The sequence below is a fragment of the Triticum aestivum genome, chromosome 7B, assembly GCF_018294505.1.
Source record: "Triticum aestivum cultivar Chinese Spring chromosome 7B, IWGSC CS RefSeq v2.1, whole genome shotgun sequence".
Taxonomy (NCBI): Eukaryota; Viridiplantae; Streptophyta; class Magnoliopsida; order Poales; family Poaceae; genus Triticum; species Triticum aestivum.
In genome coordinates this window covers 541,589,598-541,661,686 of record NC_057813.1, presented here as the reverse complement: position 1 = coordinate 541,661,686, position 72,089 = coordinate 541,589,598, and the positions used below count along the sequence as shown (strand labels likewise).

The 72,089-nt window shown below is 42.5% G+C and overlaps 1 protein-coding gene across 3 annotated transcripts; it reads right to left on the bottom strand.

The window, feature by feature from the left end:
• Window positions 1-36,347: 36,347 nt before the first annotated feature.
• LOC123156444 (putative disease resistance protein RGA3) lies at window positions 36,348-42,765 on the bottom strand. Of its 3 annotated transcripts, none has more exons than XM_044574574.1 (3): window positions 42,248-42,765; window positions 37,713-41,528; window positions 36,348-37,069 (listed from the first exon to the last, which is right to left on the bottom strand). In XM_044574574.1, the coding sequence occupies exon 2, from the start codon at window positions 41,509-41,511 to the stop codon at window positions 37,723-37,725; it is 3,789 nt and encodes a 1,262-aa protein (XP_044430509.1). In that variant the 5' UTR covers window positions 41,512-41,528; window positions 42,248-42,765; the 3' UTR covers window positions 36,348-37,069; window positions 37,713-37,722. The 3 variants fall into 3 exon arrangements, with proteins under 3 accessions (XP_044430509.1, XP_044430507.1, XP_044430508.1); XM_044574572.1 differs by having other exon boundaries at window positions 37,727-41,528; XM_044574573.1 differs by having other exon boundaries at window positions 37,727-41,528; window positions 42,416-42,765.
• Between the last annotated feature and the right edge of the window lie 29,324 nt (window positions 42,766-72,089).

Sequence of the window (72,089 nt, the reverse complement as noted above, 5' to 3'; positions counted from 1 at the left end):
CTAGGTCTTCGTGAGCAAGCAAGTTGGATGCACACCCACTTAGTTTCTGTTGATGAGCTTTCATACATTTATAGCTCTAGTGCATCTGTTGCATGGCAATCCCTACTCACATTGATATCTATTGATGGGCATCTCCATAGCCCGTTGAAACGCCTAGGTGATGTGAGACTATCTTCTCCCACTTTTTGTCCTCACAACCACCATATTAGACCACCATAGTGCTATGTCCATGGCTTGCGCTCATGTATTGCGTAAGAGTTGAAAAGTTGAAGCGCGTTAAAAAGTATGAACCAATTGCTTGGCTCGTCATCGGGGTTGTGCATGATGGGAGTATTTTGTGTAATGAAAATGAAGCATGGCCTAACTATATGATTTTGTAGGGATAAGCTTTCTTTGGCTATGCTATTTTGATAGGACATGATTATTTGTTAGTATGCTTTGAAGCATTATTATTTTTATGTTTTATAAGCTTTTATCTTAAATCATTTGGATCTGAACATTCATGCCACAATAAACAAAATTACATTGAGAATTATGCTAGGTAGCATTCCACATCAAAAATTTCTTTTTTATCATTTACCTACTCGAGCACGAGCAGGAATTAAGCTTGGGGATGCTTGATACGTCTCCAATGTATCTATAATTTTCGATTGTTCCATGCTATTATATTACCTGTTTTGGATGTTTATGGGCTTTATTTTACAAATTTATATCATTTTTGGGACTAACCTACTAACCGGAGGCCCAGCCCGTATTGCTGGTTTTTTTTGCCTATTTCAGTGTTTCGAAGAAAAGGAATATCAGACGGAGTCCAAACGGAATGAAACCTTCGGGAGCGTGATTTTTGGAACGAACATGATCCAGAGGACTTGGAGTGCAAGTCAAGAAGCAGCCGAGGCCTCCACGAGATAGGAGGGCGCGCCCCCCTGTCTCGTGGGCCCCTCAGGCGTCCACCGACATACTTCTTACTCCTATATAAGCCTATGTACCCCGAAAACATCCAGGAGGCAACAGAAACACAATTTCCACCACCGTAACCTTCTGTATCCGCGAGATCGCATCTTGGAGCCATCACCGGTGTTCTGCCGGAGGGGGATTCCACCATGGAGGGCTTCTACATCAACACCATAGCCCTTCCGATGAGTTGTGAGTAGTTTACTACAGACCTACGGGTCCATAGTTATTAGCTAGATGGCTTCTTCTCTCTTTGGATCTCAATACAATGCCCCCCCCCTCTCTTGTGGAGATCTATTCGATGTAAACTCTTTTTGCGGTGTGTTTGTCGAGATCCGATGAATTGTGGGTTTATGATCAAGTTTATCTATGAATAATATTTGTATCTTCTCTGAATTCTTTTATGTATGATTGAGTTATCTTTGCAAGTCTCTTTGAATTATCAGTTTGGTTTGGCCTACTAGATTGATCTTTCTTTCCATGGGAGAAGTGCTTAGCTTTGTGTTCGATCTTGCGGTGTCCTTACCCAGTGACAGAAAGGGTTGCAAGGCACGTATTGTATTGTTGCCATCGAGGATAACAAGATGGGGTTTATATCATATTGCTTGACTTTATCCCTCTACATCATGTCATCTTGCTTAATGCGTTACTCTGTTCTTATGAACTTAATACTCTAGATGCAGGCAGGAGTCGGTCGATGTGTGGAGTAATAGTAGTAGATGCAGGCAGGAGTCGGTCTACTTGTTATGGACGTGATGCCTATATACATGATCATGCCTAGATAATCTCATAATTATTCACTTTTCTATCAATTGCTCGACAGTAATTTGTTCACCCACCGTAATACTTATGCTCTCAAGAGAAGCCTCTAGTGAAACCTATGGCCCCCGGGTCTATCTCTTACTTTTATTTGCATCTTTATTTTCTGCATCTATATTATAAAATACCAAAAATATATTTATCTTATCATACTATCTCTATCAGATCTCACTTTCGCAAGTGGCCGTGAAGGGATTGACAACCCCTTTATCGCGTTGGTTGCGAGTTCTTTGTTTGTTTGTGTAGGTTCATGGGACTTGTTGAGAAGCCTCCTACTGGATTGATACCTTGGTTCTCAAAAACTGAGGGAAATACTTACACTACTATTGCTGCATCACCCTCTCCTCTTCGAGGAAAACCAACGCAAGCTCAAGATGTAGCAGTGAACTCCGCGATCATCATGTGGTTGGAGTTGAGTCCGTGTTCCACCATCCCTTGGCACTTGAAAACTTGTTGTTCCATTGCTTCGAGTTTTGTCTCCACGCTTCCGGTCCTCCTTGGTCCCTCAACATCGGGGATGTGCAGCACCCCCTCATGCATCTCAATGGTTTGAGGGTGATGCGGCACCTCCGCTAGGTAGGGGTTGATAACCTTCTCGAAAAACTTGTCCTTGGGGGCGCTTGGAGACGTCATGGAAATCTAGATCTGCTAGGAAAAACAGCTCTAAACAAACACAGAGGATATTTGCGTGATACTGTGGTCAAAACCTTCGGGAGATTATATAAAGAATTTTTACCGACAAAAAAAAGTATCGTGCAAGAAAACGGAGTCCGGAGAGCACATGAGGTGCCCACGAGGCAGGGGGCACGCCCAGGGGGTAGGGCGCACCCTCCACCCTCGTGGACGCCTCGTGTCCTTCCCAGGCTACTTCTTATTTTCCTATTTTCTTAAATATTCCAAAACAGAGAAAATTTGCTATTAGAACTGTTTTGGAGTCGGTTTACTTACCGTACCTCATACCTATTCCTTTTTGGAGTCTGAAACATTCTGGAAAGTGTCCCTTATGTATTCCTCCGGGGTTACGGTTTCAATAACATTAGTTTCAACATTGACAGGATTACCTGATATATAATGTTTGATCCTTTGACCGTTCACCACCTTCGGATTTGTGCCTTCGAAGTTGTTAATTTTAATGGCACCGGAACGATAGACCTCCTCGATAACGTTAGAGCCTTCCCATTTACAGAGAAGTTTTCCTGCAAAAAATCTCAAACGAGAGTTGTATAGCAACACATAATCACCTACATTAAACTCACGCTTTTGTATCCTTTTGCCATGCCATCTTTTAACTTTTTCCTTAACCAGTTTGGCATTCTCATAGGCTTGAGTTCTCCATTCATCAAGTGAGCTAATGTCAAATAACCTCTTCTCACCGGCAAGTTTGAAATCGTAATTGAGCTCTTTAATAGCCCAATATGCCTTATGTTCTAGTTCGAGAGGTAAGTGACATGCTTTCCCATAGACCATTTTATATGGAAACATACCCATAGGATTTTTATATGCAGTTCTATAAGCCCATAATGCATCATCAAGTTTCTTGGACCAATTCTTTCTAGATCTGTTAACAGTCTTCTGTAAAATTAATTTAAGCTCTCTATTACTCAGTTCTATTTGGCCACTAGATTGTGGGTGGTATGGAGATGCAATTCTATGATTAACATCATACTTAGCAAGCATTTTACGGAAAGCACCATGAATAAAATGTGAACCACCATCAGTCATTAAGTATCTAGGGACTCCAAACCTCGGAAAAATAACTTCTTTAAGCATCTTAATAGAGGTGTTATGATCAGCACTACTAGTTGGAATAGATTCTACCCACTTAGTAACGTAATCAACAGCAACTAAAATATGTGCATACCCATTAGAGGAAGGAAATGGTCCTATATAATCAAAGCCCCAAACATCAAATGGTTCAATAACAAGAGAATAATTCATAGGCATTTCTTGACGTCTACTAATATTACCAATTCTTTGACATTCATCACAAGACAAGACAAACTTACAAGCATCTTTGAAGAGAGTAGGCCAATAAAAACCAGATTGCAATACCTTATGTGCAGTTCTATCTACAGTGTGGTGTCCTCCATATGCTTCGGAGTGACACTTGTGTAGGATCTGTTCCTGTTCATGCTCAGGTACACAACGTCTAATAACACCATCTACGCCTTCTTTATAAAGGTGTGGGTCATCCCAGAAGTAATGTCTTAAATCATAGAAAAACTTTTTCTTTTACTGATATGTGAAACTAGGTGGTATGAATTTAGCAACAATGTAATTAGCATAATCAGCATACCATGGAGCAGTACGAGAAGCATTTATGACAGTTAATTGTTCATCAGGAAAGCTATCATCAATAGGTAGTGGGTCATCAAGAACATTCTCTAACATAGACAAGTTGTCTGCAACGGGGTTCTCAACTCCCTTTCTATCAATAATATGCAAATCAAATTCTTGTAGCAAGAGAACCCATCTAATAAGTCTAGGTTTAGCATCTTTCTTTTCCATAAGATATTTAATAGCAGCATGATCAGTGTGAATAGTTACTTTAGAATCAACAATATAAGGTATGAACTTATCACAAGCAAATACAACTGCTAAAAATTCTTTTTCAGTAGTAGCATAATTTCTCTAGGCATTGTCTAGAGTTTTACTAGCATATTGAATAACATTTAATTTCTTATCAACTCTCTGTCCTAGAATAGCACATACAACATAATCACTAGCATCACACATAATTTCAAAGGGTAAATTCCAATCAGGTGGCTGAACAATAGGTGTATAAATCAAAGCTTTCTTAAGTATTTCAAATGCTTCTACACAATCATCATCGGAAACAAAAGGAATATATTTTTTTATTAGATTAGTCAGAGGCCTAGAAATTTTAGAGAAGTCTTTAATGAACTTCCTATAAAAACTGGCATGACCAAGGAAACTTCTTATACCTTTAATGTCCTTGGGACACGGCATCTTTTCAATAGCATCAACCTTAGCTTTATCAACTTCAATACCCCTTTCAGAAATTTTATGCCCCAAGACGATGCCTTCATTAACCATAAAGTGGCACTTTTCCCAATTCAAGACAAGACTAGTATCTTCGCATCTCTGTAAAACTCGATCAAGGTTGCTCAAGCAATCATCAAAAGAAGATCCATAAACAGAGAAATCATCCATGAATACCTCACAAATCTTTTCACAAAAATCAGAGAATATAGCCATCATGCATCTTTGAAAGGTAGCAGGTGCATTATATAAACCAAAAGGCATATGTCTATAAGCAAAAGTACTGAAAGGGCAAGTAAAAAGTGCTCTTTTCTTGATCCTCTGCTGACACTGGTATTTGAGAGAAACCAGAGTAACCGTCTAGAAAGCAAAAATGTGTATGTTTGGATAATCTTTCTAGCATTTGATCAATAAAAGGTAAGGGGTAATGATCCTTTTTAGTAGCTTTATTTAATTTGTATCAATTCATCTTTATCATTAGGAACGACAGTAATACCTCCCTTCTTAGGGACACAATCGACATGACTTACCCACTGACTATCAGCAACAGGATAAATTATACCTGCCTCTAGGAGCTTTAGTATTTCTTTTCTTACCACTTCTTTCATCTTAGGATTTAACCTTCGTTGGTGATCAATAACTGGCTTAGCGTATTCCTCCAAATTTATTTTGTGTTGGCATAGAGTAGGACTAATGCCCTTAAGATCATCAAGAGTGTAACCAATAGCAGCACGGTGCTTCTTCAGAGTTTTGAATAATCTCTCCTCTTCCTGTTCTGAAAGGGTAGCACTAATAATAACAACATATATCTTCTTTTCATCAATATAAGCATATTTAAGAGTATCAGGTAATGGTTTAAGCTCGAACACGGGATCACCCTTGGGTGGAGGAGAACCCCCTAGAATTTCAACAGGCAAGTTGTGTTTCAGAATAGGTCCCTGTTTAAAGAATACTTCATCTATTTCCCTTCTTTCATTCATGAACATATCATTTTCATGGTCTAGCAAATATTGTTCTAAAGGATCATTAGGAGGCACGGCAATAAAAGCAAGACCAATAATTTCATCCTTACTAGGTAATTCTTTATCAGGGGGTTGTCTATGAAATTTAGCAAAATTAAACTCATGAGACATATCTCCCAAACCAATAGTAACAACATCCTTTTAGCAATCTATCTTAGCATTAACAGTATTCAAGAAGGGTCTACCAAATATAATGGGACAAAAGGCATCTTGTGGGGAACCAAGAACAAGAAAATCAGCAGGATATTTAACTTTCCCACACAAGACTTCAACATCTCTAACAATCCCAATTGGTGAAATAGTATCTCTATTGGAAAGCTTAATTGTAACATCTATGTCTTCTATCTTAGCAGGTGCAATATCATGCATAATTTCTTTGTATAAGGTATGAGGTATTGCACTAGCACTAGTACCCATATCACATAAGCCATGATAACAATGATCTCCTATTTTAACAAAAATAACAGGCATGCCTACAACAGGTCTATGTCTCTTAGCATCGGGTCTAGCAATTCTAGCAGCTGCATCACAGAAATAAATAACATGCCCATCAATATTATCAGCCAAGAGATCTTTAACCATAGCAATACTAGGTTCAACTTTAATTTGCTCAAGTGGTGTATATGTTCTAGTATTACTCTTACAAACCACAGTTGAAGCTTTAGCATGATCTTTTATCCTAACGGGGAAAGGTGGTTTCTCAATATAAGTAGTAGGAACAATAGGATCATTATAAGTGATAATCTTTTCTTCAACTTTAATAGGTGCAGCTACTTTTACTTTAGTGGGAGGATTATATTTAAACCACTTCTCCTTAGGGAGGTCAACATGAGTAGCAAATGATTCACAGAAGGAAGCTACTATCTCAAAGTCAAGTCCATATTTAGTGCGAAATTCACGGAAGACATCGGTATCCATAAAAGATTTAACACAATCAAACTTAGGTGTCATACCTGACTCCTTACCTTCTTCGAGATCCCAATATTCAGAGTTGCATTTAATTCTTTCCAATAAATCCCATTTGAATTCAATAGTCTTCATCATAAAAGACCCAGCACAAGAAGTATCGAGCATGGAGCGATTGTTGAGAGAAAGTCGAGCAATTTTTTTTAATAATCATTTCTCTTGAGAGCTCATGATTGGGGCGTGAATATAACATTGACTTAAGCCTCCCCCAAGCTTGAGTGATTCTTTCTCCTTCGCGAGGACAAAAATTATATATATAATTACGATCACGATGAACAAGATGCATGGGATAATTTTTTTAATGAAATTCCAATTTCAATCTTTTATAGTTCCATGATCCCATATCATCACATAGCCTAAACCATGTCAATGCATCTCCATTCAAAGATAAAGGGAAGATCTTCTTCTTGACAACATCATCGGGCATACCTGCAAGCTTAAATAATCCACAAACTTCATCCACATAGATTAAGTGCAAATTGGGATGCAATGTTCCATCTCCTGTAAAAGGATTAGCTAGCAGTTTCTCTATCATACCTGAAGGAATTTCAAAGTAAACATTTTCAGTAGGTTCAGTAGGTTGAGGAGCAACTCTTTTCTCTACTGGTCGGGGTGAAGATACCCCGAACAAGCCCCTCAAAGGATTATGTTCCATAGTAACAAGTGACAGTAAATTTCATCACACTATATAAATCTTTCCTTACCAAGTTCCACTTACCAAAGGCGCTTCACTCCCCGGCAACGGCACCACAAAAGAGTCTTGATGACCCACAAGTGTAGGGGATCTATCGTAGTCCTTTCGATAAGTAAGAGTGTCGAACCAAATGAGGAGAAGAAGGAAATGACAAGCGGTTTTCAGTAAGGTATTCTCTGCAAGCACTGAAATTATTGGTAACAGATAGTTTTGTGATAAGGTAATTCATAACGGGAAACAAGCAATGAAAGTAAATAAAGTGCATCAAGGTGGCCCGATCCTTTTTGTAGCAAAGGACAAGCCCGGACAAGTTCTTATATAGAGAAAAGCGCTCTCGAGGACACATGGTAATTATCGTCAAGCTAGTTTTCATCACGCTCATATGATTCGCGTTCGTTACTTTGATAATTTGATATGTGGGTGGACTTGTGCTTGGGTACTGCCCTTTATTGGACACGCATCCCACTTATGATTAACCCCTATTGCAAACATCCGCCACTACAAAAGAAGTGTTAAGGTAAACCTAACCATAGCATGAAACATGTGGATCCAAATCAGCCCCTAACGAAGCAACTCATAAACTAGGGTTTAAGCTTCTGTCACTCTAGAAACCCATCGTCTACTTATTACTTCCAATGCCTTCCTCTAGGCCCAAACAATGGTGAAGTGTCATGTAGTCTACGTTCACATAACACACTAGAGGAGAGACAACATACATCTCATCAAATATCGAACGAATACCAAATTCACATGACTACTTATAGCAAGACTTCTCCCATGTCCTCAGGAACAAACGTAACTACTCACAAATCATATTCATGTTCATAATCCGAGGGGTATAAGTATGCATTAAGGATCTGAACATATGATCTTCCACCGAATAAACCAACTAGCATCAACTACAAGGAGTAATCAACACTACTAGTGACCCACAGGTACCAATCTGAGGTTTTGAGACAAAGATTGGATATAAGAGATGAACTAGCGTTTGAGAGGAGATGGTGCTGATGAAGATGTTGATGGAGATTGACCCCCTCCCGATGAGAGGATCGACGGTGATGATGATGGTTATGATTTCCCCCTTCCGGAGGGATGTTTCCCCGGCAGAACAGCTCCGCTAGAGCCCTAGATTGGTTCCGCCAAGGTTCCACCTCGTGGCGGCGGAGTTTCGTCCCGGAAGCTTGCTTATGATTTTTTTAGGGTAAAAGACTTCGTATAGCAAAAGATGGTCACCGGAAGGCTGCTAGGACGCCCACGCGGCAGGAGGGCGCGCCCAGGGGGTAAGGCGCGCCCCCACCCTCGTGGCCAGGGTGTGGGCCCCCTCTGGTACTTTCTTCACTCATTATTTTATTAAATCCAAAATGACTTTCGTGGAGTTTCAGGACTTTTGGAGCTGTGCAGAATAGGTCTCTAATATTTGCTCCTTTTCCAGCCCAGAATCCCAGTTGCCGGCATTCTCCCTCTTCATGTAAACCTTGTAAAATAAGAGAGAATAGGCATAAGTATTGTGAGATAACGTGTAATAACAGCCCATAATGCAATAAATATCGATATAAAAGCATGATGCAAAATGGACGTATCATAGCTATGTGTTTAATCTCTCTCTCTCTCTCTCTCTCTTGTTCTTGAGATGGCATGATCTTTATGTACCACAGGCTTTGTTAATATATTTGGATCATATGGTGTTTTCCCCTTTCTATCTTGTTATGATGAATTGAGTTTTCCCTTTGAGATTTTGTTTTACCGGATTGAAGACTTTTGTGGATTTGAGAGCACTTGATATATGTCTTGCAAATGAATACTCGTGGTGACAATGGGGTATCATATTGATTCACTTGATATATGTTTCGGTACTCATATCGGGGATGCCTAAGGTGACATTGGGGTAATCTACGCATAGGGGTTGATGCACGTTCTCACTACTAGGAAAAAGGCTACTAGCAGCACAGGTAAAATGGCTACTAGCAGCGCGGGTACCCACGCTACTAGTATCGCACTACAGCTAATAGTTAGTAGTAGCGTGGGTTAACCCACGCTACTACTAACTTTGTTACTAGTAGCGTGTTCCACCCACGCTACTGCTATTTAGTACCCACGCCACTACTAACGAAATACTAGTAGCGCGCAGTTTTTCCCCACGCCACTACTAACTAATTAAGAATTAAAAAAAAGTAAAATCCACCAATTCCATTTTATGCATACAGTTCCCAGTAAACATAATAGTGAGCACAATAATGAGCACACAATAATGAGCACTGTCGGGCTCCTATTTCATGGTTAACCGAAAACCGAAGGAAATAAATCAGCTAAAAAACCTCATTATGCATTACTACTCACAAATGACCACTTCAAAGAACATCCAAGTATCTAGTTCATTAACAATTGGAAACATAAGTTTCTTTTTACTACAGTTGTTGTATGTACTATCACACAGTTCCTCATTCTGTTCTCACTCAATAATAAGAAAAATGAAAAGAAAAGATAGAGATAATCTGCCACAATTGCACTTCGGTGTCATGGATTCAGTCTGCCGCTTCAACATCTCATTATCCTGCAGCACTCTGTCGCTATCTTCTACTCCCTCCGTCCGGGAAAAGTTATCCACAGCTCAGTTCATTTCTAATTTTATAAAATAAACCTTCTGGTTTTAAATCTCGTGCTAATACCCCCTCACCTCTGCTTCTTCCTCCTTCGACCGTGGCTGGACCAAGCGGCCGTCGCCGGCCGCCGTAGAAACAGCGGGTGCTCTCCTGCGCCGCTACCCACCTGCATCGCCACCCAACTGCACCCCTGACGCCTACCTGCGCCGCCGCCCACCTGCATCGCCACCCAACTGCGCCCCTGCACCGCCGCCCACCAGCGTCGCTGCCCCGCTGCCCACCTGCGGCTGCTCCTCCAAGGCAACCACTTTGACGGGCGCCTCCTCCTCGTCGCCCTACTCGCGTCCTTGGCCAGTTCCTCGCACTCACTGTAACTCCAGCCACCGTTGCTAACCCCGGCCATGCTGCTCCTTCTCCTCTGCTTGTGCGCCCATGCGACTGCTTCTCCCATGCCGCTGGTGTGGCTCTGCCTATGCTGCCGCCGCTGCTGCTCCTATGTACTCCATCAGCTACTGTAAATAAAAATGTCAGCTACTGTACTCCATCAGCAACTATAAGAACAAGAAGAAGCTAAAATTTCAGCACATAGAGAAAGGGAGTGAATTAATTTCTGAAGAAATAGACAGAATGCACAAGTTTCAGTTACATAATGAGAACAGAATTATTTGTTCTCTAACTTGATCAAAATAGCACTACATAGTTTGACACTACATATTTTCAGGGGTACTAAAAATGCATAATGCTCATATGTTCAGGGGTACCAAATGTTCAGAAGATATCAGTAAATGCACCAAGAGCAACTAGTCCTGGTATCTTGACAGGAAACATCATCAGTTGTTTCCAGCAGACCTGTAGAGCAAAAACCTGCTTAAAATGGCAAACACCAGTCAGGAAGTGGAGCACACAACAGATGAACTATCTCAGATTTTGTAAACTATTAGTACAGTAAATATGACAAAAGAGGAAGTGGTGCATTTAGTTAACTTCGGAGAAGCAGAGAAGAAATGTAGTGACTGAATTTTGGTAGTTAAATTTAGTCTGAATTTTGTAAGCAGAGAAGCAATGTAGTGACTGTACTCCAAGTAAAATTCAGTCAGTGTACTCCAACTGAATTTGTCAGCAAGTGCTAACTAAATTTGTCACCAACTGAATTTGTTTTCAGTTTTCATAGTTTTGACATTGACTAGTTACTGGTTTCTCATTGAAAAATCATACTTGACAGTAGTAAAGATAAAAATTACAGAGAGCATATTTACCCAAAATCAGTAGAAAATATGAATGTCATCATGCTGCAGAACTTTGCAAAACTCCCTCAAGTTTCAGTGTAAAATGTCTGCAGAATTGAGTTGCAAACATACTCCCTCTGCTGCTCCAAACTTTTACAAATATTTCAAAGTTTCATTCTTTTTTGGTAGATGACCACAAAATGTTCATCTACAAATGTTGTCTATACTCACAAGTTTCAACCTACAGCAGGATGAGTCAACAACTAATGCATCTACAGCAGGATACTCACAAGTTCATCAACAACAGGATAGTCACAAGTTCATCTAGTACAGCAAGATGCATCAAATTTTTTTGAGGGGACAACATGATGCATCTGTAGCAAGAATTTTCAGCACAAGCTCACCTGTCACCTCACGGCGTCGGCGTTGTGGTGGTGGCAGAAGCGTCCAACTCCTCCTCACGGCGACGTCCTCTCGCTCCTCCTCACGGGGCGTCCTCCATGCAGCTCCAGGTGCTCCTCCTCCTCCCGCTCCAGCTCCATCTCCGACTACTTGTGTCGGAGGGCCCCGGGAGGGAGGAGACGGGGACGGGGACGGGTAGGCACTACTGGCGGCGGAGGCGGACGCGAGGTGGATGGAGGCTGCAGGAGATGAGCTCCTCACCTGAAGAGGTTTCGAGAGGGACGGGGGAGGGAGCAGCGCGGTGGGTGGTGGGTTGGCTGGTTACCTTGTCGCCGAAGAGGAAGATCCCGACGAGGCCGGCGGCGCCGACGCTGCCCCAGATGACCACCGTGGAGGAGAGCAGGGACCAGTTGCGGTAGATCATCCTCGCGAGCGAGCGCTTCTTCCACGACCAGTCGAAACATGTAGTTACCCCGTGGTCGCGCTCCACGGTATCTGCGCCGCGCCCACCCCAGCGGCGGCGCTCTTCTTCTTTCATGCCCTCCCCTTGCCGGCCCCACTCCCGCTCTTCCACGAGCTTGCCTCCAGCCTCGCCAACCCCTCGTCGCTCCCAAACAAGAAAAATAGGATGAGATGGGGGAAGGAGGAGACGGTGTGGGAGGCAGCCGTGCACCATGGCCCTGGATCTAGATCGGAGTCGACGGAGGAAGGGAAGGGAGAGAGAACGAGATGAGAGGGGATAACGGAGAGAGAGGGACGTGTGGTGCACTTAGTTGTAGCACATGTCGGTGAACCGTGCTACCACTAAGTTAGAAGTGGTGCGGGGTTGCATAGTAGTAGCGTGGGGTTTATAAACTGCACTACTACTATCAACTTAGTAGTAGTGTGGGTTTATACCCCGCGCTACTACTACTGCTTGTCCCGGTGAGCACGCTGGAGACCACTTAGTAGTAGCTTGGGTTTATACCCCGCGCTACTATTACGTGGGTATCAGTAGTGCGGTTTGTGTTCGCGTGCTACTGCTAAGTAGTAGTAGCGCCTCATTTTAAAACGCGCTGATGGTAAGATTCTGTGTATAAGGTTTCTCCTAGTAGTGTCTTGTCTTTGTTTCTCCAGTAGAAATCTTGGGGAACTCTTTGAGGTTCTTTATGTTGGATTGAGTATTATGAATCTGAATTTGCTTTGGTATTAGTTTAGTACGAACTCTAGCATGGATCGAACGGAAAGAGTAGCTTTGTGTTGTTTTAGTATGAACTCTTGAATAGATCGAATGGAAAGAATAGCTTTGAGGTGGTTTCGTACCCTACAAACAATTTCTTCTTATGTTCTCCGCTAGATAAGAACTTCGGTGTGATTCTTCGTTGCACATTTAGGGATGGTTATGTGATCCAATTATATGAGCATTGTTGAGAGATTGCACTAGCGAAAGTACGGACCCTAGGCCTTGTTTCTAAGCATAGCAATACCGTTTTTGTGCTTGTTTACTATTTGCTACCTTGCTGTTTTTATTTATTCAGATTATAAAAATATATTTCTACCATCAACATTACACTTTTATCACCATCTCTTCACCGAACTAGTGCACACATACAATTTGCCATTGTATTGGGTGTGTTGGGGACACAAGAGATTTCTTGTATTTGGTTGCAGGGTTGTTCGAGAGAGACCATCCTCATCCTACACCTCCCACGGATTGATAAACCTTAGGTCATCCACTTGAGGGAAAATTGTTGCTATCCTACAAAACTCTACACTTGGAGGCCCAACACGAGTCTACAAGAATAAAGTTGCATAGTAGACATGATCCTGCAAAACTCTGCGTTTGGAGGCCCAACACGAGTCTACAAGAACAAGTTGTGTAGTAGACATCAAATTTAAAGAACATTCCTTGATATCGATAAGACCAAGCACATCACATAAATATTTAGGAATTGTAGAAACACTAGCACCCAAGTCATATAAAGCAAAACACTCATAATTTTTAATCTTGACTTTGATAGTAGGTTCCCATTCATCATGTAATTTTCTAGGAATTGAAATCTCAAATTCCAATTTTTCTTCCAAAGCTTTCATCATAGCATCAACAATATGTTTAGTAAAAGCTTTATTTTGTTCATAAGCATGGGGTGAATTTATCATGGATTGCAACAAAGAAATACAACCAATCTAAGAGCAACTATCATAATTAAAGTCTTTGTAATCCAAAAGAGTGGGCACATCACTAGTTAAAGTTTTGACCTCTCCAAACCCACTTTTATCAATTTTCTCAATAAGTTTTTCACCCTCCAAATTATCGGGACGCCATCTAGCTAAAGTTGAATCTTCTTCAGTCTCTTTATCATCAATCTTAATTTTACTAAACAAGGAATCAATAGAAGAAACACCAATCATTTTAAGATCTTCATCATTTTTATGAAAGCAATCACTAGAAAACGCCTTTTCTAAAAATTCTCTTTTAGCTCTAAGCATAGTGGTTCTTTTCTTACTTTCATCCATAGAAACATATAAAGCTGTAATTGATTCCTAAACCTTGGGCACAAAAAATTTCATCTTGAGATTTTCTACATCATGAGAAATTCTATCAATGCTTCTAGACATATCATCAATCTTACTCCACTTTTCTTCTATCGTAATATTAAAATTATTTTGAGCATTGATAAATTCTTTAATATTATTCTCAAGATCAGAGGTGTTCCTATTATTATTACAATAAGAATTACCATAATTATTAGAGGAATTTCCCGGAAAAGGTCTAGGATAAAAATTACCTCTATAAGCATTGTTATTAAAATTATTTCGCGAAACAAAATTCACATCTATGGCATCACTATTTTGCTCAATCAAGGTAGACAAAGGCACATCATTAAGATCAATAGGAGCATTTTTATTAGAAACCAACTTCATAAGAGCAACAACTCTTTCACTCAAAGAATTTATTTCTTCTACCGAATTAACCTTTTTACTAGTAGGAGCTCTTTCGGTATACCATTATGAATAATTTGTCATAATATTATCAAGAAATTTAGTAGCTTCACCCAAAGTAATTTCCATGAAAGTACCACACGCGGTGGAATCTAAAAGATTTCTAGAAACAAAATTCAATCTTGCATAAAAACTTTATATGATCATCCAAAGATATAAACCATGAGTAGGACAATTTCTTAGCATCAATTTCATTCTCTCCCAAGATTACGCAACATGCTCATGCTCAAGTTGCTTAAAATTCATGATTTGTATCCCAAGGGAAATAATTTTCGCAGGCGGAAAATACTTAGTAATAAAGGCATCCTTGCACTCATCCCAAGAATCGATACTATTGTGAGGCAAAGAAGAAAACCAAATTTTCGCACGATCTCGCAAAGGAAACAGGAATAATTTTAACTTCACAATATCATTGTCCACATCTTTTTTCTTTTGCATATTGCATAATTCCACGAATGTGTTAAGATAGGACGTGGCATCCTCACTAGGAGTACCGGAAAATTGATCTTTCATGACAAGATTCAACAAAGCGGCATTAATATCACAAGACTCCGCACTAGTGGCGGGAGGAGCAATCGGAGTTCTAATAAAATCATTATTGTTGGTATTGAAGAAATCACACAACTTGGTGTTCTCTTGAGTCATCGTGACTATGCAACAAGATGGCACTCAAAACAGATCTGACGAGAAAACGGTGAACAAAAAAGAGGGCAATAAAACGGCAATTTTTTGTGAAGTGGGAGAGATGAAAATGAGAGGCAAATGGCAAATAATGTAAATTGCAAGGAGATTAGATTGCAAATAGGAACCTGGTAGATGTTGATGATGTCTCCCGGCAACGGCGCCAGAAATTCCTTTTGATGTGGCTTGAACTACATCGGTATTTCCCCAAAGAGGAAGGGATGATGCAACACAACGATGGTAGGTATTTCCCTCAGTGATGATACCAAGGTTATCGAACCGGTAGGAGAATCACGCAACACTACGTAAACAAAATTCAATCGCGCATAGATCTTGAAGGCAAATATGATAAAGAAGAGACCTGGGGCCCGTAGATTTCACTAGTGACTTCTCTCAAGAAAAATATCATACGGTGGGTAAACAAATTACTATTGGAAAATTGATAGAACTTCAAATAATTATGACGATATCCCGGTAATGATCATTATATAGGCATCACATCCAAGATTAGTAGACCGACTCCTGCCTGCATCTACTACTATTACTCCACACATTGACCGCTATCCAGCATGCATTTAGTGTATTAAATTCATGGAGAAATTTGAAGAAGAAATACGAGGCTATAAGTAATCATGCATATAAGAGATCAAAAGACACAAATAATCTTCATGGATAGAAACATAGATCTGGTCATAAACTCAAAGTTCATCGGATTCCAATAGACACACCGCAAAATGAGTTACATCAAATAAATCTCCAAGAGACCATTCTATTGAGAATCAAGAGAGAGAGAGAGAGGAAATCAGCTAGCTGCTAACTACGAACCCGTAGGTCTACAATGAACTACTCATGTATGATCAGAGACGCACCAATGAGGATGATGAACCCTCCGTGATGGTGTCTATATTGGATCTGGTGGTTCTGGAACTTGTTGTCTTCTGGCCCAAAAAATTCTCCAAAAAGTTTTGCTGCGTTTGGACTCCGTTTGGTATTGACTTTTTGTGAAGTAAAAAAAATAAGAAAAAACAGCAACTGGCACTTGGCACTATGTCAATAGGCCAAAAATGATATAAAGTTGCTATAAAATGATTGTAAAACATCCAAGAATGATAATATAACAGCATGGAACAATAAAAAATTATATATACACTAGAGACGTATCATCGAACATTACTAGCGCCGTCGTAAATAGTCAAATTTACTGATTCAGACATTTTCACCTGTCAGACATTGTCATCTTCATATTAATCACAATGAACACAATTATTACCCGCTACACTAACTATCCGCTAAAATGCCACCACAGACAAATTTACACTACAATTTGCAATATGACTTATCTACACTAACTAAACTATACAACTCAGAGAAAATTTGCGGGGACATGGTTATACCTTTGACGCGTGTGTCCCAAGCTTCTTGCTCCTCTCTTCAACCCAGCAGCACCGGCCACCTCGCGGAGTACTTGCACCACCGGACAATGACAGCACCACCGCCGCCCCCTCGACGACCAAAGGTTCAACTCCGGATACAACCCAAGCCGCGCCTCCTCCTCATCACCTCCACACCTGCTGCTCCTCCTCACCACCACCTCCTTCCCAACCGCACCTCCTCCACCCCACCATGGCTCCTCCTCCCCAAACGCATGAAATACTATCCCATGGGGAAAAAACACCCACTGTAGGCCGTCGAGAATTGCTACGATCTACCTATTCTATTGCTTGGATGTGAAAATGGGTGGAAAATGGAGGAGATCGGCGCGGGGTGGCGAGGTATACGGAGAAGAACGAGAGAGAGAGAGAGAGAGAGAGAGAGAGAGAGAACATAGGCGACCACATGAGAAGAAGGAGACGAGCGTGTGGCCTTATCCAGACCTCTTCGGTCAAGGGATGGCCGAAGAGCTCTTCGGCTGCTGATAAGCCAAAAATAGCCCACTTCGGTCGCGTGTAGGCCGAAGTTACTATTTTCAGCCAGCCCCCCACCGACGCCAAGTCTTCGGCCCAGATAAGCCCATCTTCGGTCAAACGCTGGCCGAGGAGCCCTTTTCGGCCAACTAACGACCGAAAACACCCTCTTCGGCCCACACCACGCCGACTTGGTCATAATTTTGATTTTTTTGCATTAGGTGCTATAGTTTCTGAATTTGCTATAAAAACGTGATAGTTTTAAAAAAATCCTTTCTTGAATGCATTGGTTGCACCACTTAAAAATAAAATTGAAGAAGGCGGAAGAAAATACTCCCTCAGTAAAAAAACTATAAGAGCGTTTAGATCACTCTTCTTTACAGAGGGAGTACCAATTTTACTAAAAAAGGGAAAAAGGTATGTAAATGAAATCACTGCTCAGCCCCCTTTCTGCTTGGTCCATGGAGGAAAATATGTAGAACAAATGCCCCAAATTTTGTTTTGAATGCAATTTAGATTAGCCTTTGAATATAGATCGCCAGAAGGTATATTCTTCCTTAATATGCTCGCAAATAGATTTTATTTATTTACTAGAACAATACACGTGCGTTGCAACGGGATATAACTATTCTAGTATGTTAGCTTGTAATTTACCTGACAATAATAATGTGATTGTGTAAATAAATATTCGTCAAATTCTGCCCGTAAATTACCTTATATTTTGATTAGAAGTTTGGTAAGTAAATTAAAATGAAATTGGTTTAGAACATAAGTGTTCGCACACGAACACGTCACCGTGTACCCTCGACGCCGGGGGTGATGCACCGCAGCTCACGTCGAAGGAGACCCGCCGGAAGCGCGGTATGCAAGACAATTCGGCAGGCGCTTTTGTAGACCCGAAACCCCACACGCCCGGGAGGGACCCCGTCAGGGCGCGCGGCGGCTATGGGCTGCCCTAGGTCGACCTGATCGCCCCTAGGGCCTCGTGGATCGCCGCCCTGCAACTAGAAGAACGAACGAAGAACGAGGAAGAAGAACTAGGGTTAAGGAGAAAAGATAAAGGTAAAAAGTGATATATTGATAGATCGATTGTGTGTTGTTATTCAATCGGCCGTCACCTCTTACATATATATGAGGCGGCTGGACTTTTCATACAAGAAAAGGACTCAAATCCCGTCCAAAACATCAAAAGATAACCTAACTCGGACTACGAGGGCCGGAACTTCCGGTCATCCCGGAACTTCCGGGCTAAAATTACATCAAGTTGCCCTCTTGCACAGCTCCTGCAGGTCGCATATGGCTTCGGATCACGATGGTCCCAAAAGCAAAGTTGTAGACCTTGCAATGTAGAAAAATTCGTTAGTTGAACACTTTTTCATCTGAGGTCATCTTGATGTCGAAACTAGCCCCGCAAATCTGAAAATAGTGTTAAAATTCCAGTTTTCGGGGTGCTCCGCGTGCAAACTTTCGGTTTAGCCCGGAACCTCCCCGGAAGTTTGCCCGGAACTTCCGGGGCAGATTTATGCAGAACACTGTTTTGGCTCTAACTTTTGCATACGAACTCTGATTTAGACGTTTCTTATATCAAAATCGATCGTTTTGACGAGGCGAAGACAATATGTGTAAAACTTTTCTCATATGAGGCCATCTTGGGGGCATAATCAGCCGAATAGTATTCTGAATACAAAATCTCAGTGCTTCAAACACAACTTCGGCCTTAGAGATGCGATCGGATGGCTATGGCCCAAATATCAAAGTTTCTCCTTTTGACAATATGGAACTTCCTCACTTTGAGCACTCTTCCATTTGAGACCATCTTAATTAAGTTCTTGACCGTGCCAAAATCTGGTGTCAACACATGTCCCCCTGTTTTTCGGCAAACTTGTGTGCCGAAAAATAACTTGCATGATGCTTTTACTAAGGACGATGTCAACACTCCATCGGCCATTTATATATTCTTAGGACGATAATTATATATCGGCCATTGCTTGTTTGAACCTCTTGATGCAAACTTGGATGAAAACTTCTCAGCTTTTATAGCAATCCGATGGTAAGGTTCCGTAGATCAAAACCATTCTCCGAACCATAATGTTCACCCTTTCGCTAAGATATCGCAGATAATCAAGAATAAACTTCCTCCAATCCTTACTTCACCTGCATAAAAGTTTCATTAGTGGCCGAAGCGGTGGGCTTCGATTCGGCCTTACCTTTGTTGACAAGACCTAGCATCGGCTATTGATAGAAATGCAATACACAATGGTTAACATAGTAGCCGGATGCTTGTTGTGCCAACTCTTTCGATTTGTCATGTCTAGATATATGAACAATTTTAAAGCAACCCAAGATTAATCTGGCATCTAGACATACCTCAAGATAAACTATAAGTGATTCGTCAAAATATTCATAACCCTTAGATATTTGTTGCACCACTAATAACGAATCACCGGAAGCCTCAATATGTATAGCACCTATAGCAAGGCAAAGCTCCAATCCAAATAACAATGCATATTCGGCTTTGATCATTGTGCAAAAATATTTTAAGCGGCATGAGGCTTCACAAACTAGCTCCATATGGAGATAAATAAACAACACCAACACTTTGGCCATTGCTACAAATTGAACCATCAAAATATAATCTCCATAGTACTAGAGAGACAAGGCTAATATCACTTAATATGTACCTTGTCTCGGTTCCAACTGAACTAAGGACGATGTTAGAATCCCACACCAGCCATGATCAGATAGTTTCTTAGGACGATAGTTAAGTATGGCCATTACCATGAGGTTCATGTAGAATTCATCCATTAAAACATGTATAGCCGAAATAAACAAATAAAATAGCAATAAAATATTTCGGCCCCTTTGTCTTAGCAACAAAAATGTAACTAACCAAATGTATAGTGATTTGGTAATACTCTGTCATCATATAGAAATTTATGTTGCATCCATGGATCAAAATAAGTCCATGGAGGGTAGTTGATCATACCTGTGGATGAATTCCATGGCAAAAGCATCAATGGCATTGTTGAAGAAAATGGATGATGTGCTAACCGAAGATTTTGATGTTGTGATGCACACCTTCGGCTTAATTGTTTGTTGATTCCATCCTTCTCTTTCTTCACTTTTATTGTACTTGTTGCAATTGAAGCATGCACATCGTTTTTGTTTTGATTGATCCTCTTGGGAACCCATGCCATGTTCTTCTTTCTTAGCTCTTGTGCACTAAGATTTTGTAATTCCTTCTTTTTCCAGCCGAGTAGGCATCTCGGGTGTGATTCTGTTTTGACCAATGGTAATTCTTTTTTGACCTTGTGCACTCTCAACTTCTTTTCTTCAGATTTGGCACTTTGACTCTTAACAATTGATTGCTTCATCTCATTGCATGTAGTAGCCAATGTCAATACTTTCATTGGCTCTTTTTCATTTGAGATCAAATCTGAAGTAGCACTTTTACGACCATCTCTTTTAACGTGGTAAACTTGCTTGACTACCTCTTTCTTCTTCCTTGAGCTCCGGACCAATTCCTTATGATTGAAACAGTCTTTAACATGTGATTGTTCAAATGTTGTTTTTCTCAGAGCTGCATAATATTGGTGAGATGGTCTAAAATAAGATGGAGAATGTGCCCTTGTATCATACCTATCCCATGATAGATATGGATATACATGAGCATAGGGAGGCATCCACGGCATTGGCATTGGCGGCCCAAAATAAGGATATGAATATGTTGCATAAAAATTCTCACTTTGCCAATACCGATCCTTATATTGGCGCCTTGGGGGTGATCTTGGTTTCTTTGCATGATTTGGCCGATAAGCATTCTTATCTTCACTCTTCTTCTGATATTTATCCAATAGTTCAGCAAAGGTGATTTTTGATCTCTTACACTTGCGCTTATTTCGGCCTTTGTTTTCCTTTGGTTTGCTTTCATCGATCACTGGATTTGCTTGCTGCCCCCCAGTCCTTGGCGTCTCCATTATAGCTTCGATGATTATGTTCATTATGCTCTTCAACAACTTCTTTACTTGAAAGCTTGATCCCATCACCTGCAGTTTTTACCTTCTCTTTAAATGGATCGGCTTGAAGTAGCCGATGCAAAAACTTTGTGCCATCGGGACCAATCAGAATAGACTGGTCATCTCTGGGTGTTTCAACAAACTTCAATCGTCCTTTTTCAATGGCCGATTTAACTATTTGACGAAACATGTTGCAAGCCTCAAAATTATGCTTGGACGAATCATGCAACTTACAATACATTTGTCCTTGGATTGATGGCTTAACATGGTGATCAAGAATTGTAATGTAATTATTTTTCAGCAACAAATCAAATATTTGATCACACATGCTTGAATTGAAGGTATACTTGTTGTTTTCTAGCCGATCTTGATGTTTGAACGGCTTTGGAGATAAGCAAACGAATGGTTCAGATTTGGAATCTCCCCATTCGGCTATGCATTGTGTTGTCCACTCTATCTCCGATGTCTTTGGATAAGATATTATATTAGCATCGGTTTTCTCAATAGAATTTAACCTTGGCTTTAAATTTCTGAAACGAAGATATTTAGAACATACATGCCTTAGTTGAGACCAAGTGCAAGCCAAGTACAAAATAAGCAAAGCTACCCAACTAGATATGAACTTTAGATAAAGCAACGAGGAAAGCTTTGGCTGTAACAATGAGTCATTATCGGTCTTTATAAATGTTGCAATGGGTTGACCGATATGTTCCATAACAGTTTTATTGCTAACAAGTAAATTACCCTTCTTCATTGGTCTTTCAAAATTACTTATGAGAATATTTCTTATAGATGCTTCAATAATGAAGTTGCGACCAAATCTGAAAATAGGTAAATTACTCGCTATGCATACCTATTCAAATATGTTAGGAGAGCATGATGGTGGTGCCACTTGAAGAATATCTTGCTCCTTCTTTGGATGGCTCCCCAACACCTTGTCATCATCTTTTTCTTGATTCCGTGCATCATTTCTTTGAAGATCCATGTCAGCCGAACTTTGTTCGGCTACTTGTTCTTGTCTTTGAGGCTTGTCAATTTCTATGGCACGGAACTCATAGGGCAGGAAGTAGGTTCCATTAACTTCAGAAAAATCAAGCACCGTTGTTTTCCTATGCTTGCCATGCCCTTTCTCAATAATGCTTGCCTCGTTGGATTTGATGGATTCAGAATATATACTACTTGATTCGGCTTTTTCAACCGAAGCACTTCCATGTTCCGAATCATCCTTATTTTCATTGATACTACCAATCGGCAATGCTTCTTTTATCTGAGCCAATTCTTTTTCTATTTGTTTCTCGCGGCGAGTGGCAAAATTAGCTTTAAGCTTTTTCTCAATTTCAGCCCACTCCAGATATGATTTCCCCCCAATGCCTTTAGGTTCTTTCGGCAATGACACACGGGTGTTGCCGAAATTTTGTAATTGTGTAGGTGATGTATAATATGATGTAGTACTAGGTGAAGGCATATGCGTTGTTGTAAGACCATATTTTTGCTCGCCAATTTTATCAATTGGCAAAGATTCATCTTCTTGCAAAACTCTAGCTTTTATTGCGGCATAATCAGGAAATAGCCCCTTTTCATGTTGTTCAAGGCAAAGAGCACTAATTCTCTTATTCTGAGCTAAACTCTTCAATGCAGCCACCACTACCTCATCTTCTACAATATTGGGCACAACCACTCCTGTAAAATTTACATTTATTCGGCTATAACCAGGAAGGTGTGAAGCTGAATTATGAGTATCTACAGTTGTGTATGGTGCCGAAAAATTACTAACATGAGGTGTAGCATATGACGGTTGAGAGTAACTGGCCGAATAACTAGTAGTAGCATGGCCAATTCTCCCACCCATCGGCGAGGTCGAATTCACATATTGCAAATTAGTTGCCGATGAATAAAAAGGTGAAACACTTTCTTGCATGCCATTGGAAATTTTAACATGAGGTGTTTCAAATTGATTAACCAAACCCATCATGTTGTTCATCGGCATATGGATTTCTGGGGTTGCCGATGCATGAGAGTTTAGATACATATGTTGTACGTTGCTAAAATCATTAGAATTTGAAGCATGAAGATTATTTTACATTGGCCCTTGCGCATAATTAGATGCATGATTGATAAAACTAGGGCTAGCCGATACATTATGCTCATTACGCGACCTAGCAACAACATATGAATTATTTGCATCTACAAAGGGGAATTGAGTGTTCATATTACCTTTGTAGATTGCAAACCCTAGATGACGATCTCTTCGTAGCAAGAACGGGCCGGAGACCGTTCAAAGCTTCTTCCCCAGCGGAGTCGCCAAAAAGTGTGTTCGCACACGAACACGTCACCGTGTACCCTCGGCACCGGAGGTGATGCACCGCAGCTCACGTCGAAGGAGACCCGCCAGAAGCGCGGTACGCAAGACAATCCGGCAGGCGCTTTTGTAGACCCGAAACCCCACACGCCCGGGAGGGACCCCGTCAGGGCGCGCGGCGGCTATGGGCTGCCCTAGGTCGACCTGATCGCCCCTAGGGCCTCGTGGATCGCCGCCCTGCAATAAAGAAGAACGAACGAAGAACGGGGAAGAAGAAGAACAAGGGAGAGAGATAAAGGTGAAGATAAAAGATGATAGATTGATTGTTCGATTGTGTGTTGTTATTCAATCGGCCGTCACCTCTTACATATATATGAGGCGGCTGGACTTTCCGTACAAGAAAATGACTCAAATCCCGTCCAAAACATCAAAAGATAACCTAACTCGGACTACGAGGGCCGGAACTTCCGGGCTAAAATTACATCAAGTTGCCCTCTTGCACAGCTCCTGCAGGTCGCATATGGCTTCGGATCGCGATGGTCCCAAAAGCAAAGTTGTAGACCTTGCAATGTAGAAAAAATCGTTAGTTGAACACTTTTTCATGCGAGATCATCTTGATGTCCGAACTGGCCACGCAAATCTGCAAATAGTGTTAAAATTCCAGTTTTCAGGGTGCTCCGCGTGCAAACTTTCGGTTTAGCCCGGAACCTCCCCAGAAGTTTTGCCCGGAACTTCCGGGGCAGATTTATGCAGAACACTGTTTTGGCTCTAACTTTTGCATACGAACTTTGATTTAGACGTTTCTTATATCAAAATCGATCGTTTTGACGAGACGAAGACAATATGTGTAGAAACTTTTCTCATGTGAGGCCATCTTGGGGGCGTAATCAGCCGAATAGTATTCTGAATACAAAATCTCAGTGCTTCAAACACAACTTCGGCCTTAGAGATGCGATCGGATGGCTATGGTCCAAATATCAAAGTTTCTCCTTTTGACGATACGGAACTTTCTCACTTTGAGCACTCTTCCATTTGAGACCATCTTAATTAAGTTCTTGACCATGCCAAAATCTGGTGTCAACAATAAGTAAATTAAGATGATTGATTATCATATACATGGAAGGTTGGACAAAGAAAATGGCTCTTTCCTGATCTTTTTGAAATCAAAATCGATATCGAAATTAAGATGGAAGACGTGCCATCCAATTTCTTGATTCAATGGAAGGAGTTATGTTGGCCAAATAAGTGTACTAATATTTTTTGATGTGTTGGTTGCAGTCACCGGCTCACGGTCTGGCGCTGCTCGTCAGAAAGTCAACCTACTGCATCAAGAGCCCACTCCGTACGATGCAGCAGGCTGGGCAGTAGTAGCACCAGGGAGGGGATTCAATCGAGCTCAAGACATGTACACAGAGGACGGACGTTTGGCTCTCGGCCTCCATGGAGGCCTCTTTCGAAAAATTCAAAATTTAAACTTTTTGATTCAAAAAATCTGAAACAAATTGTGCAAGTAAACAAGGATGTTATGTGTATTTGTGTAAAATTTGAGGATGAAATACGTTGAAATGCGACCTGCATAAAAAGACAAATTCATGACCTGGAAGGATGAATAGTATCATTGGTTAATAAGCCCAGATTTGTCTTTTTTGCACAGCCCTTATTTCAACTTATTTTCCCCTGAAAATTTACACACATGCGTGTCATGCCTTTCATGTATACCTGTATATTTTCAGAATTTTTTGAAATATAAAAATATGAATTTCAATGAAATTTGAAATTTGAATTTAGAGCCTCCATGAAGGCCAAGCTCCAAAGGAAATTTTCGATGTACACAAGCCTAATAAAGCTCCCCCGCCCTCCCAACTCGCTCGCTCCACACACGACCTTTCAAGAAGAAACACCAGCACCAGAAATTTCAATTGATTGTGCATGTAAAACTGTAAATTCTGAACTTTCAGAACGGACGGGCCGAACAGCAAGGCCACAAAAAGGAACGGAGCGCCAATGGATTGATCCGGTAGCGTTGAGTACCGTGATTAGATTGGAAATATAGGATAGATTAGGAAATATTCTGAATTATTTTATATTTCAAATAGATCATGTACTTCATATATATACATGCGGTTCAAGCAATAAACAATCGATTTCATCAATTCCTCTTTATTCCCTTCTAACATGGTATCAGGTTAACCGATCTAAACCCTAGCCGCCGCCCGCCGCTTTTGTCACGCGCGCCACCCCCTAGGCGGTCGACCTCCACGACGACCGCTGGAGGGCTGCGCCGCCCGTACCTAGGGTTCGTCCGCCGGTCATGTTGACCGGCTACCCTAGAGAGTCTCTTTTCCCCAATCATTTGATCCGGGTTTTTCTCTCTCCCGCTGTCATATTGATCGGTGTTTTCCTTTTTTGTTTTCCGATCTAAGATCGGTTTGCATCGTCCGCCGTCGCCGTCGACCCCATCGCGCCTCTAACACCAGCGCGGACACCCGGCCTCTATTCCGACCTGGCGGCCTCGCGCGACACGGCGGCCTGTCACGGTCGTAGTTCGTGCGTCTGCCCGCCCTTCGCTCTACGCCGGCATTGCCGCCCCGCTCCGAATAGGACTCCTGCACCAACCACACACCTCCGCTGCGTCTGTACGGCCGCCCTATCATCTGGCTCGATGGCCTCATCGCCGACTGCGTCGGCTCGCCGGCTGCCTCGGGCCACCTACGCTCGTCCGCCTGTCGTCCCACGCCGACCGTCGTCGTCGGCTTCATCTCGGACTCCGCAGCCACCCCGTCTCCACTGAGCGGTGTCCCCGACCTCACGCGCGATCAGATTGATCACCCGCCCTCCCGCGATTCGTGTCATCTACGCCGTGCGACTGATCTGGCCCGTCGGTTGCACGCGCCTCCGTAGGTCCGTGAAGACTGTCACGAGTATAACGCGCCCTCAACCGATTGAGCATCGGGTTGCCGCTGCGTGCCCTGTCGGGCCGCTGCCCCCGTGGTTCTCCCCGCGGTTGCACCAACTCGCGCGCCATCGCTGCGTCGCCCCTTCGGGCCATAGCGTCGCAGCACGCTGTCCCAGAGCTGCCTGAGGCCATCCCCGTGGCTGCACCGACCAACGCTCCGCCACTGCGCCACCCCTTCAGGTCGTAGCGTCGTGGCAGGCTATCTGCGCCATCGCCCCGAGGTCTTCCCGCCGGCGCCCCATCCCGCCTGCTGCCGCTATGTTGCCCCTTCGGGCAGTAGCGCTGCGGCCCGCAGTCTACTCTTCCCGCGCGTCGACTTCCCGTGGTATGCGCCGTGCCACCTCTCGCGGCTCAGGAACGCCGCCGTCCGGGCCGGTCTTCGACACGCTCTCGGGTTCTTCGCCTATGATACATCTCCAACGTATCTATAATTTTGTATTGTTCCATGCTATTATATTATCTATTTTTAATATTTTATATGCATTAGTATGCTATTATATATTATTTTTGAAACTAACCTATTAACCTAGAGCCTAGTGTCAGTTCCTGTTTTTCGCCTGTTTTTGAGTTTCACGGAAAAGGAATATCTAACGGAGTCCAAACGGAATAAATCCTTCGCGATGATTTTTCTTGGACCAGGAGACTTGGAGATGAAGTCGGAGGAGCCACGAGGCGGCCACAAGGACAGAGAGCGCGCCCAGGGGGTAGGGCGTGCCCCCCACCCTTGTGCGCCCCTCGTGCACCTCCTGACCTAATTCTTTCGCCTATATATTCTCATGTATCCCCAAACAACCACATGCATCCACGAAAACACTTTTCCACTGCCGCGGCATTTTGTACTCGTGAGATCCCAGCTAGGGACCTTTTCCGGCACCCTGCCGGAGGGGGATTTGATCATGGAGGGCTTCTACATCAACTCTATTGCCCTTCCGATGAAGCGTGAGTAGCTTACCTCAGACCTACGGGTCCATAGCTAGTAGATGCATGGCTTCTTCTCTCTCTTTGATTCTCAATTCCATGTTCTCCACGATGTTCTTGGAGATCTATTTGATGTAATACTTTTTTGCGGTGTGTTTGCCGAGATCCGATGAATTATGGATTTATGATCAGCTTATCTATGAATATTATTTGAATCTCCTCTGAATTCTTTTATGCATGATTTGGTATCTTCGTAATTCTCTTCGAACTATCGGTTTGGTTTGGCCAATTAGATTGGTTTTTCTGGCAACGGGAGAAGTGCTTAGCTTTGGGTTCAATCTTGCGGTGTCCTTTCCCAGTGAGAGTAGGGGCAGCAAGGCACGTATTGCATTGTTGACATCGAGGATAAAAAGATGGGGTTTTCATCATATTGCTTGAGTTAATTCCTCTACATCATGTCATCTTATTTAATGCATTACTCTGTTCTTTATGAACTTAATATTCTAGATGCATGCTGGATAGCGGTCAATGTGTGGAGTAATAACAGTAGATGCATAATCGTTTCGGTCTACTTGACACGGACGTGATGCCTATATTCATGATCATTGCCTTAGATATCATCATAACTTTGTGCTTTTCTATCAATTGCTCAGCAGTAATTTGTTCACCCACCGTATAATTTGCTATCTTGAGAGAAGCCTCTAGTGAAACCTATGGCCCCCAAGTCTATTTTCCATCATATTAGTTTCTAATATACTATTTTGCAATCTTTTATTTTTCGATATCTATAAACCAAAAGTACCAAAACTATTTACTTTATCGTTTATCTATCTCTATCAGATCACACTTTTGCAAATAACCGTGAAGGGATTAACAACCCCTTTATCACGTTGGGTGCAAATTGTTTGATTGTTTGTGCAGGTATTCGGTGATTTGTGCATTATCTCCTACTGGATTGATACATTGGTTCTCAAACTGAGGGAAATACTTATCTCTACTTTGTTGCATCATCGTTTCCACTTCAAGGGAAAAACCAAGGCAAACTCAAGAAGTAGTAGGCAGAATTTCTAGCGCCATTGTCGGGGAGATCTACGCCAAGTCAAGACAGACCAAGTACCCATCATAAAACTCTCATATTTTGCATTACATTATTCGTCATTCGCCTCTCGTTTTCCTCTCCCCCACTTCTAAAACGATTTTCGAAAAGATTTGCCTTTTCTTCGCCTTTCTTTCGTTCGATCTTATGTTTGCTTGTGTTTCCATGTGCCTTCTATTTTTCTTGCATCTTTGGTTGCTAAAAATCTATTGATATGGATCCACTCAAAGTTTTCTGCCTGGATCATCTTCGATCCATATGTGCTTGTGCTGAAACCCCAACTAGTTTAGTTGAGGGAAAATCTTTAGATGAGCATGCTCATTTTGTGCGTTATTATTTGTCTAAAAAATGGAAGCTCTTATGGAATCAAATAAATTGTTTGCTATGCTTGGAATCTTTGTGAAATTTGTGATTTTACTTGTTGCTCTAAGAACCCTAAAAAAGACCTTCCCTACCTATGTGAGTTTAATGATAATGAAATATTATCTTCTTATGAAAAGGGTGTTTATAGTTACTATGATATCGAACAAATTGAAGAATTTGTTGCTTTTAAGGGTGCTTATGAAGTTGCTTCTTTGATTGAAAAGTATGATATTACTCTCTACAAATCTGAAAATTTTAACATACTTAAATATTGCTATGAAAACTATGCTCATAATGTCTATGTCAAAGAATTTATTGAGAGAATGACCATTGCTAGCTTTGGAAGAAAATAATGATATGCGTGTATCTATAGATAGTTATGATTCCGATTATTTGATTCAAATATCCCTTGATGAACATGATGCTTGCTATTCTCGTGGCCATGATGCCAATATTTATGGAGATGAATTTGCTAAAGTTCCTTATGTTAAACATGAGATTATTGCTATTGCACCCATACTTGATAGTTCCTTGAATCAAAAGCATTATTGCAATGATATTATTATAAATTTTATTAATGTCAATTGTGCTAATGATATGCAAAACCCGAAGCTTGGGGATGCTAGTTTTGCTATGTCCGCTACTTATTGCAATGATCATGATTGGGGTGATAATGCTTCTTATGATCTTGAAAATTTATTTAAGCCTCATGATGAATATGTTTGCTATAATATTGAAAGTGGTTTTGGAGAGGTCATGACTTTTAGTGATATTCCCACTATTTTGGAAGAGTGTCAACTTTGCATGCATGTGGATCATGTTGAGAATATGTTTTATGATAGTTATATTGTTGAATTTGAATATGATTCCGCATGTAATTCCTATGAGAGAGGAAAATATTGTGGTAGAACCTTTCATGATACTAAATTACCTCTTGTTATGTTGTGATTGCTATTGTTTCTTTCTTTTTCCTTGCATATGCTAGATCTTGCTTGCCTTGCTAATTTGTTTGCCTATAAGATGCCTATGCATAGGAAGTATGTTAGACTTAGATGTGTTTTTCACATGCTATATGATGCTCTCTTTGTGCTTCAATTCGTGTCTTTCATGTGAGCATCATCGAAATTATCAATGCCTAGCTAGAAGGATTTAAAGAAAAGTGCTTGTTGGGAGGCAACCCAATATTTTTCCTTGTTGTTTTGCAACAAATAATTCATCTAGCCTCGGGTTAGATGTGGTTTTATGTTTTGATTAGTGTTTGTGCCAAGTAAGACATTTGCAATAGCTTACGGTAATAGTTGATTTGATCTTGCTGAAAAACAGAAACTTTTGCGCCCAGGAAATTAATTTTAATTTTTAACAGAAGCGTGATAAAATACTGATTCTTTTGCAAAGGATTAGTAAACAAATTTCTTAGGTTGTCCTAAGTTTTCAGAATTCTTGGAGTTATAGAAGTATTTGAACTATCCAGATTGCTATAGACTGTTCTATTTTTGACAGTTCTGTTTTCTATGTGTTGTTTGCTTATTTTGATGATTCTATGGGTAGTATCGTGGGGGTATGAACCATGGAAAAGTTGGAATACATTAGAAATTACACCAACATAAATAAAGAATGAGTTCACAATAGTACCAAAAGTGGTGATTTATTTTCTTATACTAACGGGGCTTATGAGATTTTTTGTTGTATTTTGTGTTGTGAAGTTTTTAAGTTTTGGGTAAGGATTTGATGGACTATGGAATAAGGAGTGGCAAGATCCTAAGCTTAGGGATGCCCAAGGCACCCCAAGGTAATATTCAAGGACAACCAAGAGCCTAAGCTTGGGGATGCCCCGGAAGGCATCCCCTCTTTCGTCTTCGTCTATCGGTAACTTTACTTGAGGCTATATTTTTATTCACCACGTGATATTTGTTTTGCTTGGAGCGTCTTGTATTATTTGAGTCTTTGCTTTTTAGTTTGCCACAATCATCCTTGATATACACACCTTTTGAGAGGGACACGCATGAATCGTGATTTATTAGAATACTCTATGTGCTTCATTTATATCTTTTGAGCTAGGCAATTTTGCTCCAGTGCTTTACTTATATTTTTTTAGAGCACGGCGGTGGTTTTATTTTATAGAAATTATTAAACTTTCATGCTTCACTTATATTATTTTCAGAGTCTTTAAACAGCATGGTAATTTTCTTTGGTTATAAATTTAGTCCTAATATGATAGGCATCCAAGAGGGATATAATAAAAACTTTCATATAAAGTGCATTGAATACTATGAGAAGTTTGATTCCTTATGATTGTTTTGAGATATGAATATGGTGATATTAGAGTCATGCTAGTGAGTAGTTGTGAATTTTAGAAATACTTGTGTTAAGGTTTGTGAGTCCCATAGCATGCACGTATGGTGAACAATTATGTAACGAAGTTGGAGCATGAGATATTTTTTGCTTGTCTTCCTTATAAGTGGCGGTCGGGGACGAACGATGGTATTTTCCTACCAATCCACCCCCTTAGGAGCATGCGTGTAGTACTTTGTTTCGATGGCTAATAGATAGTATGTGAGTTCTTTATGACTAATGTTGAGTCCATGGATTATACGTACTCTCACCTTCCACCATTGCTAGCCTCTCTAGTATTGTGCAACTTTCGCCGGTACCATGAACCTACCATATACCTTCCTCAAAACAGCCACCATACTACCTATTATGGAATTTTCATAGCCATTCCTAGATATATTGCCATGCAACTTTCCATCGTTCCGTTTATTATGACACATGTCATCATTGTCATATTGCTGTGCATGATCATGTAGTTGACGTCGTATTTGTGGCAAAGCCACCATTCATCATTTTTATACATGTCGCTCTTGAGTCATTGCACATCCCAGTACACCGCCGGAGGCATTCATATAGAGTCATATTTTGTTCTAGTATGAGGTTGTAGTTCTTGAGTTGTAAGTAAATAAAAAAGTGTGATGATCTTCATTATTAGAGCATTGTCCCATGTGAGGAAATAAAAAAAAGGAGAAAAGGCCAAAATTAAAAAAAGGCCCAAAAATGAGAGAAAAAGAGAGAAGGGGCAATGTTACTATCCTTTTACCACACTTGTGCTTCAAAGTAGCACCATGATCTTCATGATATAGAGCCTCCTATATTGTCACTTTCATATATTAGTGGGAATTTTTCATTATAGAACTTGGCTTGTATATTCCAACGATGGGCTTTCTCAAATTTCCCTAGGTCTTCATGAGCAATCAAGTTGGATGCACACCTACTTAATTTTCTTTTTGCGCTTTCATAAATTTATAGCTCCAGTGCATCAGTTGCATGGCAATCCCTACTCACTCACATTGATATCTATTGATGGGCATCTCCATAGCCCGTTGATACGCCTAGTTGATGTGAGACTATCTCTCTCTTTTTGTCTTCTCCACAACCACCTTCTATTCCACCTATAGTGCTATGTCCATGGCTCACGCCCATGTATTGCGTGAAAGTTGAAAAGGTTTCAGAACATCAAAAGTATGAAACAATGGAGTGGCTTGTCATCGGGGTTGTGCATGATTTGAATATTTTGTTTGATGAAGATGGAGCATAGTCAGACTATATGATTTTGTAGGGATAAACTTTCTTTGGTCATGTTATTTTGAGAAGACATAATTACCTTGTTAGTATGTTTGAAGTATTGTTGTTTTAATGTCAATATTAAATTTTTGTTTTGAATCTTATGGATCTGAACATTCATGCCACAATAAAGAAATTACATGGATAAATATGTTAGGTAGCATTCCACATCAAAAATTCTGTTTTTATCATTTACCTACTAGAGGACGAGCAGGAATTAAGCTTGGGGATGCTTGATATGTCTCCAACATATCTATAATTTTTTATTGTTCCATGCTATTATATTATCTGTTTTTAATGTTTTATATGCATTAATATGCTATTTTATATTATTTTTGGGACTAACCTATTAACCTAGAGCCCAGTTCCAATTCCTGTTTTTTCCCTGTTTTTGAGTTTCGCAGAAAAGGAATACCTAATGGAGTCCAAACGGAATAAAACCTTCGCGATGATTTTTTTTTGGACCAGAAGACAACCAGGAGACTTGGAGATGAAGTCAGAGGAGCCACGAGGTGGCCACAAGGACAGAGAGCGCGCCCAGGGGTAGGGCGCACACCCCACCCTTGTGGGCCCCTCGTGCACCTCCCTACCTAATTCTTTCACCTATATAATCTCATATATCCCCAAACCACCAGAGGCATCCATGAAAACACTTTTCTAGCGCCACAACCTTATGTACCTGTGAGATCCCATTTAGGGACCTTTTTCAGCACCCTGTCGGAGGGGGATTCGATCACGAAGGGCTTCTACATCAACTCTATTGCCCTTCCAATGAAGCTTGAGTAGTTTACCTCAGACCTATGGGTCCATAGCCGGTAGTTAGATGGCTTCTTCTCTCTTTTTGATTCTCAATACCATGTTCTCCTCGATGTACTTGGAGATCTATTCGATGTAATACCTTTTTGCGGTGTGTTTGCCAAGATCCGATGAATTGTGGATTTATGATCAGCTTATCTATGAATATTATTTGAATCTCCTCTGAATTCTTTTATGCATGATTTGATATCTTCTTAATTCTCTTCGAACTATCGGTTTGGTTTGGCCAACTAGATTTGTTTTTCTAGCAATGGGAGAAGTGCTTAGCTTTGGGTTCAATCTTGCGGTGTCCTTTCCCAGTGACAGTAGGGGCAGCAAGGCACGTATTGCATTGTTGCCATCGAGGATAAAAAGATGGGGTTTTCATCATATTGCTTGAGTTAATTTCTCTACATCATGTCATCTTACTTAATGCATTACTCCGTTCTTTATGAACTTAATACTCTAGATGCATGCTGGATAGCGGTCGATGTGTAGAGTAATAGTAGTAGATGCATAATCGTTTCGGTCTACTTGACACAGACGTGATGCCTATATTCATGATCATTGCCTTGGATATCGTCATAACTTTGCGCTTTTCTATCAATTGCTCGGCAGTAATTTGTTCACCCACCATATTATTTGCTATCTTGAGAGAAGCCTCTAGTGAAACCTATGGCCCCCGGGTCTATTTTCCATCATATTAGTTTTTGATCTATTATTTTGCAATCTTTTACTTTCCGATCTATAAACCAAAAATACCAAAAAATATTTACTTTATCGTTTATCTATCTCTATCAAATCTCACTTTTGCAAGTAATCGTGAAGGGATTGACAACCCTTTATCGCGTTGGGTGCAAATTGTTTGATTGTTTGTGCATGTATTCGGTGATTTGTGTGTTGTCTCCTACTGGATTGATATCTTGGTTCTCAAACTGAGGGAAATACTTATCTCTACTTTGTCGCATCACCCTTTCCTCTTTTAGGAAAAAACCAACGCAAGCTCAAGAAGTAGCAGCCTACTTCTAGTATCATGGTCGCACTCCTAACCCAGCCGCCGCAACCGCCGCTCTTCTTTGGCGCCGCTGCCACTCGCTCACCCGAGCCGCGCCACCCGTCCATCGCCTTTGTCTTCGTCCAGCAGCAGCTCATCGCCAGCGTCGCCATCATCTTCCCCGACCACTTCGTCTACTCCGACCACCGTCGGCGATATCAACACCATGCCGATTGGTGCCGCAACCATCGCTGATCCCTCCTTTGCTGGCCCCTCCAACTCCTCCGACATGGCGTACAGCTTGTGTAGGTCCCTGTCTACGCATGCCCGGTGCTAGCAACACCGACACGTGCCTTCGTCCCCGGTGTGTTCCGGGCCTGGCAAGCCTAGGGCGGCGCATCATCAACAATGACTTCGTCCGTCTACGCATGCCCAGTGCTGGCAATAGCGATGCGTGCCTTCATCCATGATGTGTCCCTAGGCTTGGCAAACCCGGCGGCGCGCCTCGTCAACAATGTCTTCTTCCCGGCGCACCCCTACTTCGACACCACTATGCCCATGACTAACTCGGTGCCTCCTTGCACCCGCGGCTCCACGGCGACATCGTCGACACCGGCTACCCCGACTCGACATCGACCACGGCTACACCAACCTGTGCTCTCGGCTACCTCGACAACGGCACAAAGGTCTACCGCCTTGCTTGAGCAACCTCGTCGGTTCCACTCCAGCCACAACTTCCGCGATGCATCAACCGTTACGACTGGGGGGGGGGGGGGGGGGTCTGTCGGCTTACCTTCAGATTCTTCTCTAATCTCCCCATCTGCATCGCTACCGTTGTGACTATGGGGGGATGTTGAGTATCGTGATTAGATTGGAAATATGAGATAGACTAAGTATTCTGCCTTGTCTTGTACTTCAAGAAGATCATGTACTCCAATATATATATATATATATATATATATATATATATATATATATATATATATATATATATATATATATATATATATATATATATATATATATATATCCAAGAGACTTAAGCAATAAACATCGATTCCACAAATCTCTCTCTATCGTTTCTAACAGTGCAGTTCCACCCCGTATGCTGCTTGGTTGCCATGGGTTAAACCAACTGTATTCATGCAATGCCCATGCGCGGCCATTTGCATAACGAAAGCGTGAATAACATGCTACTTGGGTCTATAAAATTGAGATATCTAGGCATGCACCGATACAGAGGACATGTTTGACGATATATTTTGTTCATGCAGTGTTACCAAACGAAAACAAGTATCATATGTACAGAGTCAGAGATATTAGAGGAAAACTGATGTGTTAAGTGAAGCTTGACTGGTAGATTAAACATTTGGCCTTCTAGGTCCATTAGTGTGGAAATGATGACAGTGTCCCTCCCTTATGCTAAAGAAATTAACGATGTTCACTCGAATGCGTTTTGCCGCCCGGAAGAGCAGCGAGACAAGCGTTAACATCAGCAACAAGTTCGAGCTTCTCAGTACTGTAGGTTTTTCCATTTGGACACTACAAACACATCCATCTTATAGTCTACTAATCCCTGCAATTGTACTCTGTTGGAGGGTTTTTCTTCTTTTTCTGAAAATGAAAAGATGCATCACACCCTAGTTTGATGAAAGTGGCACTGGATTTCGATCAGAGATAGGCGGTGGAGGCAACTAAAAAAATGATCAAACAACCAATCATTTGCAGAGCGGACGAATACAACCGATCTATAAAGACCATGTCATTACAAGACAAATAAATACTTCATATAACAACCCAAATCAACCAAAGCTTAGTTATTTAGATCAGCACTCGCATGGTCGCACCAGCAGTACCCAGATGAAGAAAAAGAACAACTTCCCTAGATCCAGGTACCATAACCCAATGACACAGGCATCATTCGTGTCACATTCGGATTCAATGAGATCGCTTGCAGAACCGGCCAGATGAATTGCTGATGGAAAATGTAAATAAAATTGCCAAACAGTATGTACTACGATGACTGAAATCAGAGTTGGTTAATCGAAGGATTTAAAACTGTACTCCATTAATTTTTAGAGAACCTGGAGTCAATTTGTGGAGATTGAAGCAAATTCTGCTCAATCAACTTCCATAGAAACACAATACAGAAGTTCCAGTCCTCTAGCAAATTCCAAGATCTCCTCAATAGAGAGACATACATGCATAAAAGAGGATGACAAATTGATAACACACATCTCACAGAACCGGGGTGCCATACTGTCCAGTGCTTGAACGAACAAGCTTTCATTTTTGACTCGTTACCTCATGGAAGAAAAGGAAAACAGATTAACTGTGAAGCAAGCATTACCACATGAGCAGAGTTGGAGTCCACGGTGAAGCTAATATCACCACCCTATACACACCCCTCTGTTCAATATGAAATCCCCTTCTCTGAACATTGTGTCCGCGTTTCTGAACCTGTCCACAGTAAACCTCTAGCCCAGTCTGCACATCGAACGGAATTTCTTCTCGGCGCCGGAACAGGTGGCCTGCAACCTCGTCTTGCCAACAACCAAAAAGAGAATTCATGTAATAGATTGTTCTCATCCTCTGTGGGCTGCCTCTCCATGTTGATCTTATTCTTGCCAGTAGTACCTACAGAAGGATTGTCCGCCTACATGAATCCAGCTATTTCCAGTGTGATGTGCTTGCACCTCCAGCACCCCTCCTCCCATCAGTATCCAGCAATATGTACAAAAGATTTTCTTCGCGGAAACACCTGTGCGCGGCATAATAAAGTAATAAACATAGTGGTTAGTTTTCGAAACAAAGGAAATCAAGTTTCCATCTTTTGGGTGAGAATACAGCACACAAACTTCAAAACCTTATAATAGCATTCCTGTATTTGTTCTAGACTTTACACAAGTTGGTTGTGTTAGTTTGTTCTTTCTAGACTTCACAGGAGGTGATTATGTTAGTTTGTTTTTTCTCTACAATCGGTCTTGGTTTGTCTTTTGCAAGAAGAGATGAGTTTTAGAATTCGAACTTCCATTAGTTTACAAAGATTTTCAACTTAAAACATAATCATCTACTATATATAGTTGGCAACTATTTTTCTTTTCTTTTTCATCTCATAAGCCTAAGAAAAAGGATATCTACTTTTAGCGCCTAACAACAATGTAAGATCTAAAAGCGAAAACATGCAATGCAAAATTCCAACTAACTTATCACAGCTTGAACTTCCTCGTATAAAGCAGTCTGAGGTATGACATAACAAGTGAAAAGAAACATAATCTCTACCTAAGGTATATATAGTTGACAATTTTCTTTAGGTTTGCTTATATGCAAAAATAAAACATTATCCAAAGAAAAGCATCTGAGAGATTGAATTCAGGATAGTTATCACTTATCAGAAGGCCAACCTCCGAAGATTTACCATAACCATGTACGGGCCTCCCTGCATCCTGGAAGGGCGGCAAACTTGTTCCAATCTGGACCTTCCTTCCGCTGAAACTGCTCCTCCAGTGCTTGATGGCATCGAGACAGGACAAACGTTTCAAGTGATACAGGAAGACCCCTCCGTGGCAGTGACATCAGCCGGGGGCACCCAGAAATCGAGAGAGCCCGAAGCGAATAAAAGCCATCCATATCAGGAAGCCACAATAAATCAGAACAACTTATAATCGTCAGCTTCACAAGGGAAACAAGGTCACACAACTTCTGCAGAGATAATAGCGAATTGCACGATCTTACAACCAGTCCAGTCAGTGAAGTTTGGTGGCCTGTTTTGGACAGTCGCATAACTTGAGGGCAATGATACAAATGTAGTTTCTGAAGAGATGGCATGTCATCTAAGTCTGGTACGGATTCCAGGTCATAACAATGATCTATCTTCATATCTTCAAGGGACAGCAGTGCTTCTGATCCCGTAAAAGATGAAATCCAATCACATTTATAAATGTCCAACCGTTTCAGCATCCTCAAATGGTTCAGCCTTAACGGTGGACCAGGTATCTCAACAGTGTTACATTCACTTAAGCATAGTGTACCAAGCGACGGGAGGTTCTTCAACAGCTTTGCGAAAGAGGATGGTTGCAGGTAGCACCGTCCTAATTTAAGGCATATAAGTGAGGAAGGAAGTACGGTGCTCCCATTCTCATCCCAGAATGTAGTAATTACTGAGTATGTGTTGGCCCGATCGATACCGTATATATACAACATTTTGAGTGATTTCAGATTGTTAAACAATGTCCTGGGCATGTGTGCTAAATGGTTGACATAAATATCCATATTTTCTACAGATTCTAGGTGATGAGCATGAAAAACATGGAAGTAGCTCGATAACAGGCGACAAAATGATCTTGATAGTTCACAGCTATAAGTGTGAACCTTAGCTTGGATATCTTCTTTGTCAAGTACAGCTATATGTTTGAGTGTACGAGGATGGGTGGGATATGCTCTTAACCGTGGACAGCTCGAAACAGATAGATGTTTGAGATTCTGTAACACTTGATCATTGTCCACAAGACACCACTCCAGTTTAGGTAAGCGCTCTAGTAGCAATATCTCCAAAGAAGGAAATCCAGCCTGGCCAAAGAACTCCTGGCCGAGTGCTTTTAGTTCTTCCATTCTCCGTACTTCAAGAGTTCTGAGTAAGGGGAGATCCCCTAAAGGTGGAAGTACCTCCAATCTTTTACAATCTCGTAGACAGATCAATTTCAATCTTCTCAGCCAACCAGACTCCAGCCAAGAAGGAGAGCAGACACCTGGGTATCCACTGATTGTCAGTTGTTCAAGATTTTGGTGTGGTTTTAATACATCAAGTACCTGAAAACCCACATCCTTATCATGAGCACCATCACACGGTCCCCATTCCAGCTCCAACTTGGATATGTGTTCCTTCAAGTCTAGATGAGACTTAGCAGCCTCCTCTCTACTTTTTACGTTCTCCAGTAACCTAACAGCAATCTCTCCCTGGATCTTGTTGAAATCCTGAAGTTGGACCAAACTTTGCTCCTCCTTATTAACAAGGAATTCTCCCGAACCCTCGACAGATGGAAGCTGATACATACCCGATAACATGACAGTGTAAGCCTTCTCTACATCAACATGCACCAAGGTAATAAGCCTGCTAATGCTTTCAGGAAGACTGAAACGACCTCCAGTAGTGTTCACTTCTCCCCTTGAATATTTCAGTTGTTTTCTCTTGTTTGAGCATGATATCCTGGAGGAATCACATGAATGATACTGCACGGACAAGACCTGTAGATGATTGAGTCTGGAGATTGTTGCAGGAAGTGGGTAATAAGTGCGTCGGATGGCTAGATAACGCAGGTGTATCAGATCATTGATGGCTTCAGGCAAACTTTCAAAGCAGCACCCACTTGCATCCAGCACCCGCACACTCTTGAGTTTATTGAGTATATCTTGACTCAGGCAGACTTTGGAGCAGAACCAAGATTCATTCAGAACTATAAATGTGCGCAGTCTTCCAAGACCATCATAGTTCACAAGATCTCCCAGTTGTTCAGCAGACACGGACAAATGCCTAATATAATGAGGTAACACCCCAATGCTGCCACGGTCAACCCTAAAGCATTCCCCATGGGAAACGTGAAGTGCGAGGTCATTCATTAAATCATGCATAGTGTAATATGTTTGACCCCCATAGCGGAGCACTTGGAAAAAAGACCGAGCTAGCAAATCACTGAAATAGCCCCTTCCAATATCTGCCAAGCTCCTACTGGTGTTTCCATCTAGATGAACAAGGCCCTGAGCTATCCACATCCAGATCAATCTATTTGGATCAATACGATAATCCTTTGGGAATAAACTACAATATGCAAAGCACTGTTGGAGGTGTTCTGGCAAACTTTCATAACTTAAATGTAAGATGGTCAAAATATCGTTTGGATTGAGTACATTAATGTGAAGAACATCCTCCCACAATAGTTCTCTGCCCTCGCCATTTAAATACCCTCCGATAACCTTCAATGCTAGAGGCGAGCCCTTAAGTTTCTGAACAATTTGATCTCTAATTCCATTCAACTCCGGATAATCTTCTGGCTTCTTGCTGCCAAATGCACATCGTCTGAGCAATAACCAACTATCATCTCTTCCAAGACCTTGTAAAATGAACGAGCTTCTAGAGTCTAGCATTTTTGCAACCAATTCTGTTCGGGTTGTCACTAGAATCTTGCTTCCTGATATGCTTCGCCCTAGACTCTTAGAATAGATATTTGCTGACTTTTTGGCGGGAGCTAATAATTCCATCCACATCTCCTTATTGATGTGTACTCCGTATTTCTCATCATACCACACATCATCCAACACTAAGAGAAATCTCTTGCACGAAAGTCTTCGTTCAAGTTCTTCCTGGAGCATGCTGAAACTAAAGTTGGCCAGTTCAGCATTTTCACCATCAGTTGTGAATGCTATCATCTCTTTGATAAGTCTAGTTTTGTCAAAATTATTGGAAGCACAAACCCACATTCTTAGGTCAAAAGTATCAGCTATTTGCTCATTGTTATAAATAAGTTGAGCTAGAGTAGTCTTGCCAATGCCTCCAACACCAATAATAGTGTGAACCTCCGTCCTGAAGTTATGTTCACCGTTCAGTGCACATTCATCAAATTGATTCACCAGCCGATCCACTAGCTGAGCAATCTCATTTTCTCGCCCAAAAATTGCATCTTCATGCAAAAGAGATCCTGTGATCCTTGCTTGGGAAAATTGAAGGGATTGACTGGGGTTATAGCTCTCCAATGTCATCACTCGGACAAACATGTCTGCAGAAGTTCTAACTCTCTCCAAGCTTTTGAGGACCTTCCGCAATTCTGACCTGAAATTGTCAATATTGACCAAACGCTTACCAATAGAGAGGGAAGAGGAGGCCATGCGTCTGACAAGGCCTTTCTGCTTACCCTTTTGTTTTAAAAGCATATAATCAAACTCATCCAAGACATCTTCTGCATCAGAAACTGCATCTTTCATTTGCTGCAATAACAGTATCTGATTTGTGTCCACTACGTGTTGCCTTTCAGCCGCACTAATTACGATGAGTATATCCATTAAAGTGGTTTCCAAATTCCTGAGATCAGATACCATCTCAGATTTCCAGTTGTACTGGTTTGACATATAGGACTGCACCAAAGAAACCATCCTTCTAATAATAGGTGAAACAAACCATCCTACAGCACTGACTGCTGATACTGCTGCCATGTAATCAAGGAATATCCCTGTACAACATAACAGTTAAATGTTTTAAGTGGTGAATAGATAACACAAAGTAAAGTACACATGTCACACAAGTACAGGATGTTCAGAAACATGTCTACAGCTGAGGATCGAGTAAGTTGAAGCTCGATGTGTCCAATACAAACTATTACAGTATAAAATTAGCCAAAAATCTTCCACAGGTGACAGAAGTTTTGGAATGCGCTCAAACAATTGATACTACTTTAACAAGTTTGCTCATATTGTGAATACACTTTGACAGCTAGTCTGTGATTTTTTTTCCTTGATAAATGGATACATGTCAGAAAATTGGAGTTTTGGCAAATCGTCCTAAAACTACCTTTTTTTTCCTTCCTCAAAACCATTAAACTAGATGGCTTTGTTGCCACATTTCACCGAACTGAAGAAATATCGCAGTACTTCATAAACATTTACAGTGATCAAAACACCGATCCAACCTCACTAAGGAGAATGCAAACAGAACAGACAATTGTTGATCGGATTTCCCCAATCAAATCACATATTACACCTGTTAAAACAAGGATTGAAAATCTCGGCGACTTAAGTACCAGTACGAAGAAAGCCTGAACCAGATCCATGATTTAGGTAATAGTACAAAACTGCAGCAGGACAATGAACTCTTGCATCTAGATGAACATTGACTCCAAGATAGCAGGCCAAACACAGCATACAGTAGCTAGTGAAATGTGTGTAGCAGTACCTGATACTCTTGATAGGTGGGATCAGAAGTCCTATCAAGAGAGACTCTTGATTTAGCCAATCAAAATGTGTGTGGAGGACAAGGGACGACGGGCAGGGCAAAGAGGGGGGTAGATCTGAGGAAATGGGGACAAGTTTGGGACATGGGAGACGTGAGGAGTAGACCTACCCAGCTATAGTTGACTTCCAGCTTTCGCGCGGAAAAAATAGCGGCCACCAGGCCACCACCCCACAGAACCCGCCCCAGCCATGGCCCGCATCACGCGTGCGGCGCGAGGCGACGATGGTGGTGCCACTGCCATGGTGGCACATGGTGGACGAGGCGCGGCGTGACCCGCACGGCGGGCCGGCGCCGGAACAAGCCAATGGCTAGGAATGTCTGCTCAGTCCCTCGCGCCATCGCATGTGGATACAGAAGAGCGTCTCGCCTCGACGCCGGTCAAGGCGGGCGTTGGGTTGTGTTCGGCCGTTCGCCGCCGGCGGGTGGCACGCATCCGCAAGCCCGGCCTGGCTCGATGTTAAAACCAAAGCCTGCACACCAGGCCGAGTTAATTGCAAAGAACTACCACACTTCGACACGTCGCGGCAAATCAGTACCACAAGTCACTTTTTTTGCCATGCAGTACCAACTCTAAACCTAAGTGTTGTAAACGGTCTGACAGGCATATAAACACGTATTGACCATGTATATAACCGACCGGGCCCACGTGTCAGGTGCCACGGTGGCGTACCCACGCGCACCCGCTTGGTCACTTGTCACATCCGGCCCGGTCGATGTATGTAGCTGGCTCGGGTGGAATCGAACCGGAGCCAGCCGCACTCTGTCCCTCTCCTCGCCCCATCGCCCTCGTCTCTCCCATCCGCCGCCGCTCGCCGCGCAGACCGCCGCGTCCGCCACCGCCGCCGCGCCATGGTCTTCGAGGATGAGAGCAGCGACGACTTGTCCAGCCTGCAGATCTCCTTCGACGACGACGGTATGCATTATCAGGTCAGTGGTAGAGCTAGGGTTAGGGTTAGGGTTAGGGTTTCTGATTTGGGGATTTGGGGATTTGATGATCTGGTTTTCTGATTTGGGGATTTGCTCCTGTAGATTCCTGCTAGCATTGAAGACCAAGACTACAATGGCTTGGAGAAAGCACCAGAGGGGCTCTGCGTGGTGCATCGGCTGCCAACTGAGCGTCGTGTAGCTTTTGAATCATTTGAGACAGACATGAGGTTTCTAGTTTGTGCTCAGCCTGTAAGATTGATGCTCTCTCTCTCTCTATGTTCACTGTAATATAGTTAGTACTACTGATGATGAAGCACATTGTTTAGCATTTAGTAGTTTTGATGCTCACCTTTGTTAAACATGCCACCTGATGTTAGTAATATATATATGGGCAGCAGCTTAGTTGGCAGTGGAGATGCTCATAGTTTAGTTATTTATCAATACTGAAGCTCACTCCAACATGTTGTGTGGGCATGTGCTCATGTATATTTCTGTTTAGTTAAATTGCCCACTATTTTGTAGTATTATATTTGGCCAGCAGCTTAGTTAGCAATGTAGATGCTAATTTTTAATTGAGGCGGTATAGGTTGCAATAGAAGTAGCATTGTTTAGTTGGTCACATGTATAGGTTGTAGTTCTTATGCTGTTAGTTGATTTTTTTAAAGTGCCATTTCATAATGGTAATTCTTTAGAGAGTAACAATATAAGTGTTTGCTATATTACAGGAAGGTGAGAATTGTGGTTTTCTTGCGTGGGCTGACCCAGAGTGGCCCCCCACAATGCAAAATGCATTGTTGAAGCTTTGGGAAATGTTTGAAGACAGCAGGACTGCTAGGAGGAAAGATAACTTGGATAGTTCACTTACTATCCACAACCTTAAAGAAGAGAAAAGGAATCTGGATGCCAACTATGACAAACTAGTTGAAGATGTCCATCAACTTCTCAATGCCCAGGAGGACAGGATGTTGGATTTCAGCTATGTGTAGGCTAAGGAGAAGAGAGCTGAGGTTACCAGTGCATCAGCTGTGGCTGCCATGAAGAATGAGATGGAGAAGAAAGAGGCAGAGAACTTCAAGATGCAAGAGAAGTACAAAGTGCTGATGAACCTGGTAGAAGCTCAAGGCAGTGTCATTGGGAACCTGAAGATGAATCATTTGAAAGAGAAGGAAAAGCTAGCTGAAGGCAACAACAATTTAAAGATTCAGGTTGATGAGCTCACCCAGTCTGTGAAAAAACTAACAGAAGAGAATGTCCAGTTCAAGAGGGGACATGAGAATCTGATAAGATGCAGGGATGAGTTAAAGCTCCAGCTTGCTGTGTAGTTCAAGTCACTGGAGAAGAGCAAAGAGAAGTTGAAGTTGATCCATGACATCTTGAAGGAATGAGGTAGATGAAGATGATCTGGCTAGATGAAGCAGAGCACACCTATCATGATATATGTTGCTTTGATAGATGGCTTTGCTAGTCTTTTGTGAAGGGTGGTTTAATGAAGTGTAATGTATGGATGTAGTAGTTGTGAACAATGTTGAACTCCACTATGCTATGGTCTTTAACTAATGTTGTAAGAATCTATTAATTATGGCTGTAAGAATCTATAGTTATGTTGAACTCCACTATGCTATGTTATTTAGCTAATGGTTTGTTAGATGGCTCAAGTTATACCTCTGATTATATATGTTGCTTTGATGGCTGTTAGATGGCTCAAGTTATACATGTGATGATATATGTTGCTTTGATAGATGTTAGATGGCTCAAGTTATTCCTTCTAATGATATATGTTGCTTTGATAGATGGATGATGGATGATGGTTTATATATATTGATAGATGTTGCTTTCATGTTTGGTGGTTAGGGTTCCGTCGACGTCGAGCCACCCTAAACCAAACTAGTTGGGTTGGTAGGGTTCCGTGGACGCCGAGACACCCTAAACCAAACTAGTTGGGTTGGTAGGGTTCCGTCGATGCCGAGCCACCCTAAACCAGCTAGTGGGGTTGGTAGGGTTCCGTCGATGCCGAGCCACCCTAAACCAAACTAGTTGGGTTGGTAGGGTTCCGTCGACGCCGAGCCACCCTAAACTAATTAGTGGGGTTGGTAGGGTTTCGTCGACGCCGAGCCACCCTAAACCAAACTAGTTGGGTTGGTAGGGTTCTGTCGACGTCGAGCCACCCTAAACCAACTAGTGGGGTTGATAGGGTTCCGTCGATGCCGAGCCACCCTAAACCAACTAATGGGGTTGGTAGGGTTCCATCGATGCCGAGCCACCCTAAACCAACTAGTGGGGTTGATAGGGTTCCCTCGACGCCGAGCCACCCTAAACCAAACTAGTTGGGTTGGTAGGGTTCCGTCGATGCCGAGCCACCCTAAACCAACTAGTGGGGTTGATAGGGTTCCGTCGACGCTGAGCCACCCTAAACCAACTAATGGGGTTGGTAGGGTTCCATCGACGCTGAGCCACCCTAAACCAACTAGTGGGGTTGATAGGGTTCCGTCGATGTCGAGCCACCCTAAACCAACTAATGGGTTTGGTAGGGCTCCGTCGATGCCGGGGCACCCTAAACCAACTAATGGGGTTGGTAGGATTCGGTCGATGCCGAGCCACCCTAAACCAACTAGTGGGGTTGATAGGGTTCCGTCGACGCTGAGCCACCCAACAACCAAATATCATATGAATCTATAAACAACCAAAAACCATATGAATCTATAAACAAACAAATATCATAGCATACATAGTTCAGAATCACATTAAACTTAGTACACATTAAACATTGCTCGGATGAGACTTAGTACACATCAGACCCAACTTAGTACTCCATCAGAACATACATAGTTTTGAAGCACAAATAACTTAGTTCGGAAAAAAAATCCATAAGCATTTTCTGGTACACATCACACCGAAGTTGCAACATTCATTGCTCAAAATCATAAAATGCACCATTCTATCACACAAGTGTTACCACTAGCAGTAAAGAATGACATCCAGCCAGTATGACTCCTTGGGACACTTGAAGGAGGAGCACCAGAAGTAGAAGGACCAGAAGATGAAGCTCCAGCAGCAAATCTTGGGGCAGTGAAAGGCCTTGCAAAACTTGCACTAGCTGACCCTCTAGAAGATCTGGCAGTAGCAGATCTTGCAGAAGCTGATCTTGCAGTAGCAGACCTTGTTGGTGGCTGTTGTGACCTTGCTGGTGGCTGTTGTGATCTTGATGGTGGCTATTGTGATCTTCCTGCTGGAGTATCTTCATTCCTTGATCTTGCAGGTGGAGTAGCTTCATTCCTTGATCTGGCAGGTGCCTTGCAAACATGGTAGTTAGTCACAAGGGTTTAGCACATAAAACATACAAGGAAACAAGACCAATTAACAAGTACAATTAACAAGGGTTTACCGCATGCTTGTTTTCCCTCATAGCCAACTCTGGACTCAACTGTTGCTTGCAGTTGGTGTACCTATGGCCTTGGAGGCCACAGTTGCTGCATGTTATAGTGGCCATTCTTGAACTGTCATTTGGTTTTGGAACCTCAAATCTGCCCTTTATTCTCTTCTATTTCCTCCTCCCATTCTTCACATGAAATTTGGGTGGCTCTACGTCTGGTCCACTTGTCCTTGTCCAATCATGTTCACCAGGAACTGGATATATCATTGGTTCATATGCAACAAGGTAAAAAGGTTTTTTGAAGAAATTGTAGACATAGTCCTTTGGAAATCCTTTTGCCTTGTTTATTGCTGATATTGCATGGTTGCATGGTATGCCAGACAGGTCCCACTTTTTGCAGCCACAAGTATAAACTTCCAAGTTTACAACATGTGTTTGCTGCCCACTGGTCACTTGCCAAAGATTTACGCCATCTTGAATAGGTTTGCAGAATCTGGCCCTTTCCTTTTCCACCTCAAGCTTCTCAGCATAATGTGGTGTGATATGCCACAGAGCTGCCTTCCCTCTCTCTCTCTCTCTGTTCCTATGCCACTTCACCATCTGCTTGTCCGTAATACCATCAATCATAGTCCTATAATAGGTTTTTTCCCTAAAATCTAGGATATACTTGTTGAACACCTCAGACAGGTTGTTAACAACCAAGTCTATCTTGCAGTTAGTGTGAAAAGCATGCCTAGCCCATGTGTGCTTAGGTATTCCACTTAGCCACTTCCAAGCTTCCTCACTCTCATTTCTCAGGTCATTCATGGCAATGTTAAACTTGTGCTGGTTATAAGCATAACTAGCATTATCCATGCATTTCTTAAGATCTTCACCCCTAAACCCAGCATTCTGGAAATTTGCATAGAGGTGTCTGTCGGTGTCAAAACCGGCGGATCTCGGGGTAGGGGGTCCTGAACTGTGCGTCTAAGGCTAATGGTAACAGGAGACTGGGGACACGATGTTTTACCCAGGTTCGGGCCCTCTCGATGGAGGTAATACCCTACTTCCTGCTTGATTGATCTTGATGATATGAGTATTACAGGAGTTGATCTACCACGAGATCGTAAAGGCTAAACCCTAGAAGCTAGCCTATGGTATGATTGTTCTTGCCCTACGGACTAAACCCTCCGGTTTATATAGACACCGGAGGGGGCTAGGGTTACATAGAGTCAGTTACAGAGAAGGAGATCTATCATACGAATCGCCAAGCTTGCCTTCCATGCAAAGGAGAGTCCCATCCGGACATGGGACGAAGTCTTCAATCTTGTATATTCATAGTCCAACAGTCCGGCCAAAGTACATAGTCCGGCTCTCTGGATACCCCCTTATCCAGGACTCCCTTAGTGTCTAAGGCAAAATCTTTGATGGCAGTTTGGAAAAACTTGGTTTACTGCATTTAGTAGACCTTGTTCACATAGCATGCTAGACTTAGCTGCTATACTGCTGCATCTAGAACATAACATGCTAATGCAGAGAGTAACTCTTACGCACAAGAACATAACAGCAAGAACATAATAGGAAGATGCATGCATACCTTCTGTCGGGGATTTACCCCGCGGTATGACCCGGTCGGATATATGACCCAGCTGCGACTTGGCGTTTTATTGGTAACCCGCTGGAGGATTGGCGACTCACGAGTCTGGCGGCTCACTGGTCTGGCGACTCACGAGCCTGCGACTCACTGATGGCCCCGACGGCGGGTTAGATAGAGGAGTAGGCCCAAGGCCTAGAAGGCCGGCTCATGTTATCGTGGGCCGGCTTAAGAGGGAAGGCATAAGGAATATTCTCCTACAAAGGAAGCAAGACTAGGACTCCACTTGTAATAGAGTAATCCTGATCCTACTAGGACTAGTCATGTAACCCGCCCCTTCAACATATATAAGGAGGGGCAGGGCACCCCAAGGGGGGAGGGAAAATAATCGAAGGCTAGATACAACAAAGGGGAGCCGGCTTATGCGGCGACTCCCTCATGAGCATAATAAGACCTAGCCACAAATAGCATGTAGGGTATTATCGGATGATGCGTCTTGGGGCCCGAAGCTGTCTAAATCCTTGTCTTGTGTGTTGATCCGCCTCGTATCTCTCATCCCGATCAACCCCGTTCAAGCTACCACATAGATGCATTGGCCTCACGACTAAGTCCTCACACTAGGAAATCTATCGTGATAATTCCACGACAGTTAGCGCCCACCGTGGGGCCTGCGCACGATGGTGTTGAGTTCTTGGAGGGATTTCCTTAGGGATCGAGAAGCTCGCAGTGTGCCGAATGAAAAAGAGCCGGCGTAGAAGATAACATTGTCGACAAACAGTCAAAGCGATAGATCAAGATAAAATAAGGGTTGTGTTTATGCGCCGGCGCACACGACCAGAGGATCCGTCGAGGCCGGGTTAATTTCCGTGGCCACTGCAAGTCGAAGTCTCACATCCGACATCAATTGATACAAGGTACAAGTCGCCGAGACCGACAGGTTTCGATGGCTCCGTCATCCATGTCTAACTGCAATTTGGAGCATCAGATTCCATTGCTATTGCATGGCGTGGCTCCCTAGGCCTGCTCCAACTTCTCAATGGACCAAGGCCAAAACCTCATGCACATGGACCAATAATGCAAAGGATTGCGTTTCGGCAAAAGAATGCAAAGGATTGCGACGCGGTCTATTGAAACCAACAGAAGATTGACTTTGTTTGTACGCCGAGTCTGGCAAGCTGTCAATTAGTAATTTTCATTGAGACCGACAAAAATTTCTGCGGTCCGATCCACCGAGTTGCAAAGTTTCTGCTACTAGGTTTGAGGGAGGAAGCAACGAAGTTGCACGTGAGAGACAGCCAACCGGCGCCCCCCGCCTAGCCCCGCTGGTGGCCACTCCGGCCCCGGCGTCCACGCCTCCTCGCCGCTAGCCTGCACCTCGCCGGAGTCTTTGAGATCTCCCGCTGGTGCCACTCCAACTCCATCATCCAAGATCTACTGCCGCTTCCACCTCCCTCCCGACCATGGCTCTTGCCGACCTCGACTTCGACAAGGGTCAAGATTTTCCTGCTGAAATCTGGAGGAAATGGGGTGTTCCGATCAACCATGCTGAAGATCTCGATTCTGAAGAATTCCCTATGGTGGCTGAATTCACCAGATCTCGCCTACGCCTCATGGAAGAATCGGTTAGCACTATTCTTCTGGCTTGTTTCGGGGGTAGAGCTTCCCTTTTTAAAGTCAAGTTATTGCAAAATTGGTCTTTCAAGTTTATCGTCTCTTCCAAAGAAGTTGGTTTCTCCATCATCAAATGGGGCAACATTTCTCTTCCCCTTCTAAATGTTAACTTTCTTCTTTGGGGAGAAGGAGGCCCCAACTCCTCTTGGGAACTAGATCAATACCTCCAAGAGAAAGAGGATGAATGGACTCATGTTTTCCATCGTCACCCCAGGAAATCCTACGTTGATGCTTGAGGGAGTCCCGGACTAGGGGGTGTCCGGATAGCCGAACTACCATCATCGGCCGGACTCCAAGACTATGAAGATAAAAGATTGAAGACTTCGTCCCGTGTCCGGATGGGACTTTCCTTGGCGTGGAAGGCAAGCTTGGCGATACGGATATGTAGATTTCCTACCATTGTAACCGACTCTGTGTAACCTTAGCCCTCTCCGGTGTCTATATAAACCTGATGGCTTTAGTCCATAGGACGAACAACAATCATACCATAGGCTAGCTCCTAGGGTTTAGCCTCCTTGATCTCGTGGTAGATCTACTCTTGTAACCCACATCATCAATATTAATCAAGCAGGACGTAGGGTTTTACCTCCATCAAGAGGGCCCGAACCTGGGTAAAAACATCGTGTCCCTCGTCTCCTGTTACCATCCGCCTAGACGCACAGTTCGGGACCCCCTACCCGAGATCCGCCGGTTTTGACACCGACAATGCTCTTAGATCACCTGGGTTTTTTCCCATTCCTACTCGTGTTGATCATCAGGCTTCGCCCGATCGATTCACTCAGTCAATCCTTCATGCTCCATCATCGGGACATTATGGCAATAATGGCAATAATGGTCATTCATCTGCCATCATGCAGCCAAGGGCGGGATCAGCGCAATTTCAAAACACCCAATAGGCCTTCTATGTGCGCTGCCTTCTCTTTGGACATGCCCCGCCCAACTGTACTAATCGGATTAAGTGTCGGGCTTGCAAGAATTGGGGCCACATTTCTAAAGATTGATACTCCTCAACCCAGCCCAACAACCATCAGCCCGCCAACCCATTACCTGGCCCAAGTCGGGCGATTGCGATTCCAAGGCACATAGCCACTATTCCCGCTACTGAATTGGCAGGTGCGGTCAATCAGCCATCATCTCCTGCTCGCCTCGATATTACCTCTTATGTTCCTTCCTGAGTTGGCTCCCTCCATTACTCCGCCCCATCGCCTTCTGCTACACAGCGACTGCAATCCGCCACCATCCCCATTGCCCAGAGCCCGCCGCACATCTTAGCTTCGTCCATCACCCCTCCCGAGCGTGCCGTCGCCATGGCCTCCTTCCCGTTTGATCCCTCCCCTTTCCTCCCTCCTAACCACCAGAGCATTACGGTGGAGGGGAGACCTGCTCGGATCAAAATACTTGTGGCGGCGCCAACTCCACTCCACGAAGATTGGGCCATCGCAACCATCGTGCCCATGCCAAATCTCCCGGTGGACTTCAACACGGTGCGTGAGGTACTATCAGATTTCCTCACTAACAGACATTTAGGCTTTCGAGAGATTACACAGTGTCCATTTGGGCAAGCATATGTTCAACTCAACAGTGTTTTCGATCGGGACGATCTGGTGGCTAGTAGCCCGCACCAGTATACTGATGTCCATGTTATCTTCCAAAACCATGACAAGGGTCTCAACTGGAGAAAACTTGTTCTTACTAGAGAGGTTTGGGTTATGCTCTGCGGCTATCCATTTGACAGAAGGAACATTAGAGAAATCAATGATGCAGTTAGTAAACTTGGGAAGTTTGTTATGTGGGACAGAGTCAGGAGCACTAAGGCGAATCAGATGGTTAAGATCAAAGTGGAAGAATTGAGATACATACCTTCAAGTATTGTTTTTGGAGATGGGGAACACTCTGACTCTCTCACTGTTCCTATGGTAATTCTTCAACATCATGTTCTTGGGGAGGAACCGCACGATGAGGATCAGATCCCACCATTTGGCAATCCTCACCCACAACCTGCTCAGCCTCATCATCACCCCAACCAGCACAACCATTTCCTTGGTCCACTTCAACACCATGAGGTTGTGCCTCCAGGAAACCCACCTCTGAATCTCAACTTGACTCCACAAAATGAAGGTAATGAGGAGCAGTTAGAGGAGGAAGAATACCCAGAAGAGATGCCTGGCTGGGGGCATTGGGCTATGCCTGAAGGTAACCCTGTCATTGATCAAGAGTTACATCCTGGTGAGTTTCTAGAGCTTCAAGATTTGATGGCTCCAATGGAGGAAGATCAACCACAGAATCTGGAATTTGGCACCACATAGCAGCCTCACACTCTCTGTAGGACAGTCTGTTAGCAGTGGAAACACAGGTGTATCTGTGGCTGGACCTTTGGCACCACTTGTGCCAGATTTGAATTTGGTGGATGAGCCCATTGGGCCTAACCAGGAGCAGACACCAGCAACTCAAGCTGGGCTTGTTGGCCCACTGTCTGTTCAATAGCACATCCATGTGGAGGCCCATGTTGTGGTTCCTCCACCTATTAATGACCTGAGTCTGAACCTCATGCTAATCCCATCTCAGTCTGTTTTGGTGGCTAACAGAGAGGATCCTATGCTCTTGGAAGCCTTCACCATGACAAATCACATCATCATGGTCTACAACAATATGAATTCATCTGCTCCTTTTGCTATCATCACTGAACAAGACCCCAATCTTATGGATTCTCGGCCTCAGTCTAACCTGCCTGAAGATTTGCTTACTGAACAAAGAATGGGAACTAAAGTTACCTCTCCTACAGCAACTGTTGGTACTGAAAAGCTGATTGTATCTGGAGACCTGGGTGAGTCATCTTCCTCTTGTGAGCTCTCTGCTCCCCCTGGTTTTCCATACCCTGCTTTTCTTCAAAGAAATGAATATATTTCAGAAGAAGATAACTTGAGATTCTCTGCTTTGAGCATAGATGACAGAATAGACACAGTTAAGGTGGATGATATTTTGGGAAAGGAAGGGGCTGAAGTCTGGAACAAGCATTTTGCCCCTTCTAACAAGGAGCAAGCTACAATTCAGGTACCTGTTGAATGGGTCAATTTTCTGTCAGTCACTTTCTTACACCTGATAAATTTGACTGGGCAAAGAAGTTTGTTACCTCAACAGTCTGGGAGATTATTACTCAAGGAGCCAGTATTACTACCCTGCCATTTGTTATTCCTCAGTCTTGTCCTCCTGTGGATTCATCCTTGTTCTTCTCTCAATCTTTGGCACATGACACATAGGAGCAAGAAGTCAACTCACCAGCTCCAACTGCTCCTATGTTGGCCCAGGCTCCTGCATCTACTTCTAATGTGCATAACATCAAGAAAAGAAAGGAAAAGGTCCCACTGGTGGAGACTGAGGTAAGAAGGAGTTGTGGATTACAACAGCTAGCAAAAGGTCATAAGAAAAAGATTTGCATGGATAAGAATTGTCTTGCTTGTCATTCTCTTCCTCCTCCAATACCTGCAAAAGTGATTAAAAGTCTCAATACTTCTTTCTGCAAGGTGGCTGCTCAAGATACTTCAGAGGAGAAGCTGGCTACCAAACACAAGAAAAGCAAGGGCAATCCAACTGCCAAGGAAACCCCTGGAGTCAGCTCCTAATTTTTAGTTCCAGTTATCCTCAGTAGAAGCTTAGCACTCTACCATGTGTCTGGCTAGTTCTAGCTTTTGGAAAGATTCTTGTAAAGATGTCAAGGGTGTAATTCTGCTATACAGAGCCTTTTGTCTCTATGCTGCACTGTCTACTTCTGACTATGCTACTGTCAATCCTCCTCGGTTGTTTGAGATGTTCTGCTACATGATTTTTCACTGTCTTCTATGGTGTGTGATTTGGATGCTTGACACTCTGAATGCTTTTTATGTATGGTACATTCCTTGGACTTATGCATGTGTCAGTCCTATTTTCCGTCAGAAAGAGAGCTCCATTTTCAGATGGTTTCTGTGGCTGTGTCAGTGTTACTCTGTCTTTTATCATGAATAAGGATTGGTCAATCCTGAACTAGAACGTTAGAGGTTTGAATGATCCCGAGAAATGGACATATATCAGAAATAAGATTGAGGAATCTAACTGTGCTATCTTATGCATTCAAGAAACAAAGAGAGAATTGATTGATAGTACATTCTTGCAGAACTTTTGCCCTAGGCGGCTCAATAAATTTGAATACCTACCATCTGTAGGTGCTGCAGGAGGACTGCTTATTGTATGGAATGATCAGGTGTTCCAGGGCCAACTTTTCCACACAAATATCTATTCCGTATCAATCTCTTTCACTTCCTCCCACAATGGGGACAATTGGATTTTGACTAATGTTTATGGTCCTAGCCAGCAGGAAGAGAGGCCACTTTTTATTGATTGGTTTAAACATTTCCAAACTCCTGAAGACAGTAATTGGATGGTTCTTGGTGATTTCAATCACATTAGATATCCTCACAACAGAAATCAGGAAGGAGGCAATATTCTCAATATGTTAGCTTTCAATGAAGCTATCAACAATTTATCCTTGATTGAAATCCCTATTAAAGGCAAAAAAATTACCTGGAGCAATATGTAAGATTGGCCCCTTTTGGAAAAAATTGATTGGTGTTTTACTTCTGAGAATTGGACTTTAAGCTACCCTGCCACCTTGGCCCATCCTCTGGCCAAAACCACATCTGATCATGTCCCTTTTATGGTCAAGATTGGTACCTCTATTCCTAAATCTCACATTTTCAGATTTGAGAATTATTGGTTGGAACATAATGATTTTCTGTCTGTGGTCCACAATATTTGGACACAGGATGTGCATGAGACAGATAGTGCCAAGGTCATTGCAACTAAGTTTAAGAGACTAAGGAAAGGGCTGAAAAATTGGGCCAGAAACCTTTCTGATCTCAAGAAAATAATTGACAATACCAACTTTATGATCTGTGTTTTGATTATTTGGAAGAAGCCAGGGACCTCACTATTGTGGAATCTAATAGTAGGACCATCCTTAAGTCTCATTTGGAAAAGATACTTAAACATCAAAGATTGTATTGGAAGCAAAGAGCCACCATCAGGAAAATTCAGGTGGGAGAGGCTAATACTAAATACTTCCAGGCCAAAGCTACTATCAAGCATAGGAATAATTGTATTTCTATGCTCAAAGATGAGGACAACTTGGAACATTACTCTCACAGTGCTAAAGCTGCCATCCTATACAGAGCATTCAAGGATAGGATGGGTACTTCTGTTGCCACACAAAACCCTCTTTTCCTGAACCATCTTATATCACATAATGAGAATCTGGCTCAACTTGAGGTCCCCTTCACCACTGCTGAGATTGATCATGTGGTGCTTCATATGTCTGCTGACAAAGCCCCTGGCCCAGGTGGATTTAATGCTACTTTTCTAAAAGCTTGCTGGCCTATCATTGCTCCTGATTTCTATAGGCTTATTAATGACTTCTACCATGGGAATGTCAATCTTCAGAGCATCAACTACTCCTTTTATCACCTTGATCCCTAAAACAGAGGAAGCTTCTACTCCTGCTGAATTCAGACCCGTCTCTCTGCTGAATTGCACTCTTAAGATCCTCACAAAATTGTTGGCCAATAGATTACAAAAGGTGATCCTCTCTCTGGTGCATAAAAATCAGTATGGCTTTCTCAATAATAGATGCATACAAGATTGTCTGGCCTGGTCCTATGAGTACATCCACCAATGCCACTCATCCAAGAAAGAAATCATTCTCCTCAAGCTGGATTTTGAAAAGGCTTTTGATATGATCAATCATGATACTATTGTGGATATCCTTCAAGCAAAGGGATTTGGCAGCAGATGGATTAATTGGATCAAGATGATATATGGCTCTGGTTTCTCCTCTATCCTCCTTAATGGTATCCCTGGCAAGCAATTTTTTGTAAGAAAGGGGTTAGACAAGGGGATCCTTTATCCCCCCTCATATTTGTTCTAGCTGTTGATCTACTTCAAACAATGTTCATGAGGCCATGAACCACTCCTTGATCAGCTCCCCTCTTATTCATGCCTCTTGCCCAGAGTATCCTATTATTCAATATGCTGATGATACTATATTGGTGGCCAATGCTGATTGTGCTCAACTTCAATTTAAAAATCTGCTCCTCCACTATGCAACTTACACTAGTCTCAAAGTTAATTATGCTAAATCCATTATGATTCCCATTAACACTCCTCCTGCCAAAATGATAGAGCTTTCAGAGATTCTGGGCTGCAAGATTGGTACTCTTCCTCATGCTTACCTTGGCGTACCCCTCAACATTAACAGACCAAGAATTGTGGATTTCATGCCCATGTTGAGAAGAATTGAGAATAGACTCTTAAGTTGCTCTACCCTTTTATCCACTAGTGACAAACTCACCCTGATCAAATCAGTTTTTGCCAGCATGCCCATCTTCTTCATGTGCTCCTTAATGTTACCAAAAGCTATGATCAAGCAAATTGAAAGCTACTTAAGGAATTGTATGTGGAGAAAATTTGGATCTTTGGACTCAGGAACTGCTATGATCTCATGGGATACTGTCTGTGAGCCTAAAGCACAAGGTGGACTAGGCATTCTTGATATCTCTGTCCACAACAAAGCCATGCTGATGAAGTTTCTCCATAATTTTTTTAATAAAGTGGATACCCCTTGGGTGAACATCATTTGGGAAACTTACTACCAAAATGGACCACCTAGTGATAAGTTGCTTGGCTCTTTCTGGTGGAAGACTTTGCTCAAGCTCATTCCCCTTTACAAATCACATGCCATTTGTCAAGCTGGTCAAGGAGATACCATTTTCTTTTGGTCTGATAATTGGGGTGGACTTCCATTAAAAGCAAAATTCCCAGAGCTATTCTCTTTTGCTCTTCACAAGGACTGTACCCTCCAAACTGTGACAAATCATGATGATCTCAGCACCCTCTCCCATAGGCCACTCTCCATGCAAGCCTACCAACAGTTAATCAGGGTGGAAGACATGTTAATATCCAGAACCCAAACTGATAGCAGGGACATATGGAAATATCATTGGCCTTCAGGGCAGTACTCCTCTATGAAAATGTACAAGCGTCTTATGGGCCCCCCTCTGCCCATTGCATCTTTCAGCAATTATGGGGTACCTCATGCAGATTGAGACACAAGATTTTTGGCTGGCTTCTACTACACGATCGGATTAACACAAGGAATATGCTCCTCACATGCAATATGCATCTCCCTGACTCCAACTATGCCCTTTGTTCGGACAGAATGGAAGAAACTTTAATTCAGTTATTATGGGATTGCCCATTTGCTTTGGCCTGCTGGGATGTCATTGTGCCTGATAGAACCAGAGGTATCTCCTCTTTTGATGAGATTGTACTCATTTCTACACGGCTTCCCAAAGATCTGGCTCTAGATATTATTATTATGAGTTGTTGGAGCTTATGGTCTGTGCGAAATGACAAGATCTTTCGGTCGGCACCACCTGCTATTGATTCTTGGAAGTTTTACCTATCGGAAGGTCTCTGGGCTGTGCAACTTCGAGCCAAAGAAGACAAAGCGAATAAGATCAAGGAATGGACTGAGTTAAACCTCTAATGGATTTACATATGATATCTAGAACTGGGATTGGCTGATGCTCTTTGCTTTTTTTCTTCACTTTTCCTTTTGTATTATAACTTGTAACATATTTGTTCTATTTTATTAATGAAATTACCATAGAACAATTGTTCTACGGTCAGGGCTAAAAAAACTAGGTTTGAGGCTCAAGCCCCGATGAAATTAGGTGCTATTACTCGCTAAGTACTGGAGTACTAGTCTTGTACACTTTGTACTTTTTCTACTCTACGTGAGATCTACTCAAGGCCGACCAGAATATTAGTACATACATGCTCACAGAGATTTAAGAGACAGATCGATTGTTACATCAAAAGCCAGTACCGAGTCATCCTCATAGGAAGAAGACAAAAATCGCCTGCAGTTTTGGAAGTGGATGAAGCCAGGGAATCAGTCTCCGCCTCTGCCTCTGCCTCTGCCGCCGAGGCCACGTCATCGGGCCGGCCGTGCCTTGACATCGCCTCTGCCGTTTCAAGCAGCGGGAGAGCCGCTGTCGCGTCTGTTTCTAGTCGCCTATGTTGACCTGCTGTCAATCTGAGTCGCCATCGAGTCACCAAGCATCAAAGGATCAAATTGCCTGGTCCGCCTTTGCCGCGTCCCGGCTCTGTCCGGTTTGCCACACCGTTTCCTCTGTCGCCGAAAGCTACCCCCTGACCACCTTCGACTCGGCCTCTTCTGCTGAGAGCCATCGCCCGGTCTTGAACCCTTGCCTGGTCGGCCTGACCTGGCCTCCACCTATTGACACGGCTCCCGCTGCAGTCACCATCGCGATTTGTTTCTTTGCTTCTGCTGCTGCTGCCGCCGCGAGACGAGTGCCTGCTGTCCGAGCTGTGCACTGAGTCGCCCCGGTCAAGCGGCCTAGCTGTCCGCCCGTGAGCCACCGCGCCTGATCCACTACATCGCCAGCAGCTCCTCATCGACTCCGAGTTGGACGCCGCCTCCATAGCCGCGCAGTGACTCCTTTCGTCAGCCGCCTCCATTGCCGCGCGCCTAGTCCTACGTTGGCCAAACCGCCCTACGGGCGTCCTCTGCTCCGGCCCCCGCGGCCCTCAGGCCTGCACCCTGTTGTCACGGCACTACTCCGCCCAGCGGGCTTGCACGCACCTCTCTTTCCTCTCCCGCGTGGACTTTGCGACGAGGCGCCAGATCCAGCTGCTGCCCTTGAGCCGCCGCTGCTGCCTCGCTGACCTGCGTGAGAAGGGATTAGGCGAGAGAGATTCGTTGGTTCCTATGTTCTTTTCTTTGGCTTTTGTCGGGGCCGCTGCTGCTTGCGTTGATCAAAGATGAGTCACATCAACAGCTGGTGCTACTTACTCCATGTGAGACCAAGGATACGTACCCTTTTGGTTGCTAGCGCTATTGCTGTTGCTGCAGAAGTACTAGTACTAGCTGGCTAGTCTGATACTGGTTGCTGTGAGTTGCTACGTCTGCTGCATGACACTACCAGGTGTTATTTATCCTATTTCATTTGATCCAGATATTAAATCTTTCAAGATTTTTTTCTACTTTGACTTGTACTATTTGTGCATGCAGATTTATCAGCTCATGGCATCCCGGGAAGTGTGATTTTCTGCTGCGGGCTTCTGTATATCCCAGTTAATCTCTGGGTGGTGCACATATCATCTGCCAATAAAGTGTGGTCTCTGCGGCTCACTATACATCAACTAGCCGGAACCACGCCCGCGATTGACTCACCGTCCGCACGGCTTACCGTGCCTGCAATTAACTCGCTCGTCCGTGCACCAGCGATTAACTCACCCGTCCGCGTTGGCTTACAACACCACGGCTGGCTCATCTATCTGCTCTCGTGGCCGACTCGACCGTGATTGATTTCAGCTTCACCGTGGTGATCATCAACTCCGCGGTGAATAATTTCTGGCCTGACATATCAGGTGAAATCCAGCTAGTATATTTTTATATATTATATATTACTTTCTTTAAAAGAGCAATTACTTTGGCTTGCAAGTTCTCCAATGCAGGACAAGTTCTCTACTGCAAAAGGGACTATTATATCGCTAAGTTGATGAATGACTCATACCGGTATATATCACGGTCAAATATGAAGAATCTCAAGCCGACTTCTCGAGTCGTCTTGAGACTCGGGGGCTACAATGGCAGGACTCAGCCAATTCATGACCCTGGGTCAATGGAGGGAAAATAACCCAGTCCCAGAGGCTACTGCTACATTGGTGAAAATTCAAAAGGCTATCAAAACAATTTCTGGCTTAAACAAGTGCTGGGTAATCTAAAAGTTCCGTCTCATCGAAAAAATCTGGTTTATAAGGAAAGATTCGGTTCAAAATCCGGTTAAAGGGAAATCTATTTCCCACAAAGCTTTGAAGCTCTCAATATTCGGTTTAAATTCCGGCTCAAGAAGAATTCATCTCTCGCAAGTTCGAGTTCTCAGAAAAATTAAAGGTTGCCAAAGAGAACTTGCTGCTATGATGCGTGGTTCAAACATGGGTATCTTGCCTTATGGGCTTATCTTATTATGGTCACTTGGGGGCTTCCTGCTTGTATTCGAAGCATAGCTATAAATATCCCTCTTGATCAGCGCAATGCCAAAACTTATGGTCACTTGGGGGCTTCCTGCTCATATTCGAAGCATAGCTATAAATATCCCTCTTGATCGGCGCAATGCCAAAACTTATGGTCACTTGGGGGCTTCCTGCTCGTATTTGAAGCATAGCTATAAATATCCCTCTTGATCGGCGCAATGCCAAAACTTATGGTCACTTGGGGGCTTCCTAGTTGTATTTGAAGCATAGTTGTAAATATCCCTCTTGATCGGCGCAATGCCAAAACTTATGGTCACTTGGGGGCTTGCTGCTCGTATTCGAAACATAGCTATAAATATCCCTCTTGATCAGCGCAATGCCAAAACTTATGGTCACTTGGGGGCTTCCTGATCGTATTCGAAGCATAGCTATAAATATCCCTCTTGATCGACACAATGCCAAAACTTATGGTCACTTGGGGGCTTCCTGCTCGTATTCGAAGCATAGCTATAAATATCCCTCTTGATCGGCACAATGCCAAAACTTATGGCCACTTGGGGGTTTCCTGCTCGTATTCAAAGCATAGCTATAAATATCCCTCTTGATCAGCGCAATGCCAAAACTTATGGTCACTTGAGGGCTTCCTGCTCGTATTCGAAGCATAGCTATAAATATCCCTCTTGATCGACTCAATGCCACACACCACTTGGGGGCTTCCTGCTCGTATTTGAAGCATAGCCGTGAAATAACCCTTTTGGTCCGGCTCATACGTCATGATCACAAAACACTTGGGGGCTTCCTGCTCGTATTCGAAGCATAGCTGTGAAATAACCCTCTTGGTCCGGCTCATACGCCATGAATGCCTTTGAGCTTTAGGCTTGGCGGCCTATGAAAGCCTCGTTTTCTTGATTTTGATTTGTTTTCTTTTTCTGAACATTTTTTGGGATTCATATATTTATGCCATATTAACATATGGCTTGAGACAATTCAGGCCATGTAGCCTTCATCTTTATGTCTCATATTTGAGCATACCCGGTGTTTATTAACCCGGCCTAGCTTTGGACTATAAGTCGCCAGCGTATGATAATCTTATATACTTGGAAGCGCTGGCTCTAAGCTTTGGGCGTGATAAGTCAGCGGCGTGACTAAAGTGAACAGGTCGTTGTGCTCTATATCTTCAGGGTTATTACCCTTACTGGCATGATAAGCCGACAATGTTCATAAGAATCATAGGTATGATATTTATTTTTGTTATCTGAGGTTTGATAACCCGCCTGGCTTTTGACGTTAAGTCGCCAGGGCATATGTTGTCTAAACTCTATGCAGGATTTGAAGAGCTATCACTTACATAAATGATTAAGTTCAAGCCTATCATCAAAGATTGAAACTGGTGTCTCAAAAGGGTTATGAATTATTGATTTTCTCAAAGGCTATAAGCCACCGGGTTATAAAAATACTGGCTTACAATGAATGCGCATTAGGTCGTCATCGGCTAAGAGCCACTGAGTATTTAAACTCCGGATTTACTTGTCAAACCGATAAGGTATTCACTTCTTTCATAGCCAAAATTTGCTGGATTTTCATGATGATATTGAATGATTAAGGTTTTCATACCGGATTATATTATTCAAAACTTTAATAGCCAAACATGGCTGGACTTTTTATGGTTATCAATAACCAATAGTATGCTTGAGGTTTTTAAAGTCGCGTCAGCGCAATGGCTATTATTTCTTTATCAATGGATATGATTTATTCTGCAATGGAAGGAATAGTCCCGAGTCGCTGCAGGCTTACGACCCGACTCTTGGGGGCTATATTATTCAAATCATGACTATATTAAATATGGAAGTCCCATGTCGCTGCAAGCATCCACCATGACACTTGGGGGCTAATGCAAATTTATTTCTTACTTGTCTTATTGAAAACCCGACTCATCACATCATAATGAGCCGGCCCTTGGGGGCTACCAATTTCTCCTGTCAAAAATCCAAGGAACACAAGCTTTAATCCATTATATTGAAGGGTCCACTGCTCAGTTGGTAGAGTACAAAGCTCTTAACCTTGTGGACGTGGGTTCGAGCCCCATGGTGGGGTTTACATCATATGATGATATTTTCAATGAAGAATATACAAAGTCCCTGCTCATTATTGCATAATGACCCGGCCCTTGGGGGCTACACTTGTTGAAGTTTTTATGAGCATAAGGAAATTACAAGTCCCAGGTTGCTGCAAGCATGGCAACCCGACACTTGGGGGCTACATATATGGAATATTCAGTTTTTTACTAGTGATTGAGATGAACAACATGGATTTCTTCAAGTCTTAAGTCATCACTTTGCTCTGCTCAAGACTTGGGGCTACAGGTAATATGGATATAAGGGAGAAAAATCTTCAAATTCTCAGTTTTGAGCAAACCAAATTGACCCAGTGTCTGCAACAATCATGACCCGGCATCACCAATAATTATGACCCGACGTCGACAACAATTATGGCTTGGCATCATCTATTTATAACCTGGCAATTTTGGTAATCATAAATTGGCAAGTTCTACATATTCAAGACAATTGAAAATCAGATGAGTATTTCAAGACCAATATTTTATTAAGCCGGCGCTTTGGAAACCGATTCAAGTGGATTATTTCTTAACAATGTTTCTCTATAAGAGACCAATGTCAGCAAATTGATTCTAAAGTTGGCCTGTTGACCCGGATTTTTTCAAAAGAAGTATCAAGATTTGTTTGCATTGACAAAGTTTAAACATATCTGCCAAAGAAGATTTTCCATGAGATCATGGACATGTATATATCAACAAGAAAATGATAAGGACTTAAGGATGCTCAGGTGTCGGCTTACAAGAATATTTAACCCGGAGCACAACCGGTCAAATTTGTTCTTGAGTTATTTTGCAGGATTAGTTTAACATGGATAAATCCAAATTAAACTGGGGGCTAATGTCGGGGATATACCCCGCGGTATGACCCGGACGGATATATGACCTGGCTGCAACTTGGCGTTTTATTGGTAACCCGCCGGAGGATTGGCGACTCACGAGTCTAGCGGCTCACTGGTCTGGCGACTCACTGATAGGCCCGACGGCGGGTCAGATAGAGGACTAGGTGTCGGTGTCAAAACGGGCAGATCTCGGGTAGGGGGTCCCTGTAGGACCTTGAGAAGAGGTGTCTAGAGGGGGGGAAGTACAAAAGTAGCAGTTTTTAACTTCTTTAAGTCTAAGTGGAGTTTAGGCACAAGTTTAACATTCACAACATATAGCAAGCAAGCATGCAAAGAGTATATGAGTAGCGGAAAGTAAAGCATGCAACTTGCAAGAATGTAAAGGGAAGGGTTTTGGAGGATTCAAACGCAATTGGAGACACGGATGTTTTTGGCGTGGTTCCGATAGGTGGTGCTATCGTACATCCACGTTGATGGAGACTTCAACCCACGAAGGGTAACGGTTGCGCGAGTCAACGGAAGGCTCCACCCACGAAGGGTCCATGAAGAAGCAACCTTGTCTATCCCACCATGGCCGTCGCCCACGAAGGACTTGCCTCACTAGCGGTAGATCTTCACGAAGTAGGCGATCTCCTTGCCCTTACAAACTCCTTGGTTCAACTCCACAATCTTGTCGGAGGCTCCCAAGTGACACCTAGCCAATCTAGGAGACACCACTCTCCAAGAAGTAACAAATGGTGCGTTGAGGATGAACTCCTTGCTCTTATGCTTCAAATGATAGTCTCCCCAACACTCAACTCTCTCTCATAGGATTTGGATTTGGTGGAAAGAAGATTTGAGTGGAAAGCAACTTGGGGAAGGCTAGAGATCAAGATTCATATGGTAGGAATGGAATATCTTGGCCTCAACACATGAGTAGGTGGTTCTCTCTCAAAAATGGTAATTTGGAAGTGTAGGTTCGTTATGATGGCTCTCTCCACGAATGAAGAGGAGGTGGAGGGGTATATATAGCCTCCACACAAAATCTAACCGTTTCACACAATTTACCAATCTCAGTGGGACCGATTCATCAATCTCGGTCGGCCCGATTTAGTAAACAATGTGACCGTTAGGATTTTCGGTGGGACCGATATGCAACTCGGTAGGACCGATATGGTTAGGGTTAGGGCATAACGTAATCTCGGTGAGACTGATTACACAAACTCGGTGAGACTGATTTTGGTAATAAGCTAACCAGAGAGTTGGTCAGGCAAACTCGGTGGGACCGATTACTCAAACTCGGTGGGACCAATTTTGGTAATAAGTTAACCAGAGAGTTTGCATTGTAATCTCGGTAGTACCGATTGCTCAAACTCGGTAAGACCGATTTTGATAATGGACATACACATAGAGATTACAATGTCATCTCGGTGAGACCGAGATCCCTATCGGTGAGACCGATTTGCTTAGGGTTTGTGGCAGTGGCTATGACATTTGAACTCGGTGGCGCCGGATAGAAAGAATCGGTATGGCCGGGTTTGACTTTAGGTTTAGGTCATATGTGTGGAAGTGGGAAAGTAGTTGAGGGTTTTGGAGCATATCACTAAGCATTGTGGAGCAAGAAACTCATTAAGCAACACCTCATCCCTTCTTGATAGTATTGGCTTTTCCTATAGACTCAATGTGATCTTGGATCACTAAAATATAAAATGAAGAGTCTTGATCTTGAAGCTTGAGCCAATCCTTTGTCCTTAGCATCTTGAAGGAGTTCCCACATCCTTTAGTCCATGCCACTCCATTGTTGAACTTATCTGAAACATACTAGATAAAAGTGTTAGTCCAACAAGAGAGATGTTGACATTAATTACCAAAACCACCTAGGGAGCACTTGTGCTTTCAATCTCCCCCTTTTTGGTAATTGATGACAACATACATCAAAGCTTTAGATAAAGATATAAAGAATACCAAGTAAAGCTTTGGAAAGACATGTAACAAACATAGGCTCCCCCTACATGTATGCAATCATGTGAATATAGAATATAGAAGCATGTGAGAGCATAACCATGACAGAGTAGGCAATGTGTTACATGTATCTTGGCCATATGCATCAGAGCAAAGAATATTAAAGAAAATACCTTCATGCTCATGAGTCCTTCTTGCAAACAGTATGTACATCAGCAAGAATTCCTCATACACATGAGTGTGATGCATATACTTACCTTGTAGTCTTGAGTTGGCTTAGGGTGGAATGAACCTGCACAAACAAGGTTAGATAACACAGGTACATCTTCTTAGCCAGAGCAAACAGAAGAAACCACAAGAATACCAAGACTGGGATGACATGTAGAGAGTGAGTACTAAGTACCACATTGGATTAGACATGTCCCCAAGAGTAAAGATATGCAATGAATTTAAATGAACAGAGCTCCCCCTGAATCTAGCATGGGATACTGGGAGAAGATAGGGAACAGAAAATCAGAGCTGAAAGATATAAATGAACAGAGCTAATGCAAATAAGCACATATGAACATGTCTTTCCCCCAAAAAGACATGTGGCATCTCTCCTCTTGAACACCAAGCATCCGAGATCCTTGAGAAATACTTTCTACTTGAGTATTCTCTCCCCCTGGAGATCTCTTTCTCCCCCTGTGGAAGTGATACTCTCTCTCCCTTTGGAAGTGATAAGCTTGGATGTGATCTCTCTAAGTGATAAGCTTTGATGTGATCTCTCTCTCCCCCTTTGACATCAATTTCCAAGAAGGGCTTCTGGAATTTGTCATGAATGGGATTGATCCTTGAGTCACAACTCAAGGCATTAATAAAAATGTGATGCTTGTAGAGGACAAGATTCATTGAGTGGAGCTGGATCAGATGAAACACAGAACAAGTGGCAAACTGTTTTTCCTGTTGTGAAATCAGTGGCACCGAGTTGTATGCTTCAGTTGTACCGAAAGGATTCGGTTGGACTGAAAACAACAAATCAGTAAAACCGAGTTCATTGCAGAGAAAACACTTGTCACCTCATCTCACTAGACTTGTAGGATCTCACAAAGATTTGCAAGGAATTTACTGAATGATATGCAATGAATTGGATGCAGAAAATGCAGAGCAAACAGAAATAAAAGACAGAAATCTAGATGAAGTTTTTTTTTGAAAGGGGAAACAAATATGCATGAGACAAATGCAAAAACACTGAGAAGAACACAAGAGAACTTCATCTAGAGATGGTCGGCGACAAAGTCACCTATGTTAGAGTATATTGACTTAGGAGTCAAGTGAGATCACTTGATCATAGGTCATACTCATCGTTTAAGCTCAAAATGGGGTTACCATTTTTCATTTAAGCATCTTGATGTATTCACATCTTGTCGAGTTGCTTTAGCTCATGACTTGGAGTAAAGCTTCTCCAAGATGGAATAATACACCTTGGTTGGTGGTGTAGAACATGTAGTTGAACTTGTGTGGGTTGCTTAAGGTTGATGTAGCTCAACAAGAGTTGGGAGCACCACTTGGATTTTGAGTCCATCTACCTACATGGGTTAGCTCTTGCAAGGAAAAGCACTTGTGTATGACAATCATGAATTTCAACCATAGAATTTGTCAAAGGATATGTTTGAACGGTTCCGTGCTTCCTTGTCTTCAACCACCATAGTGTTGAGACTTGGTGATGTAGAGATTGCTCAGGATATGAGTAGGTTACAATCTCATGAAATTTGATTCAACCAAGTACCTACACGGGTTATATAACATGCAAGATACAAATATATCCAAGACATAAGATTTTCATCATAAGAGAAATATCAAGGATTAGTCATAAGCTCATGTCTTGCATGTATCCGATGGAGTTTCTACTCCAAGTTTGAAGCATCAATGATGTTCAATTCTCCTCTCAACCTGCAAAACACTTTCTCATCAAGAGGTTTATGAAAATATCTGCCAATTGCTTTTCGGTGCAAACATGCTTAAGATCAATGTCACCCTTGGCAACATGATCTCGAATGAAATGATGACGAACTTAAATATGCTTAGTTCAAGAATGTTGCACGGGATTATGACCAATTTTGATAGCACTTTCATTGTCACAAAGCAATGGAACATGTTTCACATATATCCCATAGTCTTTAAGAGTTTGGGTTATCCAAAGCAATTGAGCACAACATGAACCAGCGGCAATGTACTCCGCTTCGGCGGTAGATAAGGATACCGAGTTTTGTTTCTTGGAGGACCAAGACACAATAGATCTACCAAGAAATTGACAAGTACCCGAAGTGGACTTTCTATCAACCTTGTCTCCGGCATAGTCTGAGTCAGAGTAGCCAACAAGATCGAAAGAGGCCCTCTTAGGATACCAAATGCCAAAATTTGGTATATGAATTAAGTATCTCACTATCCTTTTTACAGCCTTAAGATGACTTTCTTTAGGAGCAACTTGATATCTTGCACACATGCACACACTTAGCATAATATCAGGACGTGAAGCACATAGGTATAACAATGAACCAATCATAGAGCGATAAACCTTTTGATCAACTGGTTCACCATCTTTGGTCAAATCAAGATGTCCACTAGTGGGCATGGGTGTAGACATACCTTTGCATTCTTGCATATTGAACTTCTTGAATAAGTCCTTAGTGTACTTCGTTTGAGAGAAAAACGTACCTTCCTTAGTTTGCTTGATTTGCAACCAAAGAAAGCATTTGAGTTCACTCATCATTCACATCTCAAACTTCTCCGACATTAGCTTTCCAAACTTCTCACTAAAATGAGGGTTAGTTGATCCAAATATGATATCATCAACATAAATTTGGCATACAAATAATTCTCCATTAACCCTTTTAGTAAAAAGTGTAGAATCAATTTTACCAATTTCAAATCCTTTTTCAAGAAGAAACTTAGTTAAGCATTTGTACCAAGCTCTAGGAGCTTGTTTAAGACCATAAAGAGCTTTGCGAAGTTTATAGACATGATTGGGTTTCTTAGGATTGATAAAGCCGGGAGGTTGTTTAACATAAACTTCCTCCTCTATTGCACCATTTAGAAAAGCACTTTTAATGTCCATTTGGTACAAGGTGATATCATGGTGATTAGCATAGGCAAGTAAGATGCGAATGGACTCAAGTCTAGCAACGGGAGCATCAATCTCACCATAGTCCATACCTTCGACTTGTGTGTAGCCCTGGGCGACGAGACGTGCTTTGTTGCGAACTACTTGTCCATCTTCATCTTGCTTGTTGCGAAACACCCATTTGGTACCGATGATGTTGTGGTTGTTGTCGGGCTTCTCAACCAATGTCCAAACTTGGTTTCTCTCAAAGTTGTGTAGCTCTTCATGCATAGCATTTATCCAATCCGGATCTTCCAATGCTTCTTAGACCTTCATAGGTTCAATGCTAGAGATGAAAGAATAGTTTTCAGAAAAGTTAGCTAAACAAGTTTTAGAGCGAGTGATTCTCCCGGTTTGAATATCATTGTAGATTTGCTCGGCGGGATGGTCTTTAGCAATTCTTGCTCGAACTCGTGAAAGCTTTTGCTTGGGTCTTGGTTGAACATCTTCTTCATCTTGTTCTTCTTCTTCTTCTTGATCTTCTTCATTGTTGGCGTTGTCGTTCTCTTGTCGTGGTGGAGAAGGAGGTCGTTGACGTTCATCTTGATGCACTTCCTCGTTTTCTTCATCTTGGTGTGTCCCACTTGTGGATGCTTCCGTATCAACTCTTGGTTCACCTTGTCGTGAAGTAGAAGCTTCCACTTGGACAGACGAGGTACTCTCCTTCACCTCCGTTGGACGAACCTTGCCAATAGACAAGTCTTGAATTGCTTCCGAAGGATCTTTGTCTCCTACATCAATTGGCAATTGCTCTACTTGCGAGCCGTTAGATTCATCAAACTTCACATCTACCGTCTCTTCAACCTTTTGGGTGAAATTGTTGTAGACATGGTAAGTGTGAGAGTTTGAGCCATAACCTAGTAGGAAACCTTCACGAGACTTAATAGCAAATTTAGAACGACGATGCTTATCAAGAATGTAGCACTTTGAGCCGAATACTCGAAAGTATCCAACTTGGGGTTTGTTACCGGTGAGGAGCTCGTATGCCGTCTTATTGAGTAGCTTGTGAAGGTACAAGCGATTTTTTGCATGACAAGCTGTCTCAACCGCTTCTGCCCAAAAGTGCTTCGGTGTCTTGTACTCATCAAGCATCGTTGTCGCCATTTCGATGAGCGTCCGGTTCTTCCTCTCAACAACTCCATTTTGTTGAGGTGTGTACGAAGCCGAGAACTCGTGTGAAATCCCTTCTTCGTCAAGAAAGGTGTCCACATTTGCATTCTTGAACTCCGTTCCATTGTCGCTGCGAACCTTCTTGATCTTCACTTCAAACTGATTTTGGGCCTTCCTAGCGAAGTTTTTGAAGATCTTTTGGACCTGTGATTTATCATCGAGAAAGAACAACCACGTAAATCTTGAAAAATCATCAACTATAACTAGACCAAAAGAATTTCCACCGAGGCTTTTGTAAGAGTTGGGACCAAAAAGATCCATGTGAAGTAGCTCGAGTGGCCTCCTTGTGGTCATGATGTTCTTCACGTGATGCCTTCCTCCAACCTGTTTACCTGCTTGACAAGCACTGCAAAGTCTATCCTTATCAAATATGACATCGTTAACACCAAGGATATGATTCCCTTTAATAAGCTTGTCAAGGTTTCTCATACCGACGTGACCTAATCGTCTATGCCATAACCAACGTTTTGAAGATTTAGCAATGAAGCAAGTTTTAGGTTGTGCCTTTTTAGAGAAATCAACAATGTATAGATCACCTCTACGTATGCCGGTAAAGACCATTTTATGATTGTCTCGACGAAACACTTGGCAATCTACTTCAGTAAATAGGACATTGAAACCGAAATCAGCAAGTCTATATACTGAAAGTAAGTTGTAGCCAAGAGATTCAACGAGCATGACATTTTGTATGGAGCTATCATGTGATATGGCCACCTTACCGAGGCCAACCACCTTACCCTTTGAGTTGTCACCGAAAGTGACATACTTTCGAGGACTATCATTTTCAGCAAGCTCACGAAACATGTCTGTATCCCCGGCCATGTGATCGGTACATCCACTGTCAAGAGCCCATTCCTTTCCTCCTGCCATATATCCCCGAAGATTTGCCATAAGACCAAAGTGTCTCATCGCATCATCAAGATCAAAGTCATCATCATCATTCTCATCATAGTATCCATGTTCAACATCGTCATGTGGTGGATCAATTCCTAGTGAGAGTGATTCATTAGTATGAATTTGACAATAATCTTGCTTATGAAATCTTATAGCTTCGGAAATAATATCACTAATAATTCCAACATTTCCTTTGGCACGCATAAGATTTTCAAGTTCAAATAGACAGTTGCCAAACATAGGATCACTAGTATTCATCTTACTCAAAGCAATAGACTTATGAAGAATTTCATCTAGATTTTTCAAGGAATAATTAGGAAATCATTCCTCAAGAAATTTCCATATAGTGTAGGCACACTCAAGAGTAGGCAGTTTTCCAACCAAGTTTCTAGGCAAGCCTCTAGTGATAAGATTAACAGTTCTAACATTTCTAATCATGTCAATAGACTCATCAAGGGTAGGATGCATAGGAATAACACAAGGTGCACAAGGACTAGCAATGTACTTGTTCAAATGATATTGATTGAGGATTACAAGCATCTCATTTTTCCACTCATGAAAATACTCTCCATCAAGTTAGGCACTCTATGTCTAAGACTCCCCAAAGTAGACTCATCCATCTTCCTCCAATGGTGATTAAACCAAAGCAATGGAGACCAAAGCTCTGATACCACTTGTAGGACCTTGAGAAGAGGTGTCTAGAGGGGGGGGGGTGATTAGACACTAAGTACAAAAGTAGCAGTTTTTAACTTCTTTAAGTTTAAGTGGAGTTTAGGCACAAGTTTAACATTCACAACATATAGTAACCAAGCATGCAAAGAGTATATGAGCAGCGGAAAGTAAAGCATGCAACTTGCAAGAATGTAAAGGGAAGGGTTTTGGAGGATTCAAACGCAATTGGAGGCACGGATGTTTTTGGCCTGGTTCCGATAGGTTGTGCTATCGTACATCCACGTTGATGGAGACTTCAACCCACGAAGGGTAACGGTTGCGCGAGTCCACGGAGGGCTCCACCCACGAAGGGTCCACGAAGAAGCAACCTTGTCTATCCCACCATGGCCGTCTCCCACGAAGGACTTGCCTCACTAGTGGTACATCTTCACGAAGTAGGCGATCTCCTTGCCCTTACAAACTCCTTGGTTCAACTCCACAATCTTGTCGGAGGCTCCCAAGTGACACCTAGCCAATCTAGGAGACACCACTCTCCAAGAAGTAACAAATGGTGCGTTGATGATGAACTCCTTGCTCTTGTGCTTCAAATGATAGTATCCCCAACACTCAACTCTCTCTCATAGGATTTGGATCTGGTGGAAAGAAGATTTGAGTGGAAAGCAAGTTGGGGAAGTCTAGAGATCAAGATTCATATGGTAGGAATGGAATATCTTGGCCTCAACACATGAGTAGGTGGTTCTCTCTCAGAAATGGTAATTTGGAAGTGTAGGTTTGTTCTGATGGCTCTCTGTAACACCCCAGATGTAAAACTTCCATATTTGGCAATATATCCATGTTGGTCTCCATCCAATTCCATTCGGGGTTCCATCCCTTGGTCTCATTTTGTTTTGTTTTGTTGTTCTACTCATTTCATTGCCATGCTTTCCTGGTCATATTGCATTTGTGCTTCTTGTCATATTCCTTTTAGCCATCATATGCCATCATCATATAGTGCATATTCATCTCATGCCATCCTTGTCTTATTGCATCTTATTCTTACATGCTCAACATATGCCTTGAGATGCCCATAATATTGTTCTATGCATCACCACCTCCTCCTTCCCTCTACTTCCTTCTTTTGACAAGTGCCATTTTACCCTCCTTCTTTAATGTTCAACTTTGGCTCAATATTCTATCACCATGTCATTTACCTCTCTGCCAAATATCACCTTATTTGAAGTTGTTTTGGTCAGGTTCAAAAATGACCCAAGTTTGAATTTTATTTAAACTTGTTTTATTTTTCTACCTCTAAAAATGCCCAATGCAATTTATCCAAATAGCGGATAATCCCAGGAGCTTGGGAATATTTTCATAATTTCCAAATGCCTCTCCTAGTCCACTG

Bases quoted from the DNA above. Each gene is read 5' to 3' on its own strand.
- LOC123156444 (XM_044574572.1), bottom strand. From the start codon at position 41,511: ATGGCAGCAGTATCAGCAGTCAGTGCTGTAGGATGGTTTGTTTCACCT. The intron at 37,070-37,726 runs GTAAATCTTCGG...TGCCGCGCACAG, and splicing joins GAGGCCCGTACATGGTTATG to GTGTTTCCGCGAAGAAAATC.